This window comes from Lathyrus oleraceus, chromosome 6, assembly GCF_024323335.1.
Source record: "Lathyrus oleraceus cultivar Zhongwan6 chromosome 6, CAAS_Psat_ZW6_1.0, whole genome shotgun sequence".
Taxonomy (NCBI): Eukaryota; Viridiplantae; Streptophyta; class Magnoliopsida; order Fabales; family Fabaceae; genus Lathyrus; species Lathyrus oleraceus.
The window spans coordinates 356,547,087-356,619,175 of NC_066584.1; the positions used below are offsets into that span (position 1 = coordinate 356,547,087).

General features: G+C 38.4%; 1 protein-coding gene and 3 non-coding genes across 4 annotated transcripts; 3 read left to right on the plus strand and 1 right to left on the minus strand.

The window, feature by feature from the left end:
* The first annotated feature begins 19,410 nt into the window (after window positions 1-19,410).
* LOC127099478 (small nucleolar RNA Z43) lies at window positions 19,411-19,504 on the plus strand. The gene has a single exon (XR_007793974.1). It is a non-coding gene; the product is annotated as a small nucleolar RNA Z43 (small nucleolar RNA).
* A 266-nt stretch (window positions 19,505-19,770) lies between these two features.
* LOC127099918 (small nucleolar RNA SNORD14) lies at window positions 19,771-19,894 on the plus strand. Its single transcript, XR_007794380.1, has one exon. It is a non-coding gene; the product is annotated as a small nucleolar RNA SNORD14 (small nucleolar RNA).
* Window positions 19,895-19,981: 87 nt separating this feature from the next.
* Window positions 19,982-20,104, plus strand: LOC127099896 (small nucleolar RNA SNORD14). Its single transcript, XR_007794358.1, has one exon. It is a non-coding gene; the product is annotated as a small nucleolar RNA SNORD14 (small nucleolar RNA).
* Window positions 20,105-55,754: 35,650 nt separating this feature from the next.
* On the minus strand, window positions 55,755-60,183 carry LOC127097810 (uncharacterized). Its single transcript, XM_051036293.1, has 2 exons — window positions 60,104-60,183; window positions 55,755-57,680 (listed from the first exon to the last, which is right to left on the minus strand). The coding sequence occupies exon 2, from the start codon at window positions 57,633-57,635 to the stop codon at window positions 55,914-55,916; it is 1,722 nt and encodes a 573-aa protein (XP_050892250.1). The 5' UTR covers window positions 57,636-57,680; window positions 60,104-60,183; the 3' UTR covers window positions 55,755-55,913.
* Window positions 60,184-72,089: the final 11,906 nt, after the last annotated feature.

The window sequence follows — 72,089 nt, forward strand, 5'->3', positions numbered from 1 at the left end:
ATTTTCTTTGTAACTCACGGGTCTGAACAGATCGAGTCTTTAAATCAACTCATTTTTGGAAAAACAAGATGAGTCGACTCATCTCTTGTTTGAGTTGACTCATAACCTATTTTATTTGAATTGTGTTGCTGCAGAGAGAGAGAGAGAGAGAGAGAGAGATTCTTGAGTCTCATTTTCATAAAACAACAAGAAAAGTGAAAGATATACACTGAATTTCCTTTTCATCTTCATTCTTCATTGCATGTTTCAACAACTACACATAACAATTTTTATTGATCATAATGCATTATTGTGGTGATAACGTTCAAATAGGGTTATGTATCTTGGTTTGGGTATAGGTTTTTAGTGGGTTTTTCTTGAATAAAATCTTAGGGTTTTGTCCTCTAAGATTTGGGTTTTTTGCATAAATCTTTGCTTCATAGGTTCAGCCGAGTGAAAGGTTTGAAGAACGGTGGGTTCATTCGAACGAGTAATGGTAACCGAAGGATTGTGAAGAAAGGTCTGCGTTCAAGCGTGTCACGATTGAAATCAGCCAAGCTAGAGTTTTTGAGAACTTTGAGTTCTTGCAATAAGGTAGCCACAATCGGAGGTTTCAGGCATATCCGATCGAAATCAACCGAGCTAGAGTTTTCAAGAACTTGGAGTTCTTGCAATAAGGTAGCTACAATTGGAGGTTTATTCAGAATGTTTGAACCACTTGGTTTAACTCGAATCAAGGGGAGAAAAGTGAATAGGATCTACAACAACACTTATGTTTGCTTGGTGTAGATTATTTCTTCTCTTGTATAAACTTTGCAAATGATAATATATATCTCAATTATAGTTTTAGAATTGGGGGCAAACGTACCCGAAGCGAGGACAAAAGGGGAACTGTCTAAACAAATTTGGTGTTGTTCTCTCTTTCTCTAACTATTTAATTTCTGCATAAATTGAATCTTGTGTGAAACTAATTGGTAACTTCATCTCGCTTAATTGTTGTACATTAAAGTTGTTTGATAAATTGTTGTAATCACTTTGGTTGTAACTAAGGAAAATTCTGCACAATCAATTCTAGTGAAATTAAGACTTGGTGTAGTGTGCACACCAAGTGTTTGCTAAAATTAACTTCACACAAGTTTATCAATATTTTGCTTGTTTTCTCATTGTTTTAATTCATCATTGGTGGTAGCTATATAAAGGATTTATGTATTTGATCTATTGATTAAGATTGTTGTTGATTAGCTTTATCTTAGTCATTCCATTAGGTTTTACGCATATCCGATATTTCCAGTAACAGATTGTTTAGAAGATCGCGGTCTAGGGAGCTTTCGTAACCTTTAAAAACAATTTTTAAAAAGTGCCAAATTTTTAAATACTGATATATTCACCCCCCCCCCCTTCTAGATTGGTGTTATCATCTAACAAGTGGTATCACAAGCATTGGTTCATCTAGTGCTTCACATATAACTTTTTAGAAAATGAATAATGATCCTAAAGGGGCGTACAATAGAGTCCCTATTTTCATTGGTGAAAGTTATAGTTATTGGAAAGATTGTATGCATATTCATATTAACTCTATCGATAGAAAGGTATGGAAAGTCATCCAAGATGGTCTTATGGAAATAATTGTGACCAATGCAGATGGTGTTGTTATACCTAAACCTGAAGCACAGTGGGGTGAAGAGGATAAGAAAAAATATAGCTATGATTGGAAAGCCAGGAATATGATCATCGCCGCCTTAGGTGTTGATGAGTATTATAAGGCTTCCTATTGTACTAGTGCTAAAGTTATGTAGGACTCATTGCAAATTGCCCATGAGGGAACCAATGATGTCAAACTAGCTAGAATCAACACTTTGACTCGAGAATTTGACCTTTTTCATATGAAGGATGGTGAAACCATTGCTGATATGCAAAAGCAATTTTTTCATCTAATCAATCAGTTAAATGCTCTTGATAAAACTACCCCTAATGATGTTGCTACTAATAAAATCTTAAGATGTCTTAATAGGGAATGGAAACCAAAGGTCACAGTGATTAAGGAAACCAATGATCTAAGAACATTGGACATGACAATATTCTTTGGTAAGCTTCAAGAGCATGAGCAAGAGCTCATGAACCTTGAGAAACATGAAAAAAGTCAAAAGAAGGAAAATAAAGAGAAAGCAAAGGACACCGAAAAGAAGTTTATCGCTTTAAAGGCTTCAAGTTCTAAGTCATCCACCAATTATACGTGTGAGAGTGAATCAAGTGATGATGATAAAGATTCGAATGAAGACATGGGGTTGTTTGTAAGGAGGTATAACTGATACCTTAGAAAGAATGAAGTTCAACATTCGGATAAAAATTTAGTCAGCTATAGAAGACAATCAAAATTCTCAAATCAAGAAGAAAGTAAGACAACTAAGTCAAAAGGCTCATGTTACAATTGCGGAAAGGTCGGTCACTATAAGTCGGATTGTCCATTGTTGAAGAAAGACAAAGGAAAAGACAAATGTCACGAGAAATCTAGCAAAGTTAGAAGAACATACATTGCATGGGAGAGCGATAGTGAGCCCTCAAGCAATGGTAACTCAAGTGATGAAGAAGAAAAGGCCAGTCTTTGTCTTATGGCTCATCAAAAGAAGAAAAAGAATGTAAGTCATTCTAAATATGATCATGTTGATAAAATTTCTTATTTTGATTTGCAAAAAGCCTTTAGTACTCTACACAATGAGGTCAAGGAAGCTCTTAAACGCTTAGCCTCAAATAAGAAGATTTTCTGGTATTTAGAAAAGAAGGTTTCTGATTCCGAAAAGGAATTAGAAACTCTTAAGAAATATACGATAGAGGCTACTAAAGGCAAAACTGAAGATGGTAGGGGATTTTGGTTTAGATGGTCTGGATGTGAAACTTGTCACATTTGGCAAAGAGAGGTTAGAACTCTTCAAGCTAAATTAGACAAGGCTTTACAACCTAAAGTTACCTTTGCTATTGATCAATCACATTTTAGAAGTAATATGAATAATCCTTATAAAAAATACACTTATATGGTAAAAAATCAAGTTAGCAAAAACAACTATATCCAAACTTAAATAGTCTATATTGTTGCAAGAGGGGACACACTGTTGCTAAATGCCGATTTAGGATATTTTTGGTTCCTAAAGGCATTTTCCAATGGTTGCCCAAATTCAACCAAAGTTTCACTCACACACAAGGACCCAATGAAAATTGGGTACCTCCTTCCCTTGTTTAATTTATAGGTGGAATGTCTTGAGGCTACAGAGAGAACAGGGTTTCTCGATAGTGGATGCTCAAGACATATGATGGGTGAAATTTCCTTATTCTTTGACTTTGTGGTAAGAATAAATGATTTCTAACCTATGGTGATAATAACTAGGGAGCTATAATCGGAAAAGGTAGTGTAAGTAATCCCTCTTCTACTACTATCTCAGACGTCCTTTTAGTTGAAGGCCTTAAGCACAATCTTATTAGCATTAGCCAATTATGTGACAAAGGATATAAAGTATCATTTTCAAAAGACTGTTGCATGATTGAACATAATGATAAAAAGAATGATGTGTTTAAGGGATTGAGGTTAAATAACGTATACATGTTTGACTTGAATGAAGTATCTTTGACTAGTGCTAAATGTCTTGTCTCCATGAGTGAAGACTCTTGACTTTGGCATAGGCGATTAACGCATGTCAACTTTGACTTGCTAAATAAAGTAGTTGCAAAAGATTTAGTAATTGGACTACCCAAAATCAAATTTTTAAAAGATCACTTATGTGATGCGTGCCAAATGGGAAAGCAAACAAGGATCTCTATTAAATCTAAAAATATTGTTTCTACAACAAGACCCCTTGAACTTCTCCATATGGACCTTTTTGGGCCATCTAGAATTAAAAGTCTAGGTGGAAACTAATATGGTTTTGTTATTGTAGATGAATACTCTAGATTTTGTTGGACCATTTTCTTAGTAAGTAAAAGTGACACTTTTTCCGCTTTTGAAAGGTTTTCCAAGATTTCTCAAAACAAATTGAACACTAGCGTAGTTACTATCCGAAGTGATCATGGAGGTGAATTTGGAATCTACCTCTTTGAGGATTTTTTTGAAACAAATGGCATTGATCATAATTTTTTCGCTCCAAGAAATCCACAACAAAATGGAGTAGTGGAATGTAAAAACCAAGTTTTAGAAGAGCTTGGAAGGATTATGATCAATGAAAATGGCCTACCTAAATATTTTTGGGTCGATGCCATAAATACGGCTTGTTATGTATTGAATAGGACACTCATTCGTCATATTATCAACAAAACTTCTTATGAATTGTTAAAGGGAAGAAAACCTAATGTTTCACATCTTCATGTCTTCAGATGTAAATGTTTTCTGTTAAATAATGGTAAGGAAAACCTTGGTAAATTTGACTCAAAAGTCGATGAAGGTATCTTTCTCGGATACTCTCAATCTAGTAAAGCATATAGGATATACAACAAAAGGTTACACATTGTTGAAGAATCCGTGCATGTTTCCTTTGATGAATCTAATTCAAAAATTGTCGGAGAATTTATTTTTGTTGATGGTGCAGTTGTTCCTTCGGAAAACATAATAAAAGATCAAGAAGAAAAGAGTGTTGAACCCAATCTAAAAAGAGTTGAGGAGGAGCCAGATCATGTATCTGAAAAGAAAGAGAAAGGAGAAGGGTGATCCAAAACGTAGCGGAATTTAAAATTTCTCCTTTAGTGATCCTTACGAATGGACATGATTAGTGATATAATTGTTACCTCTTGTGGCGATTGTAACCTTTGATGCAGATCTATGGAGCGATCACGAACATTGAACGGTGACAATGCCTCTACTCAGTCCACATGAACGAATTCCTTCAATCTCAGTGCTAGCTGCTACGAATGAAGGCTTTGAGTGTGTGTGTGTGTGAGAGAGAGAGAGAGAGAAACGAAATTGCAACTACACAAATGCTTCTACACAAGGGTTCTATTTATATAACCACTTGTGTGAGCTGCAAGCTAAAAAGCCCACTCAAGTGTATGTGGCCCATATCTTATAATATGCCAAAATCACTTAAGCGCGTGGTACCTTACCATATTTTGTATTCTACTTAAGTACACCGTACCTTACGATGTTCTACAATTCACTTAAGGACATTGTACATTACGGTATTCCTTAGTTACTTTATCTCTCATCAATTCGTCCTTTTGTGTGTGACCCTGTAGGTTTTCGCGACATTGGCAATTATATTAAATCACGTATTTAATATAATAAACAGTGAGCGGTATCTAGCAACACATGACTGCTACCCAAGACACGAAAATGTCATGTGATCTAACAAATCCTTTTGTGATAATACTTATATGTATAATTACCCTTTTGCCCTTATGTCTATATTGAACACAAGGCATAGACCGTGTCATCCTTGTCCAGTTCAATATTGGGCCCATAGACATTTATTCTGTTATGCAGGATGGGCAAAAATTTCGTCTAGGTCACTCATGTCCCTTAGCATGCTTCGTGGAGTACCCATCAACTGTCTTTATGGTCATCCAGTTACGGACAATGTTTGATCAACAATAAGGCACTCGACTCTACATCTAGGGTCCATAGTGGTTTTAGGTCGAAGGGTGGTATACACCATTATCACCATGAGAATAACTTATGACACTTTCCATAACATTCTATATAGTATTCTCATAGCGAGTCAATCCAGTATAAATATTACTCTTAATATTCATACCTATGTTTAAGACTTGATAACTCATTATCCATGATCCATGAGATGTGATCATCAGTCTATATACATAATAGTCTTAATGCTTTAATGTTATCCCACTTCACAATAAAGCTCGACTATGGATACTTTAAGAATAATGTCCTTATGTTTAATATGATCTCATGATTAAGTCACACTTGATACATTAAACGGACTATCTATTCTAGGGACTTTATTAGACAAACATAATAAAGAAAAAGCCTTTTATTATTAATAAATAATTCGATACAAGTACCAAAAGTATTGGCCTCTAGGGCTTACACCAACAATCTCCCACTAGCACTAAAGCCAATCAGGCATACCCCTAATGCCCATAGATCTAGTATGGCCATCATGCTTCTGCTGCGCAAGAGGCTTTGTCAGTGGGTCAACAATATTGTCAAGTGTAGGTACTCTGCATATTTTCACATCTCCTCTATCTATTATCTCTCGAATAAGGTGATAATGCCTAAGTATGTGTTTGGATCGTTGGTGAGATCTAGGCTCCTTAGCTTGTGCGATGGCACCATTGTTATCACAATAGAGACCAATGGGATCCACAATGCTAGGAACTATGCCAAGTTCACTAATGAACTTTTTGATCCAGACAACTTCCTTTGCTGCACTTGAGCCAGCAATATGCTCGGCCTCAGTTGTAGAATCAACAACTGTGTCTTGCTTTGAACTTTTCCAGCTCACAGCGCCACCATTTAAGCAAAACACATAACTAGATTGCGATCTAAAGTCATCATTATCTGTCTGGAAACTAGCATCGGTGTATCCAATTACACCCAGCTCTTCCTGACCTCCATATATCAAGAATGAGTCCTTAGTCCTTCTCAAATACTTAAGGATATTCTTGACAACTACCCAATGAGCATCACCAGGATCAGATTGGTACCTACTCGTTTCACTTAAAGCATACGAGAGATCTGGTCGAGTACATAACATGGCATACATGATAGATCCTATTGCAGATGCATATGGAATCTTACTCATGCGATCCCTTTCTTCCTTAGTTGAAGGGGATTGTGTTTTTGATAGACACAAACCATGTTGCATAGGTATGAATCCTTTATTGGAATCATGCATATTAAAGCGTCTCAGCACTTTGTCTATGTACGTACTCTGACTTAGGCCAAGCAGTTTTTGTGATTTATCTCTATAGATTTTGATTCCTAATATATAGGTTGCTTCACCTAGGTCCTTCATAGAAAAGCACTTCCCCAACCAAGACTTTACTTGTTGCAGAGTAGGGACATCATTTCCAATGAGTAATATGTCATCTACATATAATACCAGGAAAATGATCATGCTCCCACTAACCGTCTTGTAGACACAAGGCTAATCTTTGTTCTTGATGAATCCATATTGTTTTACCGTTTCATCAAAACGAAGATTCCAGCTTATGGAAGCTTGCTTCAATCCATAGATTGATCTTTGTAACTTACATATCTTTTGGGCTTCTTCTGGTATGTCAAATCCTTCAGGTTGCGTTATGTACACATCCTCAAGAAGATTCCCATTAAGGAAAATAGTTTTGACATCCATCTGCCATCCTCAAGAAGTTTGTCGTTTCACATAAACTTCACAACCCCAAATCTTCATGTAAGACATATGTGGTTTCTTACCACTCCATATCTCATATGGTGTTTTCTCAACCTTTTTGGATGGAACACGATTAAGTGTGTAAGCTGATGTCAATAGTGCATGTCCCCAAAAGAAGTTTGGAAGATCGGTGTGACTCATCATGGATCGGACCATGTCTAACAGGGTTTAATTTCTTCTCTCAGATACACCATTCCATTGGGGTGTTCCAGGAGGAGTAAGTTGGGATAGGATCCCACACTCTTTCAGATGGTCATCAAACTCTAGGCTTAAATACTCACCACCTCGATCTGATCGAAGAGTTTTAATATTCTTACCTAGTTGGTTTTGTACTTCATTCTTGAATTCCTTGAACTTTTCAAAGGACTCTGATTTGTGTTTCATTAAATACACATAACCATATCTACTGAAATCATCAGTAAATATGATGAAGTACTGAAAACCTCCTATGGCTGGTATGTTCAGTGGTCCACATACATCAGTATGTATGAGGGACAAACGATCATTAGCTCTTTCACCTTTTCCTGTGAATGGAGACTTTGTCATCTTTCCAATTAAACAAGATCTGCATGTCTCATATGATTCATAATCAAAAGAGTCCAATAGTCCATCTTTATGGAGTTTAGAAATGCGTTTCTCATTTATGTGGCCTAATCGACAATGCCAAAGGTAAGTTGGATTTAACTCATTAGGTTTCATCCTTTTAGTATTAATGTTATAAATAGGCATTTCAAGATCAAGGACATATAGTCCATTGTTCATTTGTGCAGTAGCATAGAATATATCATTCAAATAAATTGAGCAACAATTGTTCTTTATTATAAATGAAAAACCAAACTTGTCCAAACAAGAAACGGAAATAATACTCCTGCTAATTGCAGGTACATAATAACAGTTCTCTAACTGAATTATTAAACCACTAGGTAAAGTCAATACATAAGTTCATACGGCTAAAGCAGCAACCTTTGCTCCATTGCCAACTCGCAGGTCAACTTCACTTTTTGCCAAATCTCTACTCCTTTTTAGCCCCTGCATATTGGTACAAATGTGAGAACCGCATCCAGTATCTAATACCCATGATGCAGAAGTAGATAAATTAATTTCAATAACAAAAATACCTGAAGTTGAAGTCTCTACTCCATTCTTCTTATCTTCTAGGTACTTTGGGCAGTTTCTCTTCCAGTGTCCGGTCTTACCGCAATGGAAGCAGGTGCCTTCCTTTGCTATGCCCCCACTAGGCTTCAAAGCAACAACAATAGGTTTGGGTTTGGCAACTTCCTTGTCTTTCCCTTTATCACCCTGCTTGGTGGGTCTTTTGTTCTGTCTCTTTCCATTTCCGATCATCAGAATAGACTTCCCTTTTGACTTCAGATTCTGCTCAACAGTTCTTAACATGGCTAGCAGTTCAGGAAGAGATTTGTCCATATCATTCATATTGAAATTTAGGACAAATTGACTGAATCTATCTGGCAACGATTGTAAGATTAAATCAGTCGCAAGTTCCTTTCCGAGGGGAAATGCTAACCTCTCAAGGTTCTCCACATACCCAATCATCTTGAGCACATGGGGACCTACAAGGGCTCCCTCATTTAACTTGCCTTGAAAAAGAGCTTTTGAAACTTCAAACCTTTCATTCCTTGCTTGCTCTTGATAGAGCATCTTCAGGTGTTCGATCATATCGAACGCTGCCATGTTCTCATGTTGCTTTTGCAACTCTGAGTTCATGGTAGCTAGCATGAGACAAGCAGTTTCATTGGCATCATCGACATGCTTCTTATAAGCATTTCTTTCTGCCTTAGGTGCAGAACTAGGAGGTTCCTCTTCAGGAACAGGTTTCTCCAAGACATACAACTTTCTATCATGTTTGAGGACAATCCTCATATTTCGGTGCCAATCTAGAAAATTTATCCCAGACAATTTTTCCTTGTCAAGGATTGATCGTAAAATGTTGTTAGAGGTGTTTGTTGTCATACTAATATACATGAAAATAATGAAAATATAAGTATCAATAACATATTTAATTAGGCCTTTAATTAAATATGCTCCCACTATTTTACTCAAAACAAATGAGCCTCACCATTTGATTCGGAAAATCCCGTTGGAAGATTTTCTAGTGGGTCGAGATCCACATTTCACTTTGTTTTAAGTCCGTGTAGGCGGATTACACAAAACTAGGTTATTTAGGTAGGAACTCCTTCCAATTGTATCTAATACAACTCTCGAATATTTTAGTTGGGTGAATAACTCCTTATTCCAATCCATCACATGGATCATTTCCAACTCTTGCTTCTAAGCATATATAATCTTATTATAATTTGTTCAGTTAAGTTTGACCCATTGTTTTAGCAATTGAATATTACAATTATCCCATCGCACCTTACTAATATAGAACATGCACCTCGCGTAGGCGAAACCTACATTATCCGATACTAGTCTTGATGAGTGCTAAAACTTGGAAAGCATAAACTTAATATTTAATTTGAGGGAATTTGCAATTATTCTGATCTTACCGGCTTATTTATCATATAAATCGTCTCTCACATGCATCAACATACATTCACATGCATCAACATACATAATGAAACAGTTATGGCCCCTAGCGCAATTGTTTTCCCAAGCCAATGAGAGAACCTAGGCTAACCTAATAACGATATAAGCTTCTCCAAACAAGATCTTCAAGTTTGTCCTCCTTTGATATTGAATTATTCTCTTTCTTCATAACATTACATTACATAAAAGAAACTCGTTTTACATAAGAGGGAGTGAGATGAGAAAAGAAGTTACATTAAGAGATTAAAAGAGAGACACGAGGAGCAGGTTGTATTTTAAAAACCCAAAATAAAATAAAGGAAAACTAAGGTCATAACCGATCACCACAAGACAATAATAATAAACACATTATTATTATTAATTTTGATTCTTTTAATTAATTAAAACCAAATTAAATTTCGGCGACCAATCACACTACACAGAGTTAGCCGGGGGTCCGCTGCCCGGTCAGCGGGAACGAGGGTTCCGCTGCCCGATCAGCGGACGGGGGTCAAGGGGGCAGCGTCCCTTGCGGGTTGTAGGGGCAGCGCCCCTTCCGTTGCGTTTTGGATCACCTTGTAAACTTTAGAGTAACCTCCCTTCTTAGGGTGGATAACATGCGTAACAACCCAATGTAAGATCCTGACGACAAGCTTTAAAAGTCAGTAGTCACATTAGTAGGGAACAAGTTACTCACGACAATATTGTCAGAATAAGGTCTCTTCAGCATTGAGTTTAAGGCAGACCTGAACTCATAGTTTGGAGCAAATACAATATCGGTTATCTTAAGATCATTAGGAGATGACAATGGATAAATTTCAAACAGAGATTTCCAAACATCATCATTAACCTCAAGAACCCTATTACTGATATTATATTTAAACTCATAACCCTCTAATTTTCCAACAACGCATATATAAAATAATTTGACCAAATCTTCATTGTACTTAGTAGTACACTCTAAGAATAAGTCAATTCTTTGAACATTTAACCGCTCAACAACATTTGGAATATGCATATGTTCAACCACTAATGGAGAGTATACATACTGCTTAACAATTGTTCTCTTTTTAAACTTCTTTTCAAAAGATTCAGTAAGACCACCAGAGAGTAAAGAGAGAGCAGTTACCGGAATATTTGAGAGAGGTTGTGCAGTACCAGTATGAGAAGAGGGTCCCCTTGTAGTTCTTCTTCCATAAGTTCTTGAGGAAGCCATTTGAGTGTTGTTTTGAAGAGATTTGAGGTAATGGGTTTTTAGAGTTAGTGTGAGGAAGTAAAGAGAGAGAAGAGAAGAACTAGGAGATTGATTATACAAGTGAAGAGAAATGAATTTGAAATGAGATAACCTAGAGAAAAAATAACTAAATGGAATAACTCACAAGGCGAAAATTTTGGAATTCACAATGAATAATCGACTCAAACAGGTAATGAGTCGACACATACCTGTTTAAAAACGCAGATGAGTGGACTCCGAGTAGCGAAGAGTCGACTCATGGGTCGACCTGTTGGGACCTGAAGTTAATTTTGAACACGTGAAATGCAACAATGGAATTCACAATGAAGAGTCGACTCAAACAGGTAATGAGTCAACCCATCCTTATTTAAAACACGGATGATTGAACTCTAAGTAGCGAAGAGTCGACTCATAGGTCGACCTGTTGGGACCCGAAGTTAATGATTCAAAAACATGAAATGCAACAATGGTCCTAATGATGAATGCATGTTAAATATGATTCCTAAGCAAGTTTACACATATTTCAAACATAGAAATGGATTAAGCTTAGACCAAACCATAAAATAAACATCAAGAAAGTGCATTATATAGAACAAGTATATACTTATATAAATGATCAATATAGTTCAAATAGATAGGAATGATATTACCTCCAATGACGATAAACGATGAATGCCCTCACATAGCTCACATTTATCAATGTGATTAATCAAAGAATAGATAAGCATATATATAGAGAAAGGATCGTATATAAATTTAAAAGCGATTTGAGATATCGAGAATATCCAGTTCCCTACGGATGTGGAAGAAAGACTTTGTCGCAAGTGGTTTTGTGAAAATATCGGCAAGTTGATTTTTGCTATCAACGTGCTCGAAAATGACATCACCTTTCTCAACATGATCCTTAAGGAAGTGATGTCGAATTTCAATATGTTTAGCGCGTGAATGTAGTATAGGATTTTTGGTTAGATTAATGGCGCTTGTATTATCACACAAAATGGGAATACGTTCAAGTTGAACATTGAAGTCGAGTAATTATTGTTTGAGCCTCAAGATTTGGGCATAATAACTACCGACTGCAGCATATTCCGCCTCGGCTGTTGACAAAGCAACGAAAACATGCTTTTTACTGTGCCAACTCACTAAGGAATTTGAATAAAAATGACAAGTACCACTAGTGCTTTTCTTATCCGATTTGCAACCAACAAAGTCGGAATCAGAGTAGCCAACCAAAAAACAATCATTTCCCTTAGAAAACCAAAGCCCATACTTTGAAGTACCATAAAGGTATTTAAGTATGCGCTTGACGACCTTTAAGTGTGATTTTTTAGGACATGATTAATACCTAGCACACATACATACACTAAACATAATACCTGGACGAGATGCGGTAAGATAGAGGAGGGAACCTATCATACCTTTATACCTTTTTATATCTACGGCCTTACCATTTTCATCTCGGTCCATATTTACCGCAGTAGGCATTGGAGTGTTGATTACTTTGGAGTTTGCCATATCAAAGTGTTTGAGTAACTCATTGCAGTACTTCATTTGGCTCACAAAAGTTCCTTCTTTAAGTTGCTTGATTTGAAGTCCGAGGAAGTAATTTAACTCCCCCGCCATGCTCATTTCAAATTCTCCTTGCATCAACTTAGAGAATTCCTTAACCAAATTTATGTTAGTGGATCCAAAAATAATGTCATCTACATAAACTTGAACTAAAATAGAGTGTTTTCCTTGACGCTTAATAAAAAGGGTTGTATCAACCTTCCCTCTTGAGAATCCTTATTCTAGTAAAAACTTTCTAAGACGCTCATACCAAGCCCGGGGGGCTTGTTTGAGACCGTACAAATCATGCTTAAGCTTATAAACATAGTTAGGATGCTCATAGTTTTCAAAACCAGGAGGTTGAGATACATAGACCTCTTCATTAATGTATCCATTTAGAAAAGAACTTTTAACATCCATGTGAAATAATTTGAAGTTTTTAGAATAAGCATAGGCAAGCAAAAGGCGTATAGCCTCGAGTCGGGCGACCGGAGCATAAGTCTCCTCATAGTCGATGCCTTCCTCTTGGTTATACCCTTGAGCAACAAGGCGAGCCTTGTTGCGAGTTATAACTCTGTTTTCATCTAACTTGTTCCTAAACACCCATTTAGTAGCAATTACTCGATGGCATAGCGGAAGGGGGACAAAATCCCACACCTCATTTCTCTTGAACTGATTAAGTTCCTCTTGCATTGCTAAAAACCAATGTTCATCGAGTAATGTGTCTTTGGAGTTTTTAGGCTCAATTTGAGAGACGAAAGTGAAATGATAACAAAAGTTACTTATCTTTGACCATGTGGTGACTCCCTTTAAGATATCTCCTAAAATATTATCGATGGGATGATCCTTAGAAGATTTTCATTCCAAAGGAAGATCATCGTTATGTTGGTGTAAGCCCTAGAGGCCAATACTTTTGGTACTTGTATCGAATTATTTATTAATAATAAAAGGCTTTTTCTTTATTATGTTTGTCTAATAAAGTCCCTAGAATAGATAGTCCGTTTACTGTATCAAGTGTGACTTAATCATGAGATCACATTAAACATAAGGACACTATTCTTAAAGTATCCATAGTCGAGCTTTATTGTGAAGTGGGATAACATTAAAGCATTAAAACTATTATGTATATAGACTGATGATCACATCTCATGGATCATGGATAAGGAGTTATCAAGTCTTAAAACATAGGTATGAATATTAAGAGTAATATTTATACTGGATTGACCCGCTATGAGAATACTATATAGAATGTTATGCAAATTGTCATAAGTTATTCTCATGGTGATAATGTGTACACCACCCTTCGACCTGAAACCACTATGGACCCTAGATGTAGAGTCGAATGCCTTATTGCTGATCAAACATTGTTCGTAACTGGATGACCATAAAGACAGTTGATGGGTACTCCACGAAGCATGCTAAGGGACATGAGTGACCTAGATGGAATTTGCCCATCCTGCGTAACATGATAAATGTCTATGGGCCCAATATTGAACTGGACAAGGATGACACGATCTATGCCTTGTGTTCAATATAGACATAAGGGCAAAAGGGTAATTGTACATATAAGTATTATCACAAAAGGATTTGTCAGATCACATGACATTTTCGTGTCTTGGGTAGTAGTGATGTATTGCTAGATACCACTCACTATTTATTATGTTAAATACGTGATATAATAAAATTGCCAATGCCGCGAAAACCTACAGGGTCACACACAAAAGGACAGATTGATGAGAGATAGAGCAACTAAGGAATACCATAATGTACGGTGCCCTTAAGTGAATTGTAGAACATCATAAGGTACGGTGTACTTAAGTAGAATACGAAATATGATAAGGTACCACGCGCTTAAGTGATTTTGGCATATTATAAGATATGGGCCACATACACTTGAGTGAGCTTTTTAGCTTGCAGCCCACACAAGTGGTTATATAAATAGAATCCTTGTGTAGAAGCATTTGTGTAGTTGCAATTTCGTGTGGACTGAGTAGAGGCGTTGTCATTGTTCAACGTTCGTGATCGCTCCGTAGATCTGCATCAAAGGTTACTATCGCCACAAGAGGTAACAATTATATCACTGATCATGCCCTTTCGTAAGGACCACTAAAGGAGAAATTTTAAATTCCGCTGCGTTTTGGATCGCCCTTCTCCTTCAGGTTGACCCTGTCCTTGTCTCTTTTTGAGGTTGGCAAAAGGGGAGAAGTAATGGAAACACAACTTATGATTATGATAGTATACTTTTTCAAAGGAATGCATAAAATCAGGGGGAGGATGTCTATCAAAGTAAATGATATATGAAAGATTGTGCCACGGTTTACCATTATCAAAAGGGGGGAGTATGTGAGGGCAAAGGTTCTTAGTCCTTATTTTAGTGATGTCAAACCTATTAGTAGCTCATACTGTGTACTTTTGATGACGTCATCATATCGTAGAATGCATTCATTCTTTAACACGCTCAAAGTATCAATTCAATATGTTTATGCATATAGAAGCATCTCATATATGTCAATATTGCACTTGATCATTGTTGGTACCTTAGGCCCATAAGAGAATGATTTGGATTGACCAAAATACATCTTAAAAACTCATTTTTGACCATTTAAAATCTTTGAGTCGACTCATGCTTTGGAGCGGTCGACTCATTCATGCATGTCATTTTCTTTGTAACCCACGGGTCTGAATAGGCCGAGTCTTTGAGTCAACTCGTTTCTAGAAAAACAAGATAAGTCGACTCATCTCCTGTTTGAGTCGACTCATAACCTGTTTTATTTGAATTGTGTTGCTGTGGGTATGAACAGGTCGAGTCTTTGAGTTGACTAATTTCTGGAAAAACAAGATGAGTCGACCCATCTCATGTTTGAGTCGACTCATAACCTGTTTTATTTGAATTTTGCTGTTGCGGGTCTGAACAGGTCGAGTGCCCGGTGTGAACAGATCGAGTGGTCGTTGATTTCACTTATTTTTCTACTGTGTATTTTTGCTAAAAAAATCCTGCTGTGTTTTTCACTTGGTCCATACATCATATATATATTATTGAGTTTCATTTTCATAAAACAACAAGAAAAGTGAAAGATATACACTAAAGTTTCTCTTCATCTTCATTCTTCATTGCATGTTTCAATAACTACACATAACAATTTTTATTGATCATAATGCATTATTGTGGTGATAACGTCCAAATAGGGTTATGTATCTTGGTTTGGGTATAGGTTTTTAGTGGGCTTTTCTTGAATAAAATCTTAGGGTTTTGTCCTCCAAGATTTGGAGGTTTTTGCACAAATCTTTGCTTCATAAATTCAGCCGAGTGAAAGGTTTGAAGAACGGTGGGTTCATTCGAACGAGTAACGGTAACCAGATGATTGCGAAGAAATGTTTGGGTTCAAGCGTGTCACGATTGAAATCAGTCGAGCTATAGTTTTGGAGAACTTGGAGTTCTTGCAATAAGGTAGCTACAATTGGAGGTTTCACGCATATCCGATCGAAATCAGCCGAGCTAGAGTTTTGGAGAACTTGGAGTTCTTGCAATAAGGTAGCTACAATCAGAGGTTTGTTCAGAACGTTTGAAGTACTTGGTTTAACTCGAATCAATGGGAGAGAAGTGAATAAGATCTACAATAACACCTAGGTTTGCTTGGTGGTGATTATTTCTTCTCTTGTATAAACTTTACAATTGATAATAAATATCTCAATTCTAGTTTTAGAATTGGGGGCAGACGTACCCGAAGCGAGGACAAAAGGGGAAATGCCTAAACAAATTTGGTGTTGTTCTCTCTTTCTCTAACTCTTTAATTTCTGCATAAATTGAATCTTGTGTGAAAATAATTGGTAAGTTCATCTCGCTTAATTGTTGTGCATTAAAGTTGTTTGATAAATTGCTGCAATCACTTTGGTTGTAACTAAGGAAAATTCTGCACAATCAATTATAGTGAAATTAAGACTTAGTATAGTGTGCACACCAAGTGTTTGCTAAAATTAACTTCACACAAATTTATCAATATTTTGCTTGTTTTCTCATTGTTTTAATTCATCATTGGTGGTAACTATATTAAGGATTTGTTTATTTGATCGATTGATTAAGATTGTTGTCGATTAGTTTTATCTTAGTCATTCCATTAGGTTTCACGCATATTCGATCTTTCCAGTAATGGATCGTTTAGACGATCGTGGTCTAGGGAGATTTCACAACTTTTAAAAACAATTTTTAAAAAGCGCCAAAATTTTAAATACTGATCTATTCACCCCCCCTTCTAGATCGGTACCATCGTCTAACAACTCCCTCTTAACTAGAGGGGGTTGTTGACTACCAGTTTTCCTAAAAGTCGTGGTATGATATGTTCATACATGTCAGGTGGGGAGATAACAGTAATATAGATGTCATCTAACCCAAATGTGAGTTACCGAACTTCTTAGAGGTAACGCCCGAGCGGACCCTCAATAGGAACATACCTTAGCGTCCCCCTTATTTGGAATTTTTACAAATATAACACTACAAGAACCATCACGATAATATGCTAACTCTGAAATTGCCTTTGTACACATTCTAATAAAAAGGGGTACATAATTTGAGTCTCGAAGGTTAGTCATCCAAAATACCAACATATATTTTCTAATGGTTGTGTCTATCAATGATCGACGTATGGAGAAAAACTGATATCATCCACCTAAACATGATTCATAGTTCATCTATATGTTTCAGCAGTGGTATACCCCCTATGTGTAGAAAGCAAAAAAAACTCGAGGTAACTCTCTATCGTATCTAATGACAAATTCCTACAGAGCAATAAATGAAAACAATGTAGAGTCCATGCCTAAAAATAGGTTAAACGAAAATTATTAAGAATTATATAAGAATATTAGGTTAAACGAATATTACTCGAAGGAGAGAAATATTTTCTACAAAGTGTCTCGTCTTGAACTTTTTAGCATTGTCCAAGTGAACTTACAAGTGAACAGACATGCAACTCCCAAAGAGTATTAGTAAATAATGTCTATATATGTGAAGTATTTTAGATATAAAAAATAGAGTATGTTGCACTCTTATCTACAAAAAAATAGATATGCATACCAAGTAAAAAAAAACAAGTTCTAATGGCATAATGTCTGTCTAAATCGATATGAACATGATAATGAATACATGAATTCAAATGATTGATGTTCGAATTTTCAATACAACCACGCCTGAGCAATCACCAATTAAATCTCCTTACGATGATATCTCAATTCTTCAACCATTATGCATAATGCCTCCGACTTATGAATCAAAGAACAAAATAGCCGTCATATAGATTCTTTAGATACAGGAAAAATTAACAATTGAAAAGGTCCATATAAATTAAGGAAGGGTTGGGAATTTAAAAAAAAAAGAAGAGAGATAGTTATTTACATTATCAATCATATAAATCATAATTGATTGTTAGCTTAACATTTTAAATTATTAATGATTAAAGTCAATTACTTTTAGACTAATGCTAACATGTGCCTTTGGGGCACATGTTAATGATACATTTATAGAAATATTCTCTTAAAATGCGTGCATTTGATTTCTTGAAATTCAAATATTTGTTTTATTCCACACAAAATTTAGAATAGTAGTAACCTTAACTTATGCCCAAAGGACATAAGTTAGCAAGACCCTTACTTTTAATGTTTAAATAGTTCTTTGATCATAATAAGTTATAATGTTTTTTATTTTTGTTTTTGTATTTTTTTTTAATATAATTCAAAATCTTAAAATTATTTTGATTTTAGTCTTTAAAATTAATATCCGCAAGAAAATCCAAAAAAAAATATGAAAAAAAACCTACCAATTATCTTACAAATTTTAGTTTTAAAGTTTAAAATCAAATAAAGTTTAAAATTTAAAAACTTTATCAAAAAAAAATATAAAGACGAAAAATAAAAACATGTCAATTTTACATAAAACATTTATTTTTAATTATAGCAACCGAAATTGCACAATTTAAAACCTAATAGGTGAAACATTATAGGTTGAAACTAGTGCTACTACAAAATGCAATAATATAGTATGTCACTATCCATTTAAGAAATGAACTTATTTAACTGAATAAATATCTTATATTCTAATCTATAACAATATATAATAATATATAAAATGAATTTTTTTTTGGTATAGCCTATTTTTCTACTATTTTTATCTTTATTTTATTATGTAATTTATCTAATAACTTTCAATAAAACCATTATTATTGACTTATAATATTAGAAAAAATTACATTTAAATAAAAAATATCACTTAAATTTTCAATGATGTGCGTTAAAAAAACGGACAGACGGGCACGTAAGTGCCCGTGTCCGTCTGGACGCTAGTATGTTATAATTGACTTATAATATTAGGAAAAAAAAACTCGAGAAAAGGGAAAGAAGGTTTTGTGTATTGTTAAAATTTTAAAATATAAAACATATTTTGTATTATTTGAATTCTAAAATCTGAAATAACGAGTGAAAAAAAAACCGACGTGTATCTAAGCAGAACCGAAGTGTTTATTTAGCAAAATTTAACGAAAAGCCCAATCAAACATTGCAGGGTCTAGTAGATATTCAAAATAAAAAAGCCCAACCGAACTCTTTAAAACCCTAACACTCGCTCACATATTCGCAAAACAGTTAGCCGCAAAGTTTATACTCTTCACTCTAAACCTAGATCGTTCTCATCCTCTTCAATGTTTGCATTCTTTCTTTTCAGTTTTCTGGTTTCCCCATGTTCTAAACTTGTTTTGATTTTTGTTATCTGAAACATAAATTGGACAGTGACGATTGTGATAGGTCTCGTTCGTCGTAATTGGTCAAATCGACCTTGCCGACCATCCTGTTATATCACCACCCATATTCTGAGTCCTTTTTTCCAATCACAGATACTTATTTTATTTTGATTATTACATTTTTATAGATCTTTCCTTCTCATTCAGCTTTGTAGTTAATTCTATTATGTTGGCCAAGGATTAAAACTTATTTTAATAGACAAGCATATGTCTGAAGTTATCTGTGTAGACAATCTAATCTTCTCAATGAGGCCAAACATTCTGCTAAATCAATGATTTTTTTTTCTTTCAATTTTGATATTTTTTTTAGCATAGATTTTCTTTAGATCCAGTGCATGATTATTGTCTATGATGATATTTTTGAAGGCTTGTTTCTCAAAACATTCGCAGTGGCCGCCCAAGAGTTTTCGCCTTCGCCAGGCTTGAGAGCTAGTGCTGTTTTTATCCTTCCTTGGATGTCTGAGACAATCTTTATTTTAGAACAATTTTTTTTGTTTTATAGAATATTAATAGAGTCAACTATTGCCATGGATACAATTGATTTAATTGTATGTGAGCTGTGATGATAAATGTAAGGCTTGTTTCTCAAAACATTCGCAGTGGCCGCCTAAGAACTTTCGCCTTTCGCCAGGCTTGAGAGTTAATGCTGCTCTTTCCTTCCTTGGATGTCTGAGCTCATATTATACTCATAAATTCGATTATGATTGACAATATTTTTGTAATTGTTAGTTTTATTAAAATATTTTTAAATCTAATATTGTCTAATATACTTGTTTTTGTAAAATAAATATAATTTTAATATTACTATAAATTATATAATGCAGTGTATTTTGAAAAAATTTTGTTTATATTTAAGGTTTATTGAATTTTTATATTTACCCTTTGCAAATTTTGTTTTAATTGTTATTAAGGTAGCAAGGATAAATTATTATTTATAATATTTTTATTCAAATAAATTAATTGTATATGATTTATAATTATTTGAGTATGGTTTATTTATAGTATTTTAAACAACTATTTGTATATGATTTATAATTATTTGAATACTAAGGTAGAAATATTGTATGTGTAGTCTATTATTCTCAAAGACAAACATGTAATTAGTTTCTGTGAAAGTTTGTTTAAGAAATCTATGGAAGGATATAGTTTATACACTATGAAATGTACATAATTCTTAATAGTACACTTTATTATGTGTATTTTTTATTTTTAAGATTACATAAATTGAGTCAACATTATATATATTGTTTCAATATTATTATATTTTAATATTTGATATTTGTGTAATGAATCGTGTTGGTTTACAAATGTTTGAATAATGATTGATGATGAAAAACACATAAGTTTTATATTATTTGAAAGTGAGAAACATACATTATTTTTGTAGAGGCCCTTGAGAATGTCATAGAAAGAAAGTGATAATGTTTGGGAAGATGTTTTCAAAAAGGAAGAAATGAGCATCGTAGTCTAGTGTTACAATAGTTATCTTAAGAGGAATAAGCTCAAACATATCGATAAAGGTGTAGTGAATTCTGGCATTACTCATTAAGAGGAATCATATAAGTAAAGACATTCTTTCTCTCCATTTGAATTATTTTCCACTAAAAATAAAATAAATGCACATTAGTTATAATTAATTGATCACCATATAATTATGTATTTCACAACAATGTTAGGGTAGCTATACATGGTCAAAGTAGCTATACATATTTCACAACAAAAAATTAATTAGTGACACTAACATGGTCAAAGTAGCTATAGATCACCAAAGCAGCGAATTTCAAATAAACATGTTCGCAAGTAATAATATAAAACGTATCTAATCAGATATATGTTCAATACTACTAATCTACCTCGTGTTACATGATCAGAGCATTGACTTACTACTTAGTTTCTAAAACAAAGCACTGAAGCTCTCCAGCTAATCTCGAGTATCGTCCACTTACTTTAGCAATACTATCTTGAGTATCTGTACGTTGCCATGTAAAGCAACATACCATCATAAGGGTGAGAATTCAAATCATTATGAAGAAGTATAATAAAGCACAATTATTAAATCAACAATTGAAGGAATTCATCACATGTTGTATAACCATGTAAATAATACTAACCAACATTTATTTTACATGTTTCAAACATCCATCAAAACTCAAGGGTTATAATATTAAAATCCAATACTATATTCCCAAATATACACATAATTACAATTATCACATTATCACATATTTTGCCAAGTCATGTATCCAAACATCACCAAATTCAATTGCCATATCTCATACACACCTTACAATCACATCAATGCATACTTTCAATTATCACATAACTCTAATGTGACTCAATGCAAGACATGTGACTCTATGCATGTGGTACCGCAATGTGAACCCAACGTTTCCCCACTTAAAAGATTTCCGGCCTCGAAAATTTACCTCAAACAAACAACTCCGGATACGATTCCTTCATCTTATCCTCGAGTTCCCAAGTGATATTGCCATTGGCGACTTCGTCCCATATCACTTTCACCAAAGCAATCTCCTTACCACGAAGCTTCTTCACTTCTCGATCTTCAATTCGCATAGGTGATATATCAACCGTCAAATTATCCCGTACTTGAACATCTAATGGAACAACATGCGATGGATCCACAATGTACCTCCTCAATTGAGACACATGGAACAAATCATGAAGATTAGAAAGTGACGGTGGTAATGCAATCCGATATGCCACTTCACCTATCCTCTCGAAAATCTGATAAGGACCAATGAAACGCGGCGTCAACTTAGGCGACTTCAAAGCTCTACCAACACCCGTTATTGGCGTAACTCGAAGAAACACATGCTCATCTTTCTCAAACTCAAGAGCTTTCCTCCTCTTATCATGATAACTCTTTTGACGACGCTAAGAAGCCTTCATCTTCTCTTGAATCATCTTAATCTTATCCATAGTCTCTTGAATCAACTCGGGTCCAACCTGTAACACCCTTCTAAATACCCCAAAATAATTCAATTAAAATAACAACATATTAATCAGAGTAATTATGCCCCGAAGGGTGTCACACAATCATTTCACTGCATTCATCAATTCTATCCTGTCATGCTCATTTATTTAATCAAAATAAGATTTATTTGCATAATTCGCAGCGGATACAAAATATCGACATTCAAAACATGTACCACATTACATGTAAAGTGGATCAACAACTAAAATAAAACATAGTCAAACATCCCATCCCGATGTTACATCTACCAGAGCATGACCCACTAAGGAGACTACACTAGACTCCATAGCACTAGCTTCTATTCAACTCACTGCTCGTTACCTGAAAAATAGTTGTAAGGGTGAGTTCCTCAATCAATATAATAAGTATTATACAACAGCATGTAATGTTAAGTAATTAACACATTAATTCACCCTAACCAGACTACACGCTCAGCAACGGCAGTATCCATTCAAACATCATATTCAACAGTAACATATAACGTATGTATAACCTCAACCATACTCAACATCAACAACACAACACACAACACACATATAATACTGGAATACATCCATTCATATTATATGCCATACATTCATTATGCAATGAGACTCCACACATGCGGTACCGACTATTCTTGAACATACAGTTCAAGCTCACCGATCCCTCCAGATACGGCTACTAAGCTCACTAGTCCCACTCATTTGAGACCTAGTGACTCACTCACTAATTCCTCACTATGGGAATTAGCTACAGCCCCGAAGGCTAGACTATGCACACTAATCATCTAGTATGCAAACATCAACAACAACCCAAATTGGTTCACTCACTAATTCCTCACTATGGGAATTAGCTACAGCCCCGAAGGCTATGCCATGCATGCTAATCATCTAGCAATGCAACATCAACAACAATTCAAGAATAGACACATGCTCACACTCTAAGCCACAAGGCAGTCTATTCACAATGCATACATAACTGATACATTCACAGCATCATGCATAGCATCACACATCATTAACACATTTTATCACAACAGCATATCATATCATGCCACATAATCAAACACAGTATTAGCACACTCTACTAATACCTATACTACTCAAGACCCAACAAAACAACAACAACATTACAACGATATCACATCTGGGAGTTTAAAACGTGAAATCTGTCTGTCGAACTGATATGGCGAACGCCATTAGGCTAATGGCGAACGCCATTAGCGTTAAACGCTCTCATTCTGGAAAAACTGTCTGTCAAACTGATATGGCGAACGCCATTAGGCTAATGGCGAACGCCATTAGCGTTAAACGCTCTTATTCTGGAAAAAAAACCCAAATGGCGAACGCCGAAGGCATAATGGCGAACGTCATTTGGCTGTTATGTGCATAGATGTTAAATTTCTACGAATTCCTTTTCAATTATCGTCCAATTTCATTCATCCACTGGCTGTTATGTGCATAGATGTTAAATTTCTTCGAATTCCTTTCAATTATCATCCAATTTCATTCATCCACTATTTCACAAATTCATCATACATCAATCTAATCAGAGATAAACAATGGTTATCACTACCCAGTACATATTATCATATAATACCCTTTAACCGATGATAAACCCCCCTTACCTGAGTTAATCCGGCAAATCTCAAGCTTCAAGCTCTTCTCTTCTCCAACCTTCTTCCTCTTGCTCTGCCTTTGCCCTTTTCCTCTTTCACGATCGCTTCTCTGTTTTTCACGTAAAAACCTTTTACTCCAAAATGGGACTTTTTCCTTAATTCCAACTTATATATATTTCCAATAAATAATTATCCCAATAATTATTATTCCAAAATAATAGTAATAATAATCCCAAATTCCAATTATTCAATTAAATTAATAAAAAAAATATTAATTTAAATTAAATAATTATCTTATTTTAATTGGGGTGTTACAACTCTCCCCCACTAAAAGAGTTTTCGTCCTCGAAAACATACCTCAAGCAAATAACTCCGGATAAGACTCCTTCATCTGACTCTCAAGTTCCCAGGTCACATTGCCACCTGCTGGTCCTCCCCAAGCTACCTTCACCAAGGCAATCTCTTTACCCCGCAACTGCTTCAACTCTCGATCCTCGATCCTCATAGGTGATGTTTCAACAGTCAGGTTATCTCTCACCTGTACATCATCTATTTGGACTACATGCGACGGATCATGAATGTATCTCCTCAACTGAGACACATGAAAAACATCATGCAAATTCGCAAGCGACGGCGGTAAAGCGATACGATAGGCTACCTCTCCTATCCTTTCTAAAATCTGATAGGGACCAATAAATCGAGGTGTCAACTTCTTTGACTTCAAAGCTCGACCAACACCAGTTATCGGAGTAACACGAAGAAACACATGATCTCCCTCTCGGAACTCAAGTGCCTTCCTCCTCTTATCATGATAACTCTTCTGTCGACTCTGAGCAATTCTCATCTTCTCCTGAATCATCTTAATCTTGTCTGTAGTTTGTTGAACAATCTCCGGTCCAACCACAGCACTCTCACCGGACTCATACCAACATAAAGGTGTCCGACATCTCCTACCATACAAAGCTTCAAACGGTGCCATACCAATACTCGAATGAAAACTATTGTTGTAGGTAAACTCAATCAACGGTAAATAACAATCCCAAGCACCTCCCTTTTCCAAAACACAAGCTCTCAAAAGATCCTCTAGCGACTGAATCGTCCTCTCAGTCTGACCATCAGTCTGCGGATGATATGCAGAACTCAATCTCAGCTTAGTTCCCAAAGCCCTCTGCAAACCTTCCCAGAATTTCGATGTAAATCTAGGATCTCTGTCCGAAACAATACTCGACGGAATACCATGCAAACTTACAATCTTCTCAATATACAACTCGGCTAATCTCTCTAACGGATAATCCATTCTAATCGGAATGAAATGAGCCGATTTCGATCAATCTATCAACAATCACCCAAATAGCTTCAAAATTCTTATTTGTCCTCGGCAAACCAGAAACAAAATCCATACTGATACTATCCCACTTCCACTCTGGAATAGCCAACGGCTGCATTAGCCCAGACGGCTTCTGATGCTCAATCTTTGACTTCTGACAAGTCAAACAAGAATAAACAAAACTCGCAATTTCTCTTTTCATTCCCGGCCACCAAAATAACTTTTTCAAATCATGATACATCTTCGTAGCTCCAGGATGAATACTCAAACCACTACGATGTCCTTCCTCAAGAATACTCTTCTTAAGTTCTGTGACATCCGGAACGCACACCCGATTACCAAATCTCAAAACACCATTCTCGTCAACCCTGAATTCACCACCTTGACCTTGATTCACTAGAGTCAACTTATCCACCAAAAGCATATCGGATTTCTGACCCTCTCTAATCTCATCCAGAATACCACTTGTCAACTTCAACATTCCCAATTTAACACTATTGTGGGTACTCTCACACACCAAACTCAAGTCTCTGAACTGCTCAATTAAATCCAATTCCTTAACCATTAACATAGACATGTGCAATGATTTCCGACTCAGTGCATCAGCCACTACGTTTGCTTTACCCGGATGGTAATTCAAACCAAAATCATAATCCTTCAGAAATTCTAACCATCTCCTCTGTCTCATATTCAGCTCTTTCTGATCAAACAAATACTTTAAACTTTTATGGTCACTGAAAACCTCAAATCTTGATCCATACAAATAATGCCTCCATAACTTCAGAACAACATACCAGCTGCCAGCTCTAAATAATGTGTCGGATAATTCCTTTCATGAACCCTCAGCTGTCTCGATGCATAAGCTATTACCTGCTTATTCTGCATCAACACACCACCCAAACCCAACAATGAAGCATCACAGTAAACCTCCAATGGTTCCGACGAACTCGGTAATATCAGAATAGGAGCAGTAGTCAACCTTCTCTTTAACTCTTGGAAACCTTCTTCACATTTTGAGTCCCAAACAAACGCTTTCCCCTTTCTAGTCAACATCAGTCAACGGTAACGCCAACTTAGAAAATCCCTCCATGAACTTCCTATAATAACCAGCCAAACCAAGGAAACTTCGAATCTCAGCAACAGACTTCGGAGCTTCCCACTTAGATACAGCTTCTATCTTAGAAGGATCAACAGCCCCCACCTCTTGAAATCACCTCCTTGAAATCAACTCTTCTAACCAAAATTCACACTTAGACCGTTTAGCAAATAACTGCGCTTCTCGCAGCACTCCTAAAACCACTCCTCAAATGCTCAGCATGCTCTTCTTCAGATTTCGAATACACCAAAATGTCATCAATAAACACGGATGGAAAATCCTATTCATGTACTCCATAAATACTCCTGGCGCATTAGTCACCCCAAAAGGCATTACAGAATACTCATAATGTCCATACCTCGTTCTGAAAGCAGTCTTCTGAATATCCTCAGTTTTCACAAGTATCCGATGATACCCAGATCTCAAATCTATCTTGCTGAACACACTCGCACCAACCAACTGATCCATCAAATCATCAATCCTCGGCAAAGGATACCGATTCTTGATCGTCACTTTATTCAGTTGCCTGTAGTCCACACACAACCTCATAGTACCTTCCTTCTTCTTAACCAACAACACTGGTGCACCCCACGGTGACACACTTGGACGAATAAACTTCTTATCCAACAAATCTTCCAACTGACTTTTCAATTCAGCTAACTCAACAGCAGACATACGGTACGGAGCCATCGATATCGGTCTAGTACCAGGTACCAATTCAATCGAGAATTCAACTTCACGCTCTGGCGGTAATTCATTCACTTCTTCCGGAAACACATCAGGAAAATCACACACCACCGCTAGATCGCCAATCACCAGTTTATCTTTAGCCTCCAAAGTTGCCAACAACATAACAACTCTGCCCCATCTGCTACTTCCTCGTTCACCTGCCTAGCTGATAGAAACAAATCCTTTCCTTCCTCAACCTCAGGAAATATCACAGTCTTCAACCGACACTCTGCAGCTAAATGACCACCTTTTCCACATTTGAAACACTTCTTCTCATTACTGGTACACTCATGGATACGATGTCCAGCCTGACCACATCTGTAACACTTAACAGGAGCACTAGAGTCTCCCCCACTAGGCCTCTTCATCCCACTCTGCCTCTGGAAACCTTTGCCAGCTGCATACGGTTTCCCACGATCAATCTGATTCTTACCTTTCCTATCAACCCTTTGCTGATAGCTCTCTGCTCTAGCCTTGGAATCCTGTTCGAAAATCCTGCAACAGTCAACCAAATCAGAAAACACCCTGATCCGCTGATATCCAATCGCCTGCTTGATCTCGGGACGCAACCCGTTCTCAAACTTCACACATTTGGAAAATTCTCCAGCAGCCTTATTATAGGGAGTGTAATACTTCGACAGCTCTGTGAACTTAGCAGCATACTCAGTAACAGACCTGTTACCCTGCTTCAGTTCCAAGAACTCTATCTCTTTCTTTCCTCTGACATCCTCTGGAAAATACTTCCTCAGGAATCTCTCTCTGAACACAGCCCAAGAGATCTCAGTATTCCCAGCAGATTCCAACTCAGTGCGGGTAGCAACCCACCAATCATCAGCTTCCTCTGACAGCATATGCGTACCGAACCTGACCTTCTGGTTATCGGCACACTCAGTCACTCGGAAGATTCTCTCTATCTCCTTCAACCACTTCTGAGCACCATCTGGATCGTATGCTCCCTTGAACATTGGAGGATCGTTCTTCTGGAACTCACTCAGTTGACGAGCAGCTCCCATTCCCGCAACATTCGGATTTCCTCCAAGTACTCCCGCTAGCATACCCAGAGCCTCAGCAATCGCAGCATCGTCTCTACCTCTTCCAGCCATCTCTACTCCGAAAACCCAAACAACTAAAACAATAAGTACTGATAGGTTACTCAACACCTATACCGTACAGGGGAAACAGAATGATTACGACTCGACACGACCGACTATGCTCTGATACCACTAATGTAACACCCTTCTAAATACCCCAAAATAATTCAATTAAAATAACAACATATTAATCAGAGTAATTATGCCCCGAAGGGTGTCACACAATCATTTCACTGCATTCATCAATTCTATCCTGTCATGCTCATTTATTTAATCAAAATAAGATTTATTTGCATAATTCGCAGCGGATACAAAATATCGACATTCAAAACATGTACCACATTACATGTAAAGTGGATCAACAACTAAAATAAAACATAGTCAAACATCCCATCCCGATGTTACATCTACCAGAGCATGACCCACTAAGGAGACTACACTAGACTCCATAGCACTAGCTTCTATTCAACTCACTGCTCGTTACCTGAAAAATAGTTGTAAGGGTGAGTTCCTCAATCAATATAATAAGTATTATACAACAGCATGTAATGTTAAGTAATTAACACATTAATTCACCCTAACCAGACTACACGCTCAGCAACGGCAGTATCCATTCAAACATCATATTCAACAGTAACATATAACGTATGTATAACCTCAACCATACTCAACATCAACAACACAACACACAACACACATATAATACTGGAATACATCCATTCATATTATATGCCATACATTCATTATGCAATGAGACTCCACACATGCGGTACCGACTATTCTTGAACATACAGTTCAAGCTCACCGATCCCTCCAGATACGGCTACTAAGCTCACTAGTCCCACTCATTTGAGACCTAGTGACTCACTCACTAATTCCTCACTATGGGAATTAGCTACAGCCCCGAAGGCTAGACTATGCACACTAATCATCTAGTATGCAAACATCAACAACAACCCAAATTGGTTCACTCACTAATTCCTCACTATGGGAATTAGCTACAGCCCCGAAGGCTATGCCATGCATGCTAATCATCTAGCAATGCAACATCAACAACAATTCAAGAATAGACACATGCTCACACTCTAAGCCACAAGGCAGTCTATTCACAATGCATACATAACTGATACATTCACAGCATCATGCATAGCATCACACATCATTAACACATTTTATCACAACAGCATATCATATCATGCCACATAATCAAACACAGTATTAGCACACTCTACTAATACCTATACTACTCAAGACCCAACAAAACAACAACAACATTACAACGATATCACATCTGGGAGTTTAAAACGTGAAATCTGTCTGTCGAACTGATATGGCGAACGCCATTAGGCTAATGGCGAACGCCATTAGCGTTAAACGCTCTCATTCTGGAAAAACTGTCTGTCAAACTGATATGGCGAACGCCATTAGGCTAATGGCGAACGCCATTAGCGTTAAACGCTCTTATTCTGGAAAAAAAAACCCAAATGGCGAACGCCGAAGGCATAATGGCGAACGTCATTTGGCTGTTATGTGCATAGATGTTAAATTTCTACGAATTCCTTTTCAATTATCGTCCAATTTCATTCATCCACTGGCTGTTATGTGCATAGATGTTAAATTTCTTCGAATTCCTTTCAATTATCATCCAATTTCATTCATCCACTATTTCACAAATTCATCATACATCAATCTAATCAGAGATAAACAATGGTTATCACTACCCAGTACATATTATCATATAATACCCTTTAACCGATGATAAACCCCCCTTACCTGAGTTAATCCGGCAAATCTCAAGCTTCAAGCTCTTCTCTTCTCCAACCTTCTTCCTCTTGCTCTGCCTTTGCCCTTTTCCTCTTTCACGATCGCTTCTCTGTTTTTCACGTAAAAACCTTTTTACTCCAAAATGGGACTTTTTCCTTAATTCCAACTTATATATATTTTCCAATAAATAATTATCCCAATAATTATTATTCCAAAATAATAGTAATAATAATCCCAAATTCCAATTATTCAATTAAATTAATAAAAAAAATATTAATTTAAATTAAATAATTATCTTATTTTAATTGGGGTGTTACACAACCCCATCCCTCTCTCCTGATTCGTACCAACATAAAGGAGTTCTACACCTTTTACCATAAAGAGCCTCAAAAGGTGCCTTTCCAATACTCGAATGGAAACTGTTGTTATACGTAAACTCGATCAAAGGCAAGAAACTATCCCAATTTTCTCCTTGTTCCAAAACACAAGACCTCAAAAGATCTTCAAGTGACTGAATAGTCCTCTCTGTTTGACCATCAGTTTGCGGATGATATGCCGAACTCAAACGCAACTTCGTACCCAAAGCACCTTGCAAACCTTCCCAAAATCTCGAAGTGAACCTCAGATCTCTATCCGAAATAATGCTCGACGGAATACCATGTAAACACACAATCCTTTCGATGTACAACTTAGCAAGCCTCTCCATCGAATAATCCATCCTCATCGGAATAAAATGAGCACATTTCGTCAACCTGTCCACAACGACCCAAATCGTTGATAACACCGAAATTTACCGTATTTTTTATTCCGATTTCACATGAATTCTAGTTGTTTTATTGTTATTTTGTTGTGTTATTGCTATGTTTTCCTTTGTTTTCAGGCTTTTACTTTAATCGGAGCCCCGATCGAGAAAAGGAGGGAAAAAGAGCTAAAAACCCTAAAATTCAGCATTTTGTACTTGTCGCCTACCCCATGGCTGGCGCCATAGACCCTGCCATGACGTGTCCAAGCTCAACTTCCCTCAACCGCCACGTTCCCCACTACTTCCACTAAGGCACCTCAGATTGGCCTTGTGGCGGGCGCCACAAGAGGAAAAGTTTTCCCTCTCATTTTCAAGTTGAAGGGCATCCTTGTCATTTCCATCTTTTTACTTGCTTATAAATAGAAACTCGAAATCACTTTTACAAGCATCCAAACTTAGAACAGAGGCAAACTCAGAGCAACTTTGTTTCACTTAGGCATATATTTAGTATTTTAAAGTGGTAATCGCTTCGCATTGGAGTGTTACTACAATTGTGTAATCAAGTCTGTGATAGAGTCTGTAATCGAGTTTGAAGCACTTTAGAAGGAAGTTAATCCTGCCGCCATTTTCATTTCCGCTTTGCAATTTATTCAACCCTCCGATTGGAGGAGGTTTTTATTACCTGTCTTTATCTTATTTATTTTCTCGCACTCGCTTCACTTTGTTTATTTTCTCGCACTCGCTTTACTTTGTTTATTTTCTCGCACTCGCTTTAAATTATTTATTTTCTCGCACTCACTTTAAATTATTTATTTCCTCGCACTCGCTTTACTTTCGTTTATTTCTCGCACTCGCAATACTTTTATTTACTTTCCGCACTCGCACTACTTTTATTTAAATTAATGTACTTTTACTTTACCATGTCTAACTAAATCTATAAGGTTAGAATGTAAGAATCGTAATTGAACCGATAATCCGTACAATTGTTCGTAGAAACACTTAAGGGCTATTTTAACTTTCAACTTAAGTTTTCCCGCACTTCAATTCCGTTGGGTAAGATCGAAAGCCGTCCAACGTCTATCTAAACTTAATTGTTTTTAACTATTTCAAAAACAGCGAAAGCGCTTTGTTTAGTTCATTAGGAGTTTTTATTTTAAGAAGAAAAGAGATTTTAAAACTATTTTCGGACGCGTTTATAAGTTTAGAGTCTGGTTCGTGAGAACCTCTTTTGGTTAAGAAACCCAGGTTATAATACTTTTCAACTTAGTCAAGATACTATATTTCTTAAAAATAGGTTTACTACTCTAACGCAATGCGCGCCTTTTTATAAGTGACAATAAGAGGTTTTGATTAGGGAGTACAACTCGGTTCTGAATACGCGAAAGCGACAGTTCCTGTTAAATTAGTTCTTTTCAAAGTAGGAAACACTGCCCATAAGTAGCTCTATTAGCAAGTACTCAGACTATTAATTGATTACGTGAATTACATTCGACCCTGTCTTTATTAATTAATCTTTATTCAACACTTTACTTTTCATTGCACACTCCAAAAACACCTATTTTGATTGCCTTTGATAAACACTATAACAATTGATAACGATAGATTGACACTTGGTCTCTGTGGATTCGACAATCTTTTATATTACTCTGACGCGTTCGTATACTTGCTAAACACCGTGTCATACCCCAAAATTTGCCTATTAATTTTTATGATAAATTGATTCATGCATGACATTCATTTCACATTTGCATTCATTCATTAGCATACATTCTCATATAAATTATAAATTTTAATTTATTTATTATGTGATACAGATATAAAAAATAATAATAATTTTGGTTATCTGTATGATATAAATAAATTTTATAAAATAGTTTTAATTTAATCATAAATAAAAATAGATTTCAATTTTAATTGTAATTAAAATTTTAAATTAATTTTATTTGTTAAAGCTCATTAAATTATAATAACTATTTTTTATAATTTAGTGACTCATGTTCCATTTATTCATTATTTATAAATAGTTTTTATTTAGTAATTCACGTTTTTTACTTAATAAAATTTATTTATAAGAGTAACATTTTTTTAAGCCCATAAATTATAAAATAATTTTGGTTGATATAAGTAAGAATAATTTTGATTTTTTTTAAATGATGAAAGTAAAAATAGAAATAGGTTTAAATTTTAATTCAGTTATGTAACTAAAAGTTAAATTAATTTTTATTTAAATTATTCATTATTTATAATAATATTTGTATTTAATAAATACTTAGCAAGGTTAAACCCTAACTCTCCTAAAGTATAGGAAGGGATCCAAATATTTAGGAAGGGATCCAAATATTTAGGAAGGTTAAACCCTAACTCTCCTAAAGTATAGGAAGGGATCCAAATATTTAGTAAGGTTAAACCCTAAAGCATAGGAAGGGATCCAAATATTTAGCAAGGTTAAACCCTAATCCACACCATTATAAATACTTCATATGGCTGCAGCAAAAGGGGGAGAGGAGAAAGAGGAGAGATACAGGAGAAGAAGATACACAAGGCAAGGCAGAAGGAAGAAGATTCACGGGCAGGGAAAAGAGAAGCAACCATAAAGCACTCATAGCCTGAATAAAAACAACACACATACAGTGAGCAAGTTAGAAGAATCAAATCCCCAGTTTGTTGTATTCACATGAAAGAAACAGCATCAGAAAAAATAAAGTAGCTTGCCGTAAGAGAGAAAACTGTAACATGCATGGTGGTGTTGCGTCAAAATGGAAAAATCCATGTAGAATTAATATATATTTTAATGAAGGCGAATAAATAACGAATGGATCAACATGGCTCGTTGGTAGCTCGCCTCTTTCAGTATTTTACTGTGTTTACTCCCTTTCCACTATAATTAATTCACCACTATTTTTCTATTATTAAAATAAAATCCATTAATTAATTTTCTAATTAATATATTATATTAGTTATTTAAACTAGGGGTGGCAATTGGATCCATTAACACAAAATCCATCCAATCCATCCATAAAAAAATTCATCCAATTCATTCACTACATAAAAAATTAAGTTAATGGATTGATCCAATCCATCCATTTATAAGCATGGATTGATCCAATCCATCCAACACATTTTAATGATCCAATTGATTTTTTTATCTAATTTTAAAAAAATATTTTTTTTCAAATATTAAAAAAAAAAATTGAAAAACAAAAAATATTTTTTTTTTCGAAAAAAAATAATTTCTTTTTTGAAAATACAAAAAATGATATTTTCCAAAAATTTAAAAATCATTTTTTTTGAAAAATACCAAAATTTGATTTTATTTTCGAAAATTTTATTTTTTTACGAATATAAAAAAATTATTTTTTTTCGAAAATAAAAAAAAACGATTTTTAAATTATTTTTTTCGAAAATACAAAAATATTTTTTTTTTCAAAAAAAAATCTTTTTTTTTAAATACCAAAATTTGATTTTATTTTCGTTTTTTTTACGAATATAAAAAAAAATCGAAAAAAAAAAAATTTAAATTATTTTTTTCAAAAATACAAAAATATATTTTTTTTTTGAAAAAAAATTATTTTTTCTCAAAAAAAAAACTGATATTGTTTTATTAAAAAAAGTAAAAAACTTTTTAAGAAAAATAAATTTCAAAGAAAAATTTTAAAGGAAAAAAAAATGGATGGATGGATATCCATCCACTAAAAATATGATAATGGATGGATTGGATGGATTTTTATTCTTAATAGATGGATTTGATTGGATATTTTTAAAAAACTTTTAGTGGATTGTTAATGGATAATGGATTGTTTTGATCCATCCATTAACGATGCAATCCATATCCATCCAATCCATCCATTTTGCCACCCCTAATTTAAACTAGGATATAATTTAATCTAGTTTATTAATTAAATTTTCATATATCATTTAATTAATTAAAATGGGCTATTTTGAATAATAAAAATCTAATTATATTTTTTTTCTCTTTTCTTTTAAAATTTCTATCAATTTAGTCTAAGTTTTCCCATAAATTCATAAAAAAAAAGTTTCTATTATTATAGACTAAAAATATTTTTAATTCATTCTTAAATTTTTCTTATTTCTTTCTTTTTAGTTTAATTAGGTTTTATTATTTTGTATGCCCTTTTAATTTTGTACTCGTTAATTAAGATTTAGATCTTTTATATCCCCTTTTACATTATGTACCCCCATCCCGAAGCCATGTAATAGCGTAGTCTTATTTTCCGCACTTTAATTTTTTCATATTGTGAATATAACTGTCTAGATGTATGCTAATAGGATTGCATGGAAAGATAAATAATTGAACTTAGATAAATTAATTCAAGATAATATATCTGAATCCAATCATTTCCACACTTGCACCTCTAGGGTAACCCTCTCTTTGTTGCCTTACGATATTACGGTCATGTCCCGCGAATGTGGGAATACCCTTAGCAAAGACCCTTTCGATTAAATCATCATCATCCCTAGACAGATAAGTCATAGTCCCTTCGATCAAAAGGTCAATGTCCCTACAAGATAAATCATAGTCCCTCGAACGTTGCCTTCGAATATATGACCTTGTCCCTCGAACGTTGCCTTCGAATATATGGCTTTGTCCCTCGATGACCCTTCGTTGTAGCCTACGATTAAATGATGATCGTCCCTTCGAATGCTAAGGTATCCTTACAAATGTTGCCTTCAATGACCAATCGACGACCACCCCCCCCCCCCCCCCCCCCCCCCCCCCCCCAATGTCCCTTTACATCCAAAGGATAAGACTACTTACTTCTCAATAGTAAGGACAGTTTTACCCTCTTAAGGATAGGAAATACCTATAAAGACCTTGGTTAGGTATAACTCTTAAATGCTTGCTCACAGCTTAAAATACTTTTCACACCTCACACTTTTCAAAACATCTTTTAGAAAATCACCACTTGGTATACATTCGCACCAGAATCATCGTCGAGTTATATTTTTCTAAACATCTTTCAAAACCAAACGAGATAAACACTTTGTATACATTCGTACAAGAATCATTACAAAGTTAAACTCTCCTTTCAAAATATTTTCTAAACATACCACATTTCTCAAACACTTTCTCAAACAAGGAAAACATAAGTGAGTTAAGCAATTAAGAGCCCATGGATAACCATGGATACAAAGGGTGCTAACACCTTCCCTTTGTATAATGTGCCTCCCGAACTCAAAATCTAATCAAGGTATTTCCTGTTCTTTTCCGCCTTTCCTTATTGGATAAAAGAAAAGTCGGTGGCAACTCTTGCTATCCGCAACATTGCTTTTCAAAGCAAAAACACAAAGTCGGTTCACCGTATCATAGAACTGACGACTCTGCTGGGGAATCTTAAAAAGAGAGGTTACCTTAAAGATAAGATCACTTTTGTTTTCGAATTGTTTCTTTGTCTGATTTACTTTTAAGGGATTGTTTGGGTATTCTATGCTTGAGTGAAAGATCCTACACCCGGATCTAGTGTACTTTAGGTAAGTAGCAAGAGATCATCGCGATTGTCTGGCGTATACTGGAATGGTTAAAATGATGGCTACGGTTAATGTGACACTTTGGATGTCCTAATGTTCCTCATGTTTACTTGAGGAAAAATTTGGCGTCTGCGTGGTGTCATCAAAGCATTAACCAGACCTTTAGAACCCTAATTGACTCATCCTAGCCATTAGAAAGTAGTGAGATAACTGACTTCGATTCCGACTGGGGTTGGTTGATACTCGATACTACACTATTTGAGATTGGACTTTAGGGAAATTTTGGTCAACCGCTTGGTGTTGCACTGAAGTGGACTTAAGGAAAGGTCAATGATTTGAGATCCTTCTAGAACCCGGTTACTATTCTAGGACAGGTTGAACCAACCAAACTTCAGTGGGGAGGGTACTTACCTATGGAACTCATGCAAGCCTTAAAACCTAGGAATGATTATGGTGTGACTTGTTTGTGCTTGTTACTTACTTGACATCATAACATCATAACATCATGACATCATGGCATTATACTAACCATTTAGAGGACTTAGGGATTTAACTTTGCTCTGTTTTGTAGGGCTATGGCTTCCCAGAAGACCATCCGGATCAATTTTGTAGCGACCTCTCATCAACTCAAGGGTTTAGTGTCGGAACTTCCCGATCATGCTTAGTTCATCAAGAAACATGGTTATCTCCTCAATTTAGTTACCATCGGTTTCAAGGAAGATATGATGAGAGTTCTATTCCAGTTCTTCGATCCTAAACATCATTGCTTCACCTTCCCAGATTATCAGTTGGTACCCACATTAGAAGAATTTTCCAGGTTGCTTGGATACCTATCCTTGATCAAACACCTTTCAGTGGTTTAGAAAAGATTCTGAGGTCTGAAGAGGTTGCCGCGGCTTTACACATGACAAAGTCCGACATTGAAACTAATTGGGTAACAAGAAGTGAAGTTAAGGGTTTACTTGCCAAATTTCTGATAAATAAGGCCCGAGAATTCCTAAAAGCTATGAGTGTCCACGCTTTCGAAGATGTTCTAACATTACTAATCTATGGTTTGGTGTTATTTCCTAATCCGGATCAATTCATAGACATGAGTGCTGTTAAGATATTTCTCACTCATAACCCTGTGCCCACCTTGCTTGGAGACATTTTGAATTCCCTTCACACTCGTACTATGAAAAGGCAAGAAACTCTCATGTGTTGCGTACCTTTATTATCTAGGTGGTTTATTTCGCACCTTCCTCAATCAGTCTTGAAGAATGAGCCAAATTTGAAATGGTCTCAAAGGATAATGTCCCTTTCCCATTCAGACATCCATTGGTGTCCCCAACCCAAAGAAAATGTTATCATCATTGACCGTTGTGGAGAATTCTCTAACGTACCACTCCTGGGGATAAGAGGAGGTATTACTTATAATCCTGCTTTAGCCCTACGTCAGTTTGGTTATGCTCGAAGAGATGGTCCACATGAAATAATTATCCAAGGCACTGTGTTTGACTATGACAACGATTCTCAAGGTCTCCGTCAAAGGTTTGTACGAGCTTGGGGCATGGTGAAAAGAAGTACTTTAGGACACAAAAACTCTATTCCTATGGAACCTTATCTCAGATGGGTACGCGCCAGAGCTCGTGAGCTTATCATGCCATATCTTGCAATCGGACCTCTGATTGTTGAACCAAAAGTTGAAGGAGGTACCCCTCAGATCATTCCTTATCCAGATATGCCTACCAATGTTGAAGAATTGAAGAAATATTGGATCCAGTTGAGAGAGGAAAGGGATACTTTTGAAGCTCAGTTCTGGGCTGAAAGGAAGAAAGTATTAGAGCTCAACAGCCAGCTTAATGAGGAACGAAGTCTCAATGCATATCTCCGCCCAAAAAGAAGCCGTCCCTGGGAGACTTGAGCTTTCATTTTTTCTTGTAATGAACATTGATTAAAGAAATTATTAATAAAAGTTCCCCTTTTTGGTGGTTTACGCAAAGTTAAATTCCAAAAGTCCTTGAAAACATTTCATACATTGCATAGCATAACATAACATTGCATAACAAGTACTCTAAAGGATCAATGTTCTCACGGTCTTCCTCTCAAACAGAAAAATGGCCCTCGAACAAACTGTCAAGGATCTCCAGGCTCAGAATGCTCAATTCCAAGAGATGATCTTGAACTTATCTAAGGGGCAGGAGGAACTGAAGACTCTATTGCTCGAGAAGAAGAAAGACAAGAAATTTGTTAGTTACATTAACCCGGGAAGAAGGCTTAAAGGACAGGATCCAAGAGTCAAGATTAGAATTCCGAAGGATAAAGAAGATGAGACAGAAAATGATTCGGAAGATTAGAATGCTGATCCCTTCAACCCTGAGGACGACTATGAAAATTATGAAAATGAACAGTACTCTCCGAAAGATGATAAGTATAAGTTGCTGGAAGAACGTATGCTAGCTATGGAGGGTCAGAAGGCGCCCGGTCTGGATTTCGAAAGCTTAGGTCTGGTCTCTGATGTGGTCATTCCTCGCAAATTCAAGGTCCCCGCTTTCACTAAGTATGATGGTGCGTCTTGTCCTCAGATGCATCTGAGAGCTTATGTGAGAAAGATCCAGCCGTATACCACTGATAGGAAGCTATGGATCCATTTCTTCCAAGAGAGTCTGTCTGGCACACAGTTAGAGTGGTATTATCAGCTCGAGAGCTCTAACATCCGCACCTGGACTGATTTAGCGACAGCTTTCTACAAGCACTATCAGTATAATTCGCAATTAGCGCCTACTCGGCTACAGCTGCAGAATATGACTATGGGCTCTAAAGAAAGCTTCAAAGAATATGCTAAAAAATGGAGAGACTTGGCTGGCAGAGTCAAACCCCCTATGACTGATCGAGAATTAGTGGACGTGTTCATGGGTACACTGACTGGCCCATTCTACAGCCATCTATTGGGAAGTTCCTCATCGGGTTTCACTGAACTTATATTGACGGGTGAACATGTTGAAAGCGGCATTCGAAGTGGAAAGATACAGGCGGCTACCTCTGCAAGCACCAAAAAGTCATATCAAGGGAAGAATGAATCAAATGCTGTGTACGGTCAAAGGGGTCATAACAAGAAAAATCGTGACCATACTGTTGGAGCAGTTACGATTACAACACCGCCATCTCAAAACTTCCAACACAGACAAGACAGGCCAAGAAGGCAGTTTACCAAGATCAATATGACTTTAGCACAAGCACTGCAGGGCATGCTAAAAGCAATTTAATTACCCTTAGAGATCCTCCTGCAAATCCCAACACTACTTCTCCTCGTTATAATCCCAATGCCAGGTGTGCATATCACTCCGATAGCCCCGGGCATGATACAAATGATTGTTGGTTGTTGAAGAATAAGATTTAGGATATGATCGACGCTGGAGAAATTGAATTTGATCCTCCGGAGACTCCTAATGTCATCACTGCTCTTATGCCTAATCATGACAAGACTATCAATGTTGTGGATGACAATTCTCACATTACTAATGTAGCTGACTTAGCATCTCCTCTCCTGATCATCAAGAAGAGTTTATTGCAAGCTGGTTTATTTCCAGGTTGTGCTGAAAATTGCGATCTCTGTATACTCCGACTCAATGATTGCTTGAAGTTGAGGAATGGTATTCAACGGATGATGGATGATCGTACAATTCTCTTTGAAAAGATTCCTAAGGTGGAAAACCCTATTGAATAAATATCTGTGATTGCTAGGTCCAAAGTTCCAGTGAAGATTACCGCTACTAGAGTGCCTGTGAAGATTACTGTTGAGCCCAAGGTAGCTCCCCTAATTATTACTGCACCTGGCCCAGTACCGTATTCCTCAAGCAAAGCCATTCCGTGGAATTATGGAGGTGATGTTTACATCCACGACATAAAGCAAGATGATAATTCTGCTAATCCTAACGACGTTGACATTGTTGGGACTAGTAAAATTACTCGAAGTGGAAGGATCTTCTCTCCAGAAATCTCACCTCCCGCCCCTGAAACTCGAGGAAAGGGACCAGTAATCAATCCTTCTCAGTCAAAGACACCATTCGAAGTTACTACCGAAGATGTTGCCAAACAAGAAATGGAAGAAGGGCTAAAAATCATCCGTAAGAGTGATTTTGATGTGGTAGAACAGCTGAGGCATACTCCGTCTAAAATTTCGATGTTATCCTTGTTGTTATCTTCTGAATCTCATGCCAGTGCGTTGATAAAATTCTTGAAGACCGCTCATGTACCTCATGAGACATCTGTCGATCAGTTAGAAAATTATGTTGCTAACTTGGCTGTTGATAATGGCCTAGGCTTTTCTGATGTTGACCTGACACCAGCAGGAAAGAATCACAATAAAGCTCTGCATATTGTCGCATCCTGCGAAAAAAACAACCGGCGAGCCTAAAAATAAAACATACAGAGCCGCCACTAAACGTTATTTATCCCAAGATAGGGAAAGGAAACGCTCAGAGAAACCTGGAAAGACATGGTCTCGCGACCAGAGAGAAAAGGTTCGGGAGTCGGTTACGCGAGGGGAAGGTATTAGCACCCCTCACGTCCTAGGTACTCCTAGGGATCCACGTCCTAGAATAAAGAAAAGGTTGCTAAACATCACACACACACACGGGGAACGCAGGTGGGATTAAGAGGAACGGGCTCGATAAGGTATCGCACCTTATGCCTACATATCTTGTCTGGAACAAGAATCAGAGCCCCTGTAGTTCGGCTTACGCACGCCAAACAACACGAAACATACAAACAAGCAAGAGTGGCAAACATGGAGCCCGACAACCACTTGATGGAATTATGTCGGCATCCGAACCAAAACACGCACAAAACGGCAAACTTGGAGCCCGACAGCCAATCACTGGGCTTACGTCGGCATCCGAACCAAAACACCAAACAACACAGTCAGATAACAAGTAAACGCACGCAAAAAAGAAAAAGGTTGCCCGGAGTGGTCTCGCACGACCACCTGCCTACATACCTCGTCTGGCACGAGGATCAGGGCGATGTAGTTCCCCTGAAAGGGACTAAATTGCTAACCAGAAACCGGGGAAAGATACACAACTAGGGAGCTGAGACTCGAGCCTAATGTTGTCATGCATCGTTAACCCTAAGTTCGGTTTTCTATCCTACTTGCATAAGCAAACTAACCTAACCAGGAAAGAAGCTAGCACACAAGCATACAATCATATATCATCAAATGAGAACAGGTATCTCAAACAAACATGTCAATCAGATATCCACATAACACGCACTATAGCCAAACAAGGGGGCTCAATCAATCAGGTTTGACTGCCTAAGCAATCGTCTGTACAGGCTGTGTTTGCTCTTAACCTTGCCATTACGAGGCTAAGGTGAAGCAGATGAAAGGATGAAGTGAGGATCAGACCTCACAGCTCTTATCCCTAACCAGGGAGAGCTGACAAATGAGCATGGGTCCAGAATAGGGGAACCCTTCTATACTCGATGACTCTGACTCAATGTGCACTGCACAGGATCTTGGGCTTTTGATCTCACTGCTACAACCATGTAATGGGAGCAAGGAGAAGACTCACTGAATAGTGGGGGACAGGTTGCTTGTCCCTACCTTCCACCAATTGCCTTCTTTGAAGGACTTTTCCTGCTTGGGCTTGAAAAATAAACATACACAAGCATTGCCTCTTAAGGAGGACTTCAGACAATTTGCCCGGCCCGGTAACAGCCGGGTCTCCAGACTACATGAAGTAAGAAGGTTATACCTCAAATGCAAGTTGCTTAAGCAAAGCAAAGCAATAGTTCACAAGGAACTGAGCAACTAAAGTACCTGGAAACAATCAAATTCAATCAGTAATCAATCAGACAAACTGTAAAGCAAATAGTTAACCAGTCAAACTATACAAGCTATTGCACAACACAAGGCAAGCTCAAGGCTTAAGCCCAAGCTTCAACACCTACAAAACAATGTTATGTTAGTGTACAAACATCCACAACATCAATTAAAATCAACTTGTATCATTCTCCATGTACACTATGCTTTTGATCCTGAAAAATCAAGCAAATATTAGCACCTAGACCACTAGGCCAAGCCTAGGGTCCAAAAGCAAGAAAAAAGTTAAAACAGCAAGGTATTCATTAACCAACATCAAATTAACATCAAACACAAGCAAACATCATTGGTCTCATGTTTATATCATCCACCAAGCTCATGTTATGCACAAAACAATCCATATTGGTTCAAATGAAGCACCAAACATACAACAGAATTATTGCATTCAAATCCATACCAAAACATATCCAAAAATTCTCAAATTAAATACACCTAAACAGGGGTCAATCAAGGTCTACCATGTCAAATTTGAGCTCAATTGGGCAAATGGAAACATGTCAATGAAAATCAACAAAAACAGACACCATTTCATGCTTCAATTCATACCATCAATGCATACATCCACTTCAAAAATTCATATCTCATTGAAAACAAAAAAGAAATGGATGAGACCAAAACAAGGAGGTCCTAAAATGTGTCTAGTTCATGCATATCAAATTTCATGGCCATACAATACAATGTGAGCATTTCCCAATCATTCTACCAACCTATGTCATATGAGCTTGCACAAATGATCTCCAGAAATGAAAAATCATGATCAAATAGAAAATGCAGTGAAAAATTCTACAAAAATTCATACAACATCACAACATGCCAACCAATCATCATGCAAAATTTCATTCAATTCTAACATGTATAGGTCACTCAAAAAAATCCTGCAAGTTGACATAATGAGGTGTGACACAAATTGTCACACCTAAGTTCCAGAATTTGCTGCTCTCTAACCAGGTATCCAAAATTCATGAAATTTACATATAAATAATCCTCAATGAGTCAAGAACCACTACAAAAATTTTCAAGAATTTATTCTACATTATGAGCATTTCATGATCAAATTACAAACATGTATCAAAAATGGACATACAATGGAAAACCCTAGGTCAAATGAAATATTCCCCAAGCACAACTTTGACCAATAGGTCAAAAAAATCCTACACTCAAAGACAAAGTCAACAAAATTTCCTCATATTTTTTTGATTTTTTTTACTATTTTTCCTGAATTTTTTAAGATGTTAAACAATTTTTAAATAATTAATCAAAACTCAGTGGCATAAAGAAGCGCCGGCGGGAAACACTGTTTTCGAATTTTCAAATCATTTCTTGGATCAAACAGCCTTTGTGTCATCGTTTTCACACGAAAAATTCCAGAAAACCGAAAATCATGATGAACATCAAACATTAACAGAAATTGGCATGGTTATAGTCGTTGGATTCGTCTCTTCAAGAGGAACACGAATATCATACTATCACATCCTAAAAGTTTCTCAAACTCTCGAATCGACTCACTTAGGGTTTTGTCACAAAACTTCAAACCTAGATTTCGTGAGCTATGGTTAACCATTTGCAAAACTAATTACATCATGATGCTCTACAATCCAAGGCCTTTCAAACGCATATACTTATTAAGCCAATGGTGAACGTTGAATTTTCGATTTACCTGGAAGTGCAGCAATGGTGCGCGACTTTTCAAGGCTTAGGATCTCAAAACAGCGATGCAACAACCTTCAGGAAGATGAATTCCACGCTCCGTTTCAATCGATTCCGCTCCTATCGTCCATAATTCAGATTTGCCATTGTTGAGGTAATTTTGGACAGTTGAGAATCCGAGCCTAATTCCTTCCAATGTGCCAAAACAGATGGTGTAGATGATGCAAGGGTTCCAAATCAAAAAGAATCACCAAAAACGGTTGAGAATTGAGGATGAAACTTGAGATTGAAGCTTGTTGTGTTCTTGAGGGTTTGGAGAGAATGTGAGAGATCTAGATCCAATCTTGGGAAAAGTGTTTTTCTGTTATGATTAGGCAAGGATTTAGAATATATATGTGTGCTTAATTGATCACTAATCATGTAATTAACCAATTTGGCATAATTAGTGATAATGTAATTTTTGCAAATGAGGGCAAAATAGCCAATTCACAATGACAGCACATGCCAGCTCAAAATTGGTTCCAACATGTCCAAAACACCATATGTGAAGTGTAGAAACAATTCCCATTGCAATTGGTTGCTTAAATCTCATTTTCACTATGTGTATGTAAAGTATCCATTTTTAACCATTTCATTTTTCATGCCAAAACTCAAACCATGTGCATTAACCATGAAATGAATATTCAAACACACTTAAAATGCCATTCCTGAGGTGTTGGAAAAAGTCCCATTCAAAAATTCCCAATATTTTGACTTTTGGACAATTTTGCCCCTGGTCCAATTCAGCTGTCCAGTTGAAAAGTGACTTTTTGCCTTGGCCATTTTTGAACAAATCCAATGATGCACCCTCAAAGTACATGTCAAATGGAGTTTGTGCATATAAAGAACTTGCAATTTGGACAAAGTATGTGGTAGTTATGGCCTCCTGATTACGGATCTTTTCTGAAATTCACTGAGCCATATTTTGCAAACCGTACATTGGATTTTCAAGTTCTTGGACTTTTTGGAAAGGTGAGAACAAGACCTACATCTGTCATGTTGAACAATTTTCATTTGAAGCTTCCTTGGACTTCTGTTTTTGAGGTCAAAAACTTTCCACTTTTGGAAACTTCTATTACAAGTCAGTTGCTATTTTTGGCAGTTTTTGTCCTGACTTGATTTTCTTCATTCTTAAGCTTTGAGATGTCAAATATCACTTGTTCCAACATGAATGAAGTGTATCCAACTCATTTCCACCTCCACATCCATCAGATCAAGCACAGTTGACCACAGTTGACTTTTCATCTGATAGATGAATTTGGCAATGCATTGATCAATTTAAGCCCCAATCTCCAACTGAAATGGCTCAAGGGTGACACCCTAGCCTCAATAATCACCATATAATCACAAAATTATCCTCATCTCCATCTCAAACACCATCTCCTGATTAAACCCTGATTGGCCCAATACAACTGATTAGGGTTGACCAGTGGTCAAAACCCTAATCTCAAGGAATCTTCTTCAATCTCCTGATGACATCCAACCATGGTGATGATGATGTATCGATTCAATCAACATGAAGACCAATACCCTTGGGAGTCACAAAACCCTAATTCACAGCTCAATCCTCAGATGGCCCATGATCAATCAGTACAACCCTAGGCTTGCATTTTCTGACTTCCTCATCTTCTGATCAAGACTTGGGAAGATAGCTTGCACTATGTAACCACATGTTATGCAATATGAAATGCCTAATGTCCTAAAATGAAATGCAAATATGTTAATGCTAGTCCCAAGAGAGGAGGGCAAATTTTGAGGTGTTACAGCTGCCCCTATTCAATCCACTGTGAACCTGTCGATACGAAATAGCCTCGGCTTTCGGATGATCAGGATGAAGAGTGATTGAATACCAAGAACAGACGAACAATTTGCACTCTGATGGGATAATAATTAACAACGCCTGTCAGCATCGGCGAAGAGAACAAACTTTGAACAAAAATCCGTCTGGTACGGAGAAAATCGGTCTGAACACCGCACATCCCCTCGGAGTATTATTCTTCTTCTTATTCTTTTCTTGAACCCCGAAATTTTCTTTATCTTTTTTCATTTTCTTGAACCCCGAAACTTTCTCCGCGCAAACGATCCTCGGATCTCTGCATTTGAACCCCGGAACTTTTGATAATTCTTGGTCTGAAAACCCCTTCGGTCTGAACACCGGGACATCGGCCTGATCGCCACTTCGGTCTGGATACCGCCTCGGTCTGAACTCCGGGAAATTGGCCTGATCGCCACTTCGGTCTGGATACCGCCTCGGTCTGAACTCCGGAAAACTGGCCTGAATACCACAAGTACATCAACCTGATCGTCGGAAACTTCTTCGATCTGAGAATCGGAAACTGGGCCTGAATACCACAAGTACATCAACCTGATCGTCGGAAACTTCTTCGATCTGAGAATCGGAAACTGGGCCTGAATACCACAAGTACATCAACCTGATCGTCGGAAACTTCTTCGATCTGAGAATCGGAAACTGGGCCTGAACGCCACTTCGGTCTGGATACCGCCTCGGTCTGAACTCCGGAAAACTGCTAATCGCGTAACGTCCTCTGATTTTATTTCCCTCTCCGCCCGACGGAAACATTTCCTCCAATATCGCACTACTGGGGAACATTGCTGATCTGACGTTCTGATGCTAGACTCCTCAGAATAACACCTTTATCTTTCAGCAAAACCACCCCTCAAACGGTAACCACGGTTTGGGACTAGCTTATGCTTGCAATGATGCATGATTGATTTTTCTGCGTAATGCTCCATAAACATGGAAATGCTACGCGATTATTCATTTTTTATGCAATATGCCATGCTATTTTTTCATGATGAATGCATAAAAAGAAATATCCCCCTCTGGGGAATCCTCTGGGGGACACGAGACTCTCTGCTGAGGCTCTCGTCACTGCTCCGATTTCCACCCTGCCGGGGAATAGTACTGCTGCTGGGAGAATGCCACCCTTGCTGGGGAATACCTCCTTTGCACCCAACCCTCTCGAGGACCTGCTGGGGCAGAAGAACCATCATCGCGCTCTGTGGGGATACCACAATCTCTTTGTCTTGCTGGGGATATACGTCCCAACTCTGCTTTGGGAACCCTCACCGATACTCCCGCTGAGGAAATGAGCAATCTTCAACCTACCGGGGATGACCATCCAGACCATGCTAGGAGAAACGACTGCTACTCCGCTGGGGATTACCCATGCAATCCATAGGTAGAATCGGCTCAGCTGGGGATGCAGAAACCCGTCCGCCACGGGAATTTGTTCAATCCTCCGGTAAGATGAACACTGCTGGAGATATATTTCTTTGGAAAAGACCGCTCCACTCGGGGGTAGCAACCTTCAGACCTGACTGCTGAGGAAACACCATTATAAACCTGCCAGGTATAACCACACTGACTCGGCTGGGGAGCTAGTCCTACGATTCTGCTTGGGGACTTAGCTGGGAAATAAGAATTCCCGGACTCATCCGGACCTTTTCTGCTCCATCATCTTGTATTTCAAGCCGCTTCGTGCTCGACGAGAACGTACTCCTGGGAATTATACAGAAATTTCAATTTTCCGACTTTGAAGAGTCTTCTTGATTAATTTCAATGGTCGTCGGACGTCTCTCGTCGTCTCTCCACCGTTCCTCCTTCTTCCCTGATCGAACTCTGCGGGGAACTGCATACTTTCAAGTCTTCCGATTTTGAAGAGTCTTCTTGATTATCATCAAGGATCGTCGTACGCCTCAACGCCTTCGTCATTTTTCATACACTCGTCCCTGACCGGACTCTCTGGGGATTTCTCTTGTCAAAGCTTCCACATCACAACCTGCAAGTGAGTGAAAAGTATCTACAGTTCCTGCAAAACAGATCGTTAGATAAAACCGTGCCCCAGGCGCGTCAAGATTTCAACATTTGGGTCACTCAACCTTCCAAATAAGATTTCAAGCTTCAATCTTATAAACATGCATTGGAAGGAAACCTGTATGTTTTAAAAATGCAAGATTCTTTATCAAAAATATTTGGACGTTTTCGCAATCAAAGCGGTAATGAAAAACAAAAACAAAATTATTTGACTGAATATGCATTTTATTGATTGGAAAAGTGTGGCTCAAATGAGCAATACAAAAGGAAGCAATTCCTGAAAAGAGGTAATTGCGCTCAAAAGGAAAAATCTATCCTAATGGCAATGTGAAACCCGTGATCTCATCGAGTTCCAACTCGGTTACACCCCATATGTCCTCAGACTCTCCTTGCTTTCTGCCTTCTGAATAAGACAATTCTGATTGATCCCCACCGGGTATTATCCATGATGCTTCAACCAAAGCGCAAACGATTATGCCGGACGCAGTTGTTCGTTTCAATCCCTCTTTTGCCTGGACCGCCCTTTCGGGTTTTCAGTCCACCGGGATACCCATTTTTGCCCAAGTCGCCTTTCCAGGTTTTCGACTTGCCGGGTGTACATCTTTTCATTTATATCCCTAATTTTTGCCCGAACCTTTCTTTCTGTTTTTTGGTTCGCCGGGATGCCCATTTTTTCCTGGACTATTTTGTTCTTTTCGTCCAGCGGGTCTCTTTTTATACGAAGTATTTTTTAACTGCGTCCGCATTCACAGGGGATGGAAAATCTTCACCATCCATAGTCATTAACAACAAGGCTCCTCCAGAGAAAACCTTCTTGACCACGAATGGACCTTCATAATTCGGTGTCCATTTGCCCCTTCGATCGTTTTGAGGAGGAAGGATCCTTTTCAGCACCATATCACCCACGTGATATACCCGAGGTCGCACCTTCTTGTCAAAAGCACGCTTCATCCTTTGCTGATACAACTGCCCATGACAGATGGCTGCTAGCCTCTTTTCCTCTATCAGGCTCAATTCTTCGTACCGGGTCCTTACCCATTCAGCCTCTTGCAATTTTACGTCCATCAGGACTCTCAAAGAGGGAATCTGAACCTCGACAGGTAGTACAGCCTCCATCCCATATACCAACGAGAACGGAGTTGCCCCAGTAGATGTGCGTACCGACGTTCGATACCCATGCAATGCGAACGACAACATCTCATGCCAATCCTTGTAGGTTACCACCATTTTCTGCACAATCTTCTTTATATTCTTGTTGGCTGCCTCAACCGCCCCATTCATCTTCGGACGATAGGGAGAAGAATTGTGATGCTCAATCTTGAATTCCCGACACAGCTCTGCCATCATCTTATTATTCAAGTTAGAACCATTATCAGTAATGATTCTCTCGGGAACTCCATATCGGCAAATGATGTCTCTCTTGAGAAATCTAGCAACAACCTGCTTCGTCACATTCGTATAAGAGGCTGCTTCTACCCACTTGGTGAAGTAATCAATAGCCACTAATATGAATCTGTGCCCATTCGAAGCCGTAGGCTCTATCTTTCCAATCATATCAATGCCCCACATAGCAAACGGCCATGGAGACGACATTAAGCTCAACGGATTTGGAGGCACGTGCACCTTATCAGCATAAATCTGGCATTTATGACACTTCCGCACGAAATTAAAACATTGGGCCTCCATTGTCATCCAATAATAACCTGCTCTCAGCAGCTTCTTCACCATTGCATTCCCACTGGCATGGGTACCGAACGATCCCTCATGAACCTCTTTCATCAATTGGCTTGCTTCTGCATCATCAACACATCTGAGCAAGACCCAATCAAAATTCCGCTTATACAAAACCCCATCCTTATTCAGGTAGAACACCATGGCTAACCTCCGCAGAGTCTTTCTATCTTTCTTCGATGCTCCCTCAGGATACTCTTGAGTCTCTAGATAGCGCTTGATATCATAATACCACGGTTTCTCATCATCAGAGGCCGTATCAACAGCAAACACATAAGCCGGTCTATCCAGACGTCCCACTTCAACATGGGGGAGCTGATTCCACCTCTGCACCTTAATCAAGGCGGCCAGAGTAGCCAAAGCATCTGCCAAAGGATTCTCCTCTCTAGGCACATGATGCAACTTCACCTCGGTGAAAAACGTCAACAATCTCCTCGTATAATCTCGATACGGAACCAAATGAGATTGATGCGTATACCATTTCCCGTTAACCTGATTTATCACCAGAGCTGAATCTCCATATATCACAAGGTTCTTGATTCTCAAATCAATAGCCTCCTCAATACCCAATATGCAAGCTTCATATTCAGCTACGTTGTTGGTACACTCAAATGTTAGCCGGGCAGCAAAAGGAATATGGGATCCTTTCGGCGTAACCAAAACAGCACCAACACCGCTTCCGTTCACGTTAACGGCCCCATCAAACATCAGAATCCATTCGGATTCAGGGTCAGGCCCCTCCTCCGGGATCGGTTCCTCGCAATCTTTCGATTTGAGAAACATGATGTCCTCATCAGGAAATTCAAACTTCATCGGTTGATAATCATCAATGGGTTGCTGGGCGAGGTAATCAGACAATACACTCCCCTTGATCGCTTTCTGAGAGGTGTACTGTATATCATATTCTGTCAAAATCATTTGCCACCTCGCAACCCGTCCGGTCAATGCTGGCTTCTCAAAAATGTACTTGATTGGATCCATCTTGGAAATCAATAAAGTGGTATGAACCAGCATGTATTGCCTTAGTCGGCGAGCAGCCCAGACCAAAGCACAGCAAGTTTTCTCGAGCAGTGAATATCTTGTTTCACAGTCGGTAAACTTTTTGCTAAGGTAGTATATGGCATGCTCTTTTCGACCAGACTCGTCATGCTGCCCCAATACACACCCCATAGACCCCTCGAGGACTGTCAGGTACAGAATTAACGGTCTCCCCTCCACAGGAGGCATCAGAATCGGAGGCTCCTGCAAATACCCTTTTATCTTTTCAAATGCCGCTTGGCAATCATCATTCCACCTGACCGTTTGGTCTTTTCTCAACAATTTAAAGATTGGTTCACACGTGGCCGTTAGATGAGATATGAACCGTGAAATGTAGTTCAATCTACCTAAGAAACCACGAACCTCCTTCTCTGTTCTCGGTTCAGGCATTTCTTTTATTGCTTTTACTTTTGCAGGATCAACCTCGATTCCTTTCTCACTTACAATGAACCCCAGCAGTTTACCGGACCGCACTCCGAACGTGCACTTGTTCGGATTCAACCTCAGTCTGAACTGTCTCAACCGGTCGAACAACTTAGCCAAATCTACCAAATGCCCCTCTTCTGTTTGGGACTTCGCTATCATGTCATCAACATAGCATTCAATTTCATGATGAATCATATCATGAAACAAAGTCACCATAGCTCTCTGATAAGTAGCACCGGCGTTCTTGAGACCGAATGGCATCACCTTGTAACAAAAGGTACCCCACGGTGTAATGAACGTTGTTTTCTCCATATCATCTGGCGACATTTTTATTTGATTATAGCCGGAAAAGCCATCCATGAAGGAAAACACCGAGAATTGAGCTGTATTATCTACCAACACGTCAATGTGAGGTAGTGGAAAATCATCCTTCGGACTAGCTCTATTCAAATCCCGGTAGTCCACACACATTCTTACTTTCCCATCTTTCTTCGGGACTGGCACAATGTTCGCAACCCATGGCGGATAATTAGTGACAGCAAGGAAACCAGCATCCCACTGCTTCTGCACTTCTTCCTTAATCTTCATCGCCATATCAGGTCGAGTTCTGCGCAACTTCTGCTTCACTGGAGGACAATCTGTTCTCAACGGTAGCTTGTGCACAACAATATCGGTATCCAACCCTGGCATATCTTGATAAGACCAGGCAAAGATGTCGACATATTCTTTCAACAATGCCACCATTCTGCTCTTGACACTTTCCTCCAAAGCAGCCCCGATTTTCACTTCCTTCTTAGCCTCGTCGGTACCCAGATTTACAACCTCTATCTGTTCTTCATGCGGTTGAATCACCTTCTCCTCTTGTTTTAACAACCTGACTAATTCCCCTGGCAGTTCACAATCTTCTTCGTCTTCTTCTTCGGCAAGATAGATCGGATTGTCGAAGTCATACGAGGGTGTAACAGGATCGTTATCAATGAGATCCGGAGAGGAATCGCATCTGCATGAATGTTGATTCATGCATTGCTTTAGAACCGGTGTGAAAAATTGAAAAAGGAAAATGAAAACATTGCCATTTTTATTTTGTTTTTATTTTTAAACTGCAAAAATAAATGAAAAACAGGGAACACCGCTTTTAACTGAAAAACATCCTTTTATTAATGATGCAAAATTCTGCAAATTTAAACATGAGGTGGCCCTTACAATGGACCATTACGTGTCGGGCAACACGCATGGTTTGCATGCAAATAAGAAAGAAAACAAGAAAAATATTACTCTTCGAGGAGAGTGACCCGGATGATTTCCTCGGCCTTCCAGTTGTGGATTTCCATCCCTGGTTCGCACGGCGTTATCCACCGGTCCATGTCACAGTCGCTGTCAGTATCTTCACCCATCATGCAGATGTGGTCTGGATCTAGCATTCCGGCACTCGTGAAAGTTACAGACGTACGACCCCCTCTGTTCGGCCCAGAGCCTCGGCTCGGCTTATATCCAACCCCAAACCGGTCCTTCTTCTCAGGGACTTCCATCATTCTGCCCCAGCCTGGAGCCTCTCCACTTTTAACTACCTCAGCAGCCTGCTTGTACGAAGCGATGGATGGTTTCTCCTCTTCTTGCTTAGCAAACAGAGCATTCTCCACCTTGACGGTTTCAAATGCCTGACTAGGCGTTTCCCATATCTCTCCATCCATCTCCACATACTTAAACGAAGACAGGTGGCTGACAAAGATGTCCTCCTCTCCGCAAACAGTAACGACTTGGCTTCCCCAGACATATTTCAGTTTCTGGTGCAAAGTCGATGTAACTGCTCCCGCAGCATGGATCCACGGCCTACCCAACAAACAACTGTAGGCTGGCTGGATGTCCATAACGTAAAAGGTCGACTTAAACACTTCTGGGCCAATCTTCACTGGCAATTCCACCTCCCCAAATACAGCCCGCTTTGACCCATCAAATGCCCGCACAATCAGATCAGTCGGGGTCAAAATCAGCCCATCACAATTTAGCTTTGCCAGGGCCTTCTTAGGCAACACATTCAAAGAGGAACCGGTATCAACCAGCACATGCGAAAGCACGGCTCCTTTGCATTCCATGGCAATGTGTAGAGCCCGGTTATGATTCCTGCCGTCCACTGTCAGGTCCATATCCGTAAAGCCCAGCCCATGGCTAGCATGCACGTTGGATACGACCGTCTCCAATTGGTTGATTGTGATCTCCTGAGGAACATAAGCTTTCTTCAATATTTTCAACAAGGCTTCCCTATGCCCCTCTGAGCTCAGTAACAGTGAAAGAATGGAGATTTTGGACGGAGTTTGCTGCAAATGATCCACCAGCTTGTACTCTGACTTCTTGATGATCCTCAGAAACTCTTCAGCTTCATCATCAAATTTATTATCCGACCCCGCAGGCGTCGGTGTCGTCACAGGAGTATTTCCATTCTCTGCCACAGCCTTCCCTTTCGCCCTGGCTAAAGCCTCGGCCTTTTCTTTTTTCTCTTTTTCTTCCTCCCCCTCCTCAATGCGTCGGGGGCAAACAATCTACCGCTGCGAGTGAAACCACTGGGACCGGCATTATCCACCTTTAGCACGGTGGTTTCACTAGCAGATGACTCTTCAACCTTCTCACCATTACAGTATACCTCTCCACCATAATGCCAAGGCACGGCATCATCTTTGTCATATGGAATTGGCCCAGGTACCGTGATGGTAACTGGAGCCTCCTCCACCAGGTTAGACAAATCCACCGGATCATAGTATATAGTTATGGTGAAGACCTCTTCCTTCTTTCCTTCAGTCCTCTCGACCACAATCTCACCACCGTCCATCAGACCCTGGACATGCTTCCTCAGAAGCTCACAACCGTTCGTAGAAATAGTGCACTCAGCACACTCAAACCCACAGCCGGGTAAACCCCATTCATCAGCAGTTGTCTTTTCAACTCAACCAAAGGCGTCTTCAACTGATCGACCTCAGACAGCCCCACTCTATCTTCCACAGAAATAGCGTTTACTCCCCTCTGACCATGCGCAGGCATGGGATTTGCATTTACGTTGGGAGAAGGCGCAAAGTTGATTGCTTTGGAATCCACTAGGTCCTGGACTACGTGCTTAAAAGCTTTGCAGTCCTCAACATTATGCCCGGGCGCACCCGAGTGGAATTCGCACTTAGCATTTTCATTGTAACTGGGCGGCCTCTGATCAGGTCTCAAAGGCGCCAGCGTCCTCAGTTGCACCAGCCCGAGATCCAGAAGCTTCTTCAACAGAAACGAATAAGTCACCGGAGGCCTGTCGAATTGTCTATCATTTGCTCTGCCCCTGACCTGGTATCCAGCCCTCTGGGGCCTCTGTTGGAACGGTTGTCTTTGTTGCTGCTGTTGTTGTTGCGGTTGTGCTGACTGAGACTCAGCAGGAATTGTTACTGCAGCATTGTGCTGGAAGTAACGGTCCCTACTGGGTCCGCGCTGTGTATAAACTGCACTGGTGTCTCCTTCCTTCTTTCTCTGACCGTTATTACCGAACGGTTTCTTCGTTCCTGAAGAAGACGCAGATGCACCACCCTGGATTTTACCCAGCTTCAACCAACTTTCGATTCTTTCTCCTGCCACCACAATGTCAGAGAAATTGGTGACAGGGCAACCCACCATTCTTTCTGCAAACGGCCCCTGCAGGGTCCCCATGAACAAATCGGACATCTCTCTGTCCACCAGAGGAGGTTGCACCCTTGCAGCCAGTTCTCTCCACCTCTGCGCATACTCCTTGAATCCTTCGTTATGCTTTTGAGACATACCCTGCAGCTGGGTACGACTCGGAGCCATATCAGCATTAAATTGGTATTGCTTAAAGAAAGCATCTCCCAAATCTTGCCAGCTTTTGATATCGGACGATCTCAACTTGGTGTACCATTCCAAGGAGCCTCCAGACAGGCTGTCCTGGAAAAAGTACATCCACAGTTTTTGATCCGCGGTGTATGCCGAGATTTTGCGGACAAATGCCTGGAGATGAGTTTCCGGGCAAGAACTGCCATTGTATTTGTCGAACGCAGGCGCCTTGAACTTCTGAGGAATGACAATCCCCTCCACCAATCCCATGTTGGACATGTTAACCACCCCTGGCGTGGCATAACTTTCAAGCACTTTTATCTTCTCAGCCAGCAGCTGGATTTCCTTGTTCTGAGGAGGAATGTCATAAGGCACAAAAGGCTCATTTCGCATAGAGAACTGGTCAGCCTCTCTATCTTCCTCCTGATCTTCGTCAAAACCATAAAACGGAGGCACAAAGTTGTCTTTCATATTCTGACTAGGCCCAGGTTGACCAGCAGCACCAGCATTATTCACCAGACCAACTGTTGTCCTCTTTCCACCATCACGAGATCCCTGCCCCTGGTTGGAGACTCCATCCAGGTTGACCCCACTGTTCTGAGCAGAAACCCGCTCGAGTTTCTCAACTTTATCTGCGAGAGCCTTCTGACCAATGGCAAAACCTTGCATTATATTGATCAGTTCGGTCATTTTCTCCTTCAATTCCAGCATATCAGCACTGGGAAGCTCCATGAGTCTGGGAGTGTTTCTTCTTGTGTAATATCTGTGAGGGCGAGTTGAGTGCAGGGGTACTACTCTTCGAGCGCGAGCAATGGTTCCTGTTTACAAACAAGCACGTTAGTAATAGTCACCTGCAAAATAAAACACAAGTTATCATGATTAATGCATGTATGCAGTGTCTATCCATACGAAGGACACTTTGTCTCTCGACCCTGGCATCATCGAGACAAATAATAAGCCGACATTAACATTCTGATTAGCAGTGTTTGATTTCATCGTGCAGATCGGAGATATGTGATTTAGCAAGAATACCCCCAACCATGTGTGTGCTTGTGTAAGTGCATACGGTAAAGCAAATAAAGCTTGTCACCCAATCACTGAATAGAAACCATCATTACATAACCAAAAAGTGCACAATCGGTGCAATAGTCATACATCAGATCAAATATCAAATACAATCCTCCAGAATAGAAAAGAAATACAGACAAAGTGAATTCCGTCAACAAGCCTGACGGTAATCCAACACAAATGAAAGATCTAACTGGATGAGGGTCCCGCAGATGGCCCTATCTCGCCTTCCATCCTCGCGAACTCTGCGGCGAACCTGAGCTCGGTATTCTCCTGCTGTAGTCTTCCAACTTCCTTCTGATGAATCTTCATCTGCCTGAAGTAGTGGTCTCTCTCAGCCATATAGTGATCTCTCTCTGCAATGATCTTTAGCTTCTCTGACTCCTTGACTTGCAGCTTTGCCTCCCACTCAGCAATGAGACCCCTGACTCTGTCATCTCTCTGATCCTTCACTATGATTTGCCTTCTCTTCTCATCTTCGATGACTTTTGATGCTCTGAACAGCTTCTCCTTTGTGATGTCATGTTCCCTGTTGGACGATGCTAAAGCTTGGCTGATCTTCCCATAGTAGGCTGTATCCATCTCAAAGCGCTTGGCTGCCAAGGCGTGTCGCTCGTCCTGATCTTCCATCTTCACTTTGATTTCCTGATTAGCTGCCTGAAAATGAGCAACACTTCTCTCCAACTCTGCTTTTTCTGCAAATAACTGATCTCTGGCCCTCTTCATCTCAAGGAATTCCTCCATGCTGACGGAAGAACTTGGACCCTCAATCCTAGGACACACTGAGTCACCTCCAGGGAACGGTAGAAATGTAGACTCAATCCTCTTCCGCAACCAATCCTCAAATAGTGGAAAATACCGGCAGTTGACTTTGCCGTAAGGAACCTTACCCCTCCTCTGGATATCTCGCCATTCGTCCAATACCTGCCTCAACTTGGTCTGGTTACCATCAATCGGGAAATAGAAGGACTCCTGAATCTCTCGCCCGAGAGGAGGACCCTCTATAGCAAACCCCATCTGTCTCCGGAGAAGCATCGGGTTGTAATTAATGCAACCCTGAACTCCCACTAAAGGCACATTAGGTAAACTCCCGCAACTGCAGATGAAGTCCCGACCAGCTAAACCATTATGAGTCCAAGCAATGTCATCAGCCCGCAGACCCATCAATCGAAAGGACCACTTCACACTAGGATCAATCTGAACAAAGGCACCTCGGGAAGGCAAATATCCCATGAACCACCTAAAGAGTAGCTGAGAGCAGCATCTGACCAGACCACCACGCCTCTTCTCATTCCTGTTATGCACTGAGTAGTATACATCTCCAATCAGGGTAGGAATAGGGTTTCTCTGCATAAACAACCTGATAGCATTACGGTCCACGAAATTCTTCTGGTTAGGAAACAGAACAATCCCATAAATGCTCACAGCAATCAGAGCACAAACCGTCTTCCAGTTACCCACAGCAGCATGTTCCTTGGCATTAGCCTCCAAGAAACTCAAATGAAATCCAGGTAACTTTCCCTTCTCCTTCCAACCTTCCTTGACCATTTCCGGACTCAAATAAAGAGCACGTGAAATCCCAAGGACATCCGGCTCCGCCCTAGTGACATGGAAAGGAATCTGATCACGGATCTGAATACCCAGGATGCTGACATAATCCTCCATCAGAGGTCCCAACAGGTAGTCTGGAAAAACGAAACACCTCAACCCAGGGTCATAGAACTGAAGAAGAGTGTGGATGGCGCTCCTGTCGCAGTCAGTGAGTCTGAAAACCATCTTCAGAATACCTCCGTATGACTCTCTAAACATTCCCACATGGTCAGGAGTAATCAATGCTATCATATCCTTGAGCACACCAATCTCTGGATCAAAGAAACTGTAGGCAACATTGTCTTTCAAACCGGTCCTCATATTTGAACAGAAATCTCTCAACCAGAATCTCGATCAAAAGTGTCCCTGCATATGGGTAAACATGGGTTAGATGCAATTAATGCAAAATGTAATGATGCTGATGAATGAATGCAATGCGTTGCCATCCTCCAAGCCATCTGATCATTTGCACTGAATCTGGGCTCTGAACTGATCATAACCATCTGAGGAATGTACAATCCCAATTCTGACCCACGGGTTCCGAAATAAACGGAAGACAGATACATCATCATCACCATCATCACCAAACCATATCCGAGTAGACACATCACCCTTATCTGAATCGGCCCGGGGAACCCGAAATAAACGGATCCCCACTGATAAAATATCTCGGCCCGGGGAATCCGAAATAAACGGATCCCCACTGATAAGTCACGGACAGCACTCCGGCGTCACGGCAATAAATGACCATAAATCCGACTTATAATTATGTCTCTGAATCACAGATCAAAAGTCACCATCTGAAGGCTATCTGAACAAACATCTGACAGAACAACCCTCCCCTCACAGGTAAGTTCTAATCAAGTCCTCCTAAGGCGGATAATGGTCTCGACAATCGGGCGGAGATACTCAATGGGTTTGCCCTTTCGGGTGTGCCATTGTAGCTCTCTTAAAATCGTCTAAACCAAAGATCCGGGAATGATCGGTCACCAGAGTCAACAACTCAAATGGAGTGACTCAAACAAAGCGGAATATCCACAGAGATGAGCACTATCAAGTGAGCCTCGTCCGGCTTGTGGCACATCACGCCGCCAGGCACATGTTGACTTAACATGAAAGAGGCAACGTGAGACCACACTAGTCCTAGGTGTATACTCGGGCCTGGGTTTTAGCCCCACTCAGAACACCCACCCCAAACAACAGAACCACCTGCAGAGGGCGGCAACAACATGATAGTATGATGCATGCAGACATTAATGCAAATATAGATACACACTGGTTAGAATAATAAACGCAATAATCAACACATACAAGCAACCTAAACCAATCCTAGAACGCTAGGAAGGACTCGCTTAGGGACGATGGACCAGCATAGGTCAACATGTCTGTACTATTCCCCAGCAGAGTCGCCAGCTGTCGCATCCTGCGAAAAAGCAACCGGCGAGCCTAAAAATAAAACATACAGAGCCGCCACTAAACGTTATTTATCCCAAGATAGGGAAAGGAAACGCTCAGAGAAACCTGGAAAGACATGGTCTCGCGACCAGAGAGAAAAGGTTCGGGAGTCGGTTACGCGAGGGGAAGGTATTAGCACCCCTCACGTCCTAGGTACTCCTAGGGATCCACGTCCTAGAATAAAGAAAAGGTTGCTAAACATCACACACACACACGGGGAACGCAGGTGGGATTAAGAGGAACGAGCTCGATAAGGTATCGCACCTTATGCCTACATATCTTGTCTGGAACAAGAATCAGAGCCCCTGTAGTTCGGCTTACGCACGCCAAACAACACGAAACATACAAACAAGCAAGAGTGGCAAACATGGAGCCCGACAACCACTTGATGGAATTATGTCGGCATCCGAACCAAAACACGCACAAAACGGCAAACTTGGAGCCCGACAGCCAATCACTGGGCTTACGTCGGCATCCGAACCAAAACAGCAAACAGCACAGTCAGATAACAAGTAAACGCACGCAAAAAAGAAAAAGGTTGCCCGGAGTGGTCTCGCACGACCACCTGCCTACATACCTCGTCTGGCACGAGGATCAGGGCGATGTAGTTCCCCTGAAAGGGACTAAATTGCTAACCAGAAACCGGGGAAAGATACACAACTAGGGAGCTGAGACTCGAGCCTAATGTTGTCATGCATCGTTAACCCTAAGTTCGGTTTTCTATCCTACTTGCATAAGCAAACTAACCTAACCAGGAAAGAAGCTAGCACACAAGCATACAATCATATATCATCAAATGAGAACAGGTATCTCAAACAAACATGTCAATCAGATATCCACATAACACGCACTATAGCCAAACAAGGGGGCTCAATCAATCAGGTTTGACTGCCTAAGCAATCGTCTGTACAGGCTGTGTTTGCTCTTAACCTTGCCATTACGAGGCTAAGGTGAAGCAGATGAAAGGATGAAGTGAGGATCAGACCTCACAGCTCTTATCCCTAACCAGGGAGAGCTGACAAATGAGCATGGGTCCAGAATAGGGGAACCCTTCTATACTCGATGACTCTGACTCAATGTGCACTGCACAGGATCTTGGGCTTTTGATCTCACTGCTACAACCATGTAATGGGAGCAAGGAGAAGACTCACTGAATAGTGGGGGACAGGTTGCTTGTCCCTACCTTCCACCAATTGCCTTCTTTGAAGGACTTTTCCTGCTTGGGCTTGAAAAATAAACATACACAAGCATTGCCTCTTAAGGAGGACTTCAGACAATTTGCCCGGCCCGGTAACAGCCGGGTCTCCAGACTACATGAAGTAAGAAGGTTATACCTCAAATGCAAGTTGCTTAAGCAAAGCAAAGCAATAGTTCACAAGGAACTGAGCAACTAAAGTACCTGGAAACAATCAAATTCAATCAGTAATCAATCAGACAAACTGTAAAGCAAATAGTTAACCAGTCAAACTATACAAGCTATTGCACAACACAAGGCAAGCTCAAGGCTTAAGCCCAAGCTTCAACACCTACAAAACAATGTTATGTTAGTGTACAAACATCCACAACATCAATTAAAATCAACTTGTATCATTCTCCATGTACACTATGCTTTTGATCCTGAAAAATCAAGCAAATATTAGCACCTAGACCACTAGGCCAAGCCTAGGGTCCAAAAGCAAGAAAAAAGTTAAAACAGCAAGGTATTCATTAACCAACATCAAATTAACATCAAACACAAGCAAACATCATTGGTCTCATGTTTATATCATCCACCAAGCTCATGTTATGCACAAAACAATCCATATTGGTTCAAATGAAGCACCAAACATACAACAGAATTATTGCATTCAAATCCATACCAAAACATATCCAAAAATTCTCAAATTAAATACACCTAAACAGGGGTCAATCAAGGTCTACCATGTCAAATTTGAGCTCAATTGGGCAAATGGAAACATGTCAATGAAAATCAACAAAAACAGACACCATTTCATGCTTCAATTCATACCATCAATGCATACATCCACTTCAAAAATTCATATCTCATTGAAAACAAAAAAGAAATGGATGAGACCAAACAAGGAGGTCCTAAAATGTGTCTAGTTCATGCATATCAAATTTCATGGCCATACAATACAATGTGAGCATTTCCCAATCATTCTACCAACCTATGTCATATGAGCTTGCACAAATGATCTCCAGAAATGAAAAATCATGATCAAATAGAAAATGCAGTGAAAAATTCTACAAAAATTCATACAACATCACAACATGCCAACCAATCATCATGCAAAATTTCATTCAATTCTAACATGTATAGGTCACTCAAAAAAATCCTGCAAGTTGACATAATGAGGTGTGACACAAATTGTCACACCTAAGTTCCAGAATTTGCTGCTCTCTAACCAGGTATCCAAAATTCATGAAATTTACATATAAATAATCCTCAATGAGTCAAGAACCACCACAAAAATTTTCAAGAATTTATTCTACATTATGAGCATTTCATGATCAAATTACAAACATGTATCAAAAATGGACATACAATGGAAAACCCTAGGTCAAATGAAATATTCCCCAAGCACAACTTTGACCAATAGGTCAAAAAAATCCTACACTCAAAGACAAAGTCAACAAAATTTTCCTCATATTTTTTTGATTTTTTTTACTATTTTTCCTGAATTTTTTAAGATGTTAAACAATTTTTAAATAATTAATCAAAACTCAGTGGCATAAAGAAGCGCCGGCGGGAAACACTGTTTTCGAATTTTCAAATCATTTCTTGGATCAAACAGCCTTTGTGTCATCGTTTTCACACGAAAAATTCCAGAAAACCGAAAATCATGATGAACATCAAACATTAACAGAAATTGGCATGGTTATAGTCGTTGGATTCGTCTCTTCAAGAGGAACACGAATATCATACTATCACATCCTAAAAGTTTCTCAAACTCTCGAATCGACTCACTTAGGGTTTTGTCACAAAACTTCAAACCTAGATTTCGTGAGCTATGGTTAACCATTTGCAAAACTAATTACATCATGATGCTCTACAATCCAAGGCCTTTCAAACGCATATACTTATTAAGCCAATGGTGAACGTTGAATTTTCGATTTACCTGGAAGTGCAGCAATGGTGCGCGCCTTTTCAAGGCTTAGGATCTCAAAACAGCGATGCAACAACCTTCAGGAAGATGAATTCCACGCTCCGTTTCAATCGATTCCGCTCCTATCGTCCATAATTCAGATTTGCCATTGTTGAGGTAATTTTGGACAGTTGAGAATCCGAGCCTAATTCCTTCCAATGTGCCAAAACAGATGGTGTAGATGATGCAAGGGTTCCAAATCAAAAAGAATCACCAAAAACGGTTGAGAATTGAGGATGAAACTTGAGATTGAAGCTTGTTGTGTTCTTGAGGGTTTGGAGAGAATGTGAGAGATCTAGATCCAATCTTGGGAAAAGTGTTTTTCTGTTATGATTAGGCAAGGATTTAGAATATATATGTGTGCTTAATTGATCACTAATCATGTAATTAACCAATTTGGCATAATTAGTGATAATGTATTTTTGCAAATGAGGGCAAAATAGCCAATTCACAATGACAGCACATGCCAGCTCAAAATTGGTTCCAACATGTCCAAAACACCATATGTGAAGTGTAGAAACAATTCCCATTGCAATTGGTTGCTTAAATCTCATTTTCACTATGTGTATGTAAAGTATCCATTTTTAACCATTTCATTTTTCATGCCAAAACTCAAACCATGTGCATTAACCATGAAATGAATATTCAAACACACTTAAAATGCCATTCCTGAGGTGTTGGAAAAAGTCCCATTCAAAAATTCCCAATATTTTGACTTTTGGACAATTTTGCCCCTGGTCCAATTCAGCTGTCCAGTTGAAAAGTGACTTTTTGCCTTGGCCATTTTTGAACAAATCCAATGATGCACCCTCAAAGTACATGTCAAATGGAGTTTGTGCATATAAAGAACTTGCAATTTGGACAAAGTATGTGGTAGTTATGGCCTCCTGATTACGGATCTTTTCTGAAATTCACTGAGCCATATTTTGCAAACCGTACATTGGATTTTCAAGTTCTTGGACTTTTTGGAAAGGTGAGAACAAGACCTACATCTGTCATGTTGAACAATTTTTCATTTGAAGCTTCCTTGGACTTCTGTTTTTGAGGTCAAAAACTTTCCACTTTTGGAAACTTCTATTACAAGTCAGTTGCTATTTTTGGCAGTTTTTGTCCTGACTTGATTTTCTTCATTCTTAAGCTTTGAGATGTCAAATATCACTTGTTCCAACATGAATGAAGTGTATCCAACTCATTTCCACCTCCACATCCATCAGATCAAGCACAGTTGACCACAGTTGACTTTTCATCTGATAGATGAATTTGGCAATGCATTGATCAATTTAAGCCCCAATCTCCAACTGAAATGGCTCAAGGGTGACACCCTAGCCTCAATAATCACCATATAATCACAAAATTATCCTCATCTCCATCTCAAACACCATCTCCTGATTAAACCCTGATTGGCCCAATACAACTGATTAGGGTTGACCAGTGGTCAAAACCCTAATCTCAAGGAATCTTCTTCAATCTCCTGATGACATCCAACCATGGTGATGATGATGTATCGATTCAATCAACATGAAGACCAATACCCTTGGGAGTCACAAAACCCTAATTCACAGCTCAATCCTCAGATGGCCCATGATCAATCAGTACAACCCTAGGCTTGCATTTTCTGACTTCCTCATCTTCTGATCAAGACTTGGGAAGATAGCTTGCACTATGTAACCACATGTTATGCAATATGAAATGCCTAATGTCCTAAAATGAAATGCAAATATGTTAATGCTAGTCCCAAGAGAGGAGGGCAAATTTTGAGGTGTTACACATATCTCCATTGAGTGTAAGGGGATCACCTTGTCTCATGTGTTGATCGACAATGGCTCTTCTTTGAATGTGCTACCGAAAGCTGTGCTCGATAAGCTTGACTGTAAAAGCATTGAACTGAAACCTAGTGACGTTGTGATGCGTGCTTACGATGGTGCGAAGAATGTTGTCCATGGTGAAGTGGTTCTCCCTATCAAGATAGGACCTCAAGTCTTCAACACTACCTGTTACGTAATGAACATTCGTCCTGCCTATTCCTGCTTGCTGGGACGCCTTTGGATCCATGGGGCAAGTGTTGTAGCTTCGTCTCTCCATCAAAAGCTGAGGTATCCAATAGAGGGCAAGATTGTCACTGTGTGTGGAGAAGAAGAGTATATTGTCAGTAGTGTGCATACCTTCATATACGTCGAGATGGATGGTGAATTCTTTGAGACTCCTTCTCAGTCATTTGAAGTAGTTACTCCGACCAGTCTTGTCCTTAAGCCAACTTCTCGTGTGCCCAAGGTTATTCGTGCTCCTCCTGCTATGATTTCTCTGAAAGATGCTCAAGCCGTGGTTGAAGATGGTGGTCGTACTGGTTGGGGTCAACTGATCGATGTATCGTACAAGTCTGATAAATTTGGCCTGGGGTTTAGCTCTGAAAAGATAGTCGAAGATCAGATTAATGTTGTAGAAGATGCTGATAGCGATTGCGACTTGGATAGCTGAATTTTCCTAACAATTGGTGACAGACTCAATAATTGGAAGGCTGAAGACATTATCCCGATTTCCTTTAGTCAGGAGTAATTGTTATTGCTTATTTTAGTGTTTCAAATTTTGTAATTTTTATTATGAACAATTGAACTTTTTAAAGCATTATGTCTATGCCCGGGGCACAATAGCTAATTTGTTAAGGGTTTTGTCATTTTCATAAGCATATTCATATTCAATAAATCAATGGACTTTTTGCATTCAAATATTGCGCTCTTTATCTTTCCTGTCATCTTCCAAATAAGCTATGTTTTCTTACACACACTCATGTAACAAATTGCAGATCCATATCCACTCTGGATCCTGTTGATAATAATTCTGCTACTGTTAATTATGGCTTTAAAAATCCGATCTACCAAGCCGAGGATGGAAGAGAGGGAGATTGCGAAGTGCCTGGAGAGCTTGCCAGACTGTTACAGCAAGAAGAAAAGACTATACAACCGCATGAGGAATCAATTGAAATTGTAAATCTGGGTACTGAAGTAGACAAGAAAGAAGTCAAAATAGGAGCAGGCTTGGAAAACAGTGTCAAAGAAAGATTGATTCAGATGTTACATGACTATGTAGAGATTTTTGCTTGGTCTTATGAAGACATGCCAGGATTGGATACTGATATAGTAGTACATCGTTTGCCGATGAAGGAAGATTGTCATCCTGTTAAGCAAAAGGTTTGTCGCATGCGTCCTGAAATGTCTGAGAAAATCAAAGCCGAGGTTATGAAACAATTTAATGCAGGTTTTCTAGCTGTTACTTCTTATCCGCAATGGGTTGCTAATGTGGTATCAGTGCCAAAGAAGGATGGTAAGGTGCGAATGTGTGTAGATTACAGAGATTTGAATAAAGCAAGTCCCAAAGATGACTTTCCACTTCCGCACATTGATGTTCTGGTAGATAACACCGCTCAACACAAGGTATTCTCATTCATGGATGGATTCTCAGGTTATAACCAGATTAAGATGGCACCTGAAGACATGGAGAAAACTACGTTTGTGACGCAATGAGGCACTTTCTGTTACAAAGTAATGCCATTCGGTTTAAAGAATGCAGGGGTAACATACCAACGTGCTATGGTGGTTTTATTCCATGATATGATCCATCATGAAATAGAGGTATATGTGGATGACATGATAGCCAGATCTCATACTGAAGAAGAACATCTCGATCATTTATACAAACTGTTTGAGAGGTTGAAGAAATACAAGTTGAGATTGAACCCGAACAAATGCACCTTTGGAGTAAGATCCCATAAACTCTTGGGCTTTATTGTCAGTGGTAAAGGAATTGAGGTTGACCCGGCTAAGGTGAGAGCTATTCAAGAAATGCCAGTTCCCCTTACAGATAAAGAAATCAGAGGTTTCTTGGGACGCTTGAATTACATTGCCCGATTTATCTCCCATTTGACTGCTACTTGCAAACCCATCTTCAAATTACTGAGGAAAAATCAAGAGATAATATGGAATGATGAATGTCAAGAAGCTTTTGACAAAATCAAGAAGTATCTCCAAGAACCTCCAATTTTGATGCCACCAGTTGAAGGAAGACCTCTAATCATGTATTTGACCGTGTTAGAAAATTCAATGGGGTGTGTGCTGGGGCAACATTACGAGTTTGGTCGAAAAGAGCATGCAATATACTACCTTAGCAAAAAGTTTACCGACTGTGAAACAAGATACTCACTGCTTGAGAAAACTTGTTGTGCTTTGGCTTGGGCTGCTCGCCGACTAAGACAGTATATGTTGAATCATACCACTTTTTTGATTTCTAAGATGGATCCTATCAAATATATATTTGAGAAACCTGCTCTCTCCGGAAGAATAACAAGATGGCAGATGATTTTAACAGAGTATGATATCCAGTATACTACCCAGAAAGCAATAAAAGGAAGCGTGTTAGCTGATCATTTGGCTCATCAAGCAGTTGATGATTACCAATCTATGAATTTTGAGTTCCCTGATGAGGATGTTATGCTTGTTACTGATTATGAAGAATCTGGACCGGAGGAAGGACCCGAACTGGGATCCCGATGGACTATGGTTTTTGATGGATCTTCTAATGCATTGGGCAATGGTGTTGGTGTTGTAATTATTTCTCCCAAGGGTTGTCATACGCCTTTCACTGCTAGACTATGTTTTGATTGTACCAATAATATGGCTGAGTATGAAGCATGTATTTTGGGACTCAGAGCTACTATAGACCTGAGAATCAAGTTTTTGAGTGTGTACGGAGACTCAGCCTTAGTAATCAGTCAGATCAAAGGAGAATGGGACACTAAACATCCGAATCTCATCCCTTATCGAGAGCGGGTGTTGACATTAATCCCATACTTTGAAGAGATTACATTCGAACATATTCCACGAGAAGAGAATCAGTTGGCAGACGCATTGGCTACCATGTCATCTATGTTCAGAGTCAGATGGGACAATAAAGCTCCCATGATCACCATTGAACGATTAGATGAACCAACATATTGTTATGAACTTAATGCTGATGAAGTAGAAGAGAAACCTTGGTTCCACGAAGTAAAAAGATATTTAGAAACTCAGGAATACCCTGAAAGGGCATCCATCAATGACAGAAAATTTCTGAGGAAGTTCTCCGCTAAATTCTTTTTCAGTAATGGAGTATTATACAAATGTAATCATGATTCGACTTTTCTTCGCTGTGTGGATAAAAAGGAAGCAGAAAAGATTATGGAAGACATGCATGACGGTATTTTTGGGACTCATTCTAGTGGACATACGATGGCCAAGAAGATTTTGAGATCAGGCTATTATTGGTCTACCATGGAAGTCGATTGCCACCACCACTTCAGAACTTGTCACAAGTGCCAGATCTATGCGGACAAAGTACATGTACCTCCTGCTCCATTGAACGTGTTGACAACCCCTTGGCCCTTTGCAATGCGGGGCATTGATATGATTGGAGAGATTAAACCTACTGCTTATAATGGACATCGTTTCATTCTTGTTGTTATTGATTACTTTACGAAGTGGGTAGAGGCAACCTCATTTGCTTTTGTCACCAAGAATGTGGTGGCACGATTCATCAAGAATAGTCTTATTTGTCGGTATGGCATCCCTGAAAGAGTTATCACTGATAATGGTACTAATTTGAACAACAAGATGATTACTAAACTCTGCACGCAGTTCAAAATAAAACACCATAACTCTTCTCCGTACCGGCCAAAGATGAATGGCGTCGTAGAAGCTGCTAATAAGAATATTAAGAAGATTATACAAAAGATGACAGTAACATACAAAGACTGGCATGAGATGTTACCATTTTCTCTTCATGGTTATCGCACTTCGACAGGGGCAACTCCTTTCTCTTTAGTCTACGGAATGGAAGCCGTTTTACCAGTGGAAGTTCAGATTCCCTCTCTAAGAATTATGAAAGATGCAGGCTTAGATGAAGATGAATGGATTCAGACTCGACTCGATCAGATAAATTTGATTGATGAAAAGAGACTTGCGGCTGTTTGTCATGGACAGATATATCAGAAGTGCATGACCCAGGCATTTAATAAAAAAGTCAAAAGACAGGTGTATCAAATTGGCGACTTGGTGATAAAGCGTATCATTCTACCACAAGGTGATCCTAGAGGCAAATGGACTCCCACATACGAAGGGTCATTTGTAGTTAAGAAGGTATTCTCTGGTGGAGCCATGATGCTTGCTACAATGGATGGCGAAGATTTCCCGCATCCCGTGAACACGGACATAGTTAAAAAATACTACGCATAAAAGAGACCCGCTAGGTCGACATATCTAGGCAAAAGTAAGGGCATCCCGGCGAACCAAAAGGGTTCGGGCAAAAATTAGGGATAAACATATAAAAATGTACACCCGGCAAGTCGAAAACCTGAAAAGGCGGTCCAGGCAAAAATTAGGGATTAAAGCGTATGACTATGTCCCATTCTCGGTCAGCTTCACCAAAGTCAAAGAGACTGAACAAGCCAATCACTTCTATCCGACAGCAAGAGATGAGATGCTTGAAGACATAATAGCAATAGTAGAATTAAAATCAATAGGACTTTTTTTTCATAGCTGTTTTTTTTCTTTGCTTTCTTGACAATTTCCTCTTACTAGGATTTATGTCTCCTTGTATTAAAATTGCTTGTTTATAGGCCCTCTTTCAAAATCAATACAATTTTGTTTCCAAAAAGATACATTTGTTTTACTTTCTTTGTTTTGTTTGCATAAACGTCCATTGATTTAATTCGAATTAATATATGCATTTGAATATGATTGATGTTTACCGAAAATACATGCATAAAATAGAAATAGCAATTACTAAAAGACTTTAGGATCAAGGATAAGGTTTAACCATGGGTTCTAACAAATCCGGTTGCAAATCCTATTCCCCAGCAAAACCAGATATTCCCAGAAGAAATTGGCACTACTAGACAGACTAGTCATCTCTTTTATCGCCACTCAGGTTCTGTTGAATATTTCTACCATCAGACAGAAATCAAATATCCCCAGCTAAGAAAGGGTCATCAATACAAATATCTCCAACCAGAATATCGGGATTTATTTTCCCATGGCAAAAAATTTCAGACGCATAATTCATTCATGCATCATTTCACAGCATATACATGCATGCAATGTTCGCATTTATTTTCAAGCGCATAAAACATCTCATGCATCATGACATGGCATGAGGCTAACTCTTTTTTTCCAGGTTAATTATCCTCCTGATACAGTCAAAATAAAGATTCATTCAGACGGATATCTTTATCGATTACATTCAAGATTCAGATACATCTTTCAGATATAATCCATATGAATATTCATTATGACAAGCATTCTGATATCCTCATAATGATGGCATCTTTAAGCTCATCCCAGACATTTATTGCAAATACAACATATACAAATATTACCAGATATAGCCTAACGTACGACTCATTCTGATTCATCCTAATGTATGGTTCCTTCAACTGTTCCAATACAGTCTAGCGTACGACCCATTTGGATATTCATCCCCTCAGATACTACCTAGCATACGGTACATTCTAAAATGTAGTTTAGCGTATGACTACCCCTTTTATCATCAGATACAACCTAATGGACGGCTCATTCTGCTACTCAGATACGATCTAGCGTATGATTCATTCTGATCTTTTATCCTCAGATACAACCTAATGGACGGCTCATTCTGCTACTCAGATACGATCTAGCGTATGATCCATTCTGATCTTTTATCCTCAGATACAGCCTAATGGACGACTCATTCTGCAACTCAGATACTGTCTAGTGTACGACCCAGTCTGGCTCTTCTCATCAGATACTACCTAGCGTATGGTACATTCTGAAATGTAGTCTAGCGTACGACTACTTTTTACCGCCAGATACAGCCTAACGTACGACTCATTCTACTACTCAGATACGATCTAGCGTACGATCCATTCTGATCTTTATTTCTCCAGATACAGCCTAACAGACGACTCACTCTGCTACTCAGATACGGTCCAGCGTATGACCCATTATGATCCTTATCTCATCAGGTTCAACTCACCCTAATATCACCTAATGGATGACTCATTATACGGTCTAGCGTACGACCCAGTGTGACACCCATGTCTTCAGATATGGTCTAATGTACGACGCACTCTGAAGTTCTCATCATCAAACTTTCTGGATGGTATCTTTAAGCCCATCTCCATCAAGACTATCTTTTAATTAACAAGTGCAAATTTTTGGGACATTCTAAGTGTTCAATAATCTTCCACCTCCAGATCACGAATGGCGTACATACCATTCTAATTCTCTCGGTTTAAGAATATTGAACAGGGGCAACTGTCATACCCCAAAATTTGCCTGTTAATTTTTATGATAAATTAATTCATGCGTGACATTCATTTCACATTTGCATTCATTCATTAGCATACATTCTCATATAAATTATAAATTTTAATTTATTTATTATGTGATACAGATATAAAAAATAATAATAATTTTGGTTATCTGTATGATATAAATAAATTTTATAAAATAGTTTTAATTTAATCATAAATAAAAATAGATTTGAATTTTAATTGTATAATTAAAATTTTAAATTAATTTTATTTGTTAAAGTTCATTAAATTATAATAACTATTTTTTATAATTTAGTGACTCATGTTCCATTTATTCATTATTTATAAATAGTATTTATTTAGTAATTCATGTTTTTTACTTAATAAAATTTATTTATAAGAGTAACATTTTTTTAAGCCCATAAATTATAAAATAATTTTGGTTGATATAAGTAAGAATAATTTTGATTTTTTTTAAATGATGAAAGTAAAAATAGAAATAGGTTTAAATTTTAATTCAATTATGTAACTAAAATTTAAATTAATTTTTATTTAAATTATTCATTATTTATAATAATATTTGCATTTAATAAATATTTAGCAAGGTTAAACCCTAACTCTCCTAAAGTATAGGAAGAGATCCAAATATTTAGCAAGGTTAAACCCTAACTCTCCTAAAGTATAGGAAGGGATCCAAATATTTAGCAAGGTTAAACCCTAAAGTATAGGAAGGGATCCAAATATTTAGCAAGGTTAAACCCTAATCCATACCATTATAAATACTTTATATGGCTGCAGCAAAAGGGGGAGAGGAAAAAGAGGAGAGATACAGGAGAAGAAGATACACAAGGCAAGACAGAAGCAAGAAGATTCACGAGCAGGGAAAAGAGAAGCAACCATAAAGCACTCATAGTCTAAATAAGAACAACACACATACAATGAGCAAGCTAGAAGAATCAAATCCCCAGTTTGTTGTATTCACATGAAAGAAACAACATGAGAAAAAATAAAGTAGCTTGCCGTAAGAGAGAAAGTTGTAACATGCATGGTGGTGTTGCGTCAAAATGGAAAACCCCATGTGGAATTAATATATATTTTAATGAAGGCGAATAAATAACGAATGGACCAACATAACTCGTTGGTAGCTCCCCCCAACCCAGGACCTATTTTTTAGCTTTTCAGTGTTTTACTATGTTTACTCTCTTTCCACTATAATTAATTCACCACTATTTTTCTATTATTAAAATAAAACTCATTAATTAATTTTCTAATTAATATATTATATTAGTTATTTAAACTAGGATATAATTTAATCTAGTTTATTAATTAAATTTTCATATATCATTTAATTAATTAAAATGGGCTATTTTGAATAATAAAAATCTAATTATATATTTTTTTCTCTTTTCTTTTAAAATTTCTATCAATTTAGTCTAAGTTTTCCCATAAATTCATAAAAAAAAAAGTTTCTATTATTATAGACTAAAAATATTCTTAATTCATTCTTAAATTTTTTTTATTTCTTTCTTTTTAGTTTAATTAGGTTTTATTATTTTGTATGCCCTTTTAATTTTGTACTCGTTAATTAAGATTTAGATATTTTATATCCCCTTTTAAATTATGTACCCCCCATCCCGAAGCCATGTAATAGCGTAGTCTTATTTTCCGCACTTTAATTTTTCCATACTGTGAATATAACTGTCTAGATGTATGCTAATAGGATTGCATGGAAAGATAAATAATCGAACTTAGATAAATTAATTCAAGATAATGTATCTGAATCCAATCATTTCCACACTTGCACCTCTAGGGTAACCCTCTCTTTGTTGCCTTACGATATTACGGTCATGTCCCGCG

Bases quoted from the DNA above. Each gene is read 5' to 3' on its own strand.
- LOC127097810 (XM_051036293.1), bottom strand. From the start codon at position 57,635: ATGAGGACCGGTTTGAAAGACAATGTTGCCTACAGTTTCTTTGATCCA.